This window comes from Artibeus jamaicensis, unplaced genomic scaffold (assembly GCF_021234435.1).
Source record: "Artibeus jamaicensis isolate MK-2021 breed Jamaican fruit bat unplaced genomic scaffold, CSHL_Jam_final contig_3230, whole genome shotgun sequence".
Lineage (NCBI taxonomy): Eukaryota > Metazoa > Chordata > Mammalia > Chiroptera > Phyllostomidae > Artibeus > Artibeus jamaicensis.
The window spans coordinates 7,114,293-7,180,904 of NW_026521764.1; the positions used below are offsets into that span (position 1 = coordinate 7,114,293).

At 44.7% G+C, this 66,612-nt stretch overlaps 1 protein-coding gene and 2 long non-coding RNA genes across 4 annotated transcripts; 2 read left to right on the top strand and 1 right to left on the bottom strand.

The window, feature by feature from the left end:
- The first annotated feature begins 10,423 nt into the window (after positions 1-10,423).
- Positions 10,424-49,902, top strand: LOC119035192 (uncharacterized). Of its 2 annotated transcripts, XR_008391253.1 has the most exons (9): positions 10,424-10,591; positions 12,052-12,238; positions 19,596-19,823; positions 32,272-32,368; positions 32,923-32,984; positions 33,070-33,129; positions 33,443-33,680; positions 42,584-42,752; positions 49,171-49,902. It is a non-coding gene; the product is annotated as an uncharacterized LOC119035192 (long non-coding RNA). The 2 variants fall into 2 exon arrangements; XR_005079736.2 differs by lacking the exons at positions 32,272-32,368; positions 42,584-42,752; positions 49,171-49,902 and adding an exon at positions 34,685-38,546.
- A 1,278-nt stretch (positions 49,903-51,180) lies between these two features.
- On the bottom strand, positions 51,181-53,046 carry LOC128627140 (uncharacterized). The gene is made up of 2 exons (XR_008391252.1): positions 52,956-53,046; positions 51,181-51,725 (listed from the first exon to the last, which is right to left on the bottom strand). It is a non-coding gene; the product is annotated as an uncharacterized LOC128627140 (long non-coding RNA).
- On the top strand, positions 52,048-53,531 carry ZNRF2 (zinc and ring finger 2). Its single transcript, XM_053663604.1, has 2 exons — positions 52,048-53,348; positions 53,443-53,531. The coding sequence occupies exons 1-2, from the start codon at positions 52,886-52,888 to the stop codon at positions 53,445-53,447; spliced, it is 468 nt and encodes a 155-aa protein (XP_053519579.1). The 5' UTR covers positions 52,048-52,885; the 3' UTR covers positions 53,448-53,531.
- The last annotated feature ends 13,081 nt before the right edge of the window (positions 53,532-66,612 follow it).

The following is a 66,612-nucleotide window of genomic DNA, read 5'->3' on the forward strand; positions in this document are numbered from 1 at the left end:
TTCCCTGCGCGAACCGCGCACCGCCCCCGGGAATTTTTTCTTGCTAACCTGCTCCGCTGCTGGCCTGGCTCCTCGTACCGGTCCAGCCGAGTATCTAGTTGTCCTTTGGACTCCGTATTGTCGATTTTCCATGTGGCTTGGTTGTGACTGCTGTTAAAAATAGTTGTTCTTAGATTTGGTTGTGCACAGAGGCGAGGTGGACCCTCCACCTACTTCTCCATCTTGGCGGAAGTCCCTGATCACCAGTGTTTTGAACTGTGCCTCTGATAGACTGGCAATTTCTTGTTCACTTAGATTTATCAGCTCTGGGGCTCTGAGTTCTTCTTGAGCCATGTTTTGATCTGTTCGCCCCTGTTACGTGTGAGGAGCAGAGCCTTAGGTGTTCGCCAGGGCGGGGCTACCCAGGTTGCTGGTTTGTGATGCTGTATGTGGGGGCGGGGTCAGAGAGGGACAATAGCGGTCCCCTCTGCTGCTTCCACTGGGGCCTGAGCGGTTTGTCTTACTGCTCACTCCTTTGCCGGTTTATATGTGGACGAATGTGTGACCGTGGTCAGCCTGCCGCCTTTCGCCCTCAGTGGGTCCACCTGTTGCTATTCCACACCTGGGATTCTTCCTCCGCTGCCTGCGCGCCTGGGTCATGCACTTGGGTCGCACACCTTTGTAGGTTGGGTGGATCTTTCCTGCCCAACCCTGTTCCACTGCTGGCTCTGCCCCTCTTACCTGTCTGGGTGAGGGGTTCATTATTGTCAGACTTCAGTATAGTTCAATTTTCTGTGGTTTGGCCACGTATTTTGTTGCTAAAACTTTGTTGTTTTTAAACTTGGTTGTGCAAGAAGGTACAGTGTTTCCACCTACGCCTCCATCTTGGCGGAAGTCTTGGATCATAGGTTGATTCTTGTATGTGCCCTGACCGGGGATCAAACCCACAACATTGGTGTACAGGGACAACACTCTAACCAACTGAGCTATGCAGCCAGAGTTAGAGTCTATCATTTTGAAACATTTTTTGCAGCCCCACTGGGTCAAACACACAGTAGGGATTCAATAAATATCTGTTTACTTATTAATAAATAACTGTTTCCTGAAAAGAACCAGCAATAGCAATGTGTTGAACATGGACACTTTCATTAAGACAATTACTTGCTTAATAAATGTATGAATCCTATATTCCTCCACATTTCAGTCACCCCCAGAGAATTAGCTCAGCTAGCAAACAAGCAGCCAGAAATAGATAGCAGCAGCCAGGAATGCCTTCATTTCTCAAAGGGATACTATTTTCACAGTTTCTGGGAGTTTGTGAGACAATTAGGACTATTTGTACAATTTTACAGAGATTGGACTGCTTATACCACCTGCATTGCCCAATCTGGCTTCCTCCAAAGTCCTCAAAAGCACAAGTTCAGGTGCATTTACCCTGTCTCATCGAAGAATCGAATGAGGTCACAATGCTGGGTGTTTGTTTATGTTCCCCCATGGGGCATCTTTAAAAATGTCTACTGCCCAGGTCCCTCCCTGGACCAATTAAATCAAGCTCTCTGGAGAGTGTCCAGGTATCGTATTAGTAAAGCTCTCTGGAGGGGTTTCAAATGGAGCCAGGATGGCGCCCTCTGGAAAGCCGCGGGGAAGGAGGCACGAAGAAGGAAAGGGAGAGGAGAAAGGTCCTTTCCGCTTTCTACAAGCTGCAAGTTTGCTTCCAGCCAGTAGTGCGGCTCAGATTTTAATGTCCATGCAGATCACCTGGGGATCTTGCTGAAATGCAGGTTCTGGTTCAGGAGGTCTAGCTGGGGCTGGAGATTCTGCATTTCTAATGAGCCCCAAGCTGGTGCAGGTACAGCTGGTTAGCAGTAAGTACCCTTGGAGCAGCAAGAATCTAGAGCATTTTCTGTTCAATAAGGCTGATAGTAATATATGCCCCTGAGTCTTGTTGGCATGAGTGCCTTCAGAGCATTCTCAAGCCTTACAAAAGAAGATTCTGGAAAACAGAGCATTGCTGGGCCTTTCCCCTGGCTGGGCCAGTGACAAGCCCATGACTTTCAGAGCTCCGGTCCAATGACTGTAACTGTCATTGTGAAGTCTTGTTTTTCTTTTCTCTACCTTCCTTGGGGTTCTCTCCTGGGCCTCAGCAGGGAACTCGCTGACCAGCTGCAGGGGGTGTGGCTGTAGTTGCTACGTCAGCCACAATGAAACACTCAACTCCCATCGAAGCCCATCCTCAGCCTCATTCAGAGCCATCCCTTCTTGCAGGATTATCGTTTGAACTGCAAGTATAATAAATTGTTGGTATTTCTCTTAACTGCACGTAAAATAAATGTTTGCCTTTCTTCCACCATGAAAAGGAAGAAGAAAACACAGCAGCCGAGGAAGGACCTAAATAAACAGCCTTCCAGGTCAGGCCCGGGTGAAGGAGGTGATCTCTTCTCCTCTGGGATGGAAATAAGAGGCATTAATTGACTTGGCTGTGCCAGGGGTGTTGGGTAGACGTCAAAAGAACTGTCAGATAATGAGGATTTCTAAACCAGGGAATAAATTACCTGGGTGGGATGCAATCTTCTTCCCTCGAGGTGTATAGAAGCTGGAGTAGGAGCCAAGCAGGACTTTTGGAGAGAGAAGAAATAGCCTGTGTGTGCTCTGCAGAAATAAACTTCTTACGCTGTGTATTTCCCAAATACTGTCACGCTACTTAACAGCAGCAACACCCATGAGTCAGGTGGGAAGTGCATGTATTACTATTGTCATGGGAAGAGATTGTGGGAGTGAGGTGAACTGCCCCCTGGACTGCCTTAGTTAGCCTCGCAACGGGGACTCGGGCGAGTTTCCTGCTGCATTGCTCTTTTCCACTGGTGTTTGAAAACACTGAATTGGGCAAAGTATTAGGGATGGTGGGGATCCCACTACCGTTTAAATCACATTTCTGAAAATGTTCCTTGTGTATAAAAATGGAACTAATATGGACTTACCACCTTCTCTCCTTGTTAAGATTTGGCTGGAGGGCAGGATGGTTTGACTTCTAACTACCCTGATTAGAATTGACACTCGCCGCAAATGCAATTACTTTTGGGGGTGGGAGGGAAACAGAGCGAGAGAGCTCGCCTCTGCTTCATTTCATGGTCTACTTAACAGCGAGGCATGTCCCAGGGGCTTGACTTGAAACCAGAAAACTCCGGGGCACCTATTGTTGGGGAGCGCCCAGCCTCGCTGCAGGCGAACGAACCAGATGATCTGATTATGACTTCATCGTCCAGCCGCGGAGTCCTGCGTGGCTCCTTGCCTTAAGAAATTTGGAGTAAAACGGAATTTTAAAACATAACTGGCACCTCTTTATATCTCTCCTATGGATATGAAGTCAGAATGGAATAGCCGAGTTTCTGTACTGAGGGTTTTTTTTAGTCCAGGGGAGTGGAGGGTGGAGGGGGGGCTTAGCGTGGAAATCAGCTGCTGGTGTCCACCTTCTAATTAATTGTCGTGCTCTCTGGCCTCCCCAGCATTCCTGACAGTGGCCTCTCCTGTTCTCATCTCAGGGTACAGACTTGCTTCAGAGATCCCATGTACAGATCAGCAATGTCTGTGAAAATCAGGAAAAGAAATATGTAGTATTCCAGAAGATAGATGTATAAAGATGAAAAAACAAAGGTATATTTAAATTTTTTCTGCAAAAAGTTTTATTGTTTCCATTTGGTCCAGTGCATGGGAGAGAATTCCAGGGTGGTTCAAATGACCCCTAGCAGTTGCAGGAAGAGGCTCAGGCAAAAGCCAGACCCCAGGGAAATGCAGAGGGGCCCCTCAAAGGCCTTGGGGCTCCAAAGGCTCCGAGTCATGCTTGAGGTCGAGCCTTTTGAAGAGATGATTGTTTGGCCCAGCCTAGGGGCAGGCCAGCCTGCCGATGTTAGTCAGGTGGTTGCCCATCTCCTGGATGAGCTTCACCTGCTCATCCAGGAAGTGGTTCACCAGAGATCATGGAGCTGAGGGGCTGCGCAGGCACAAGGGCCTGGGCCAGGTCCTTCTCCAGGACCATGACGGCTTCCCTGGCATCCTGAGTGTCACCCCCCTCATCGTGGGAAGACTGCAGCATGTTCTGGAAGAGAATGAGTCCACTGGGCTGGTTTTGCAGGTTTAAAAGACACTCGGTACCTCCCGCTTCTTCTCGGCCACCTTGGGGAAGAAGTGACCCGTGCCCTGCAGAGCCACCTCGTCGGGGGTCACAATGGGAGCCCTGAGAGAGGTAGGTGGGCCAGGAGGTTGACGGCAGCCTCCACCTCGGTGGAGTAATTCTGATGAACTTGAGAGCTCATGGTTGTACGGCAATGAGGAGTTAAGGTTAAAATAAATGGTGTTAGCTGGTCTCGAAGGCTGAGGTTAGCTGAGGTGGTTCAGAAGGCAGTGGCTGAAAAAGAGGCTGGAGGGTGGTCGTAGGCTGAAAGAAGGTGCAGCCCTGGGTTTGTCCTGTCCAAACCCTGTTGAAGCAGGAGACAGATTGCGGGGACCACTGAGGGCGCTGTTGGTATATTTACTATTTCTGTAGGAAATGTCAGTCTGGAACTTGAGAAGAAGGGGTTATATTTTTCTGTTTTAAAAAATACACATATTTGCCCTGGCTGGTGTAGCTCAGTGGATTGAGCATGGGCCCTCGAACCAAAGGATCGCAGTTCGATTCCCAATCGGGGCACATGCATGATTGCAGGCCAGTTCCTAGCAGGGGACACATGAGAGGCAACCATACATTGATATTTCTCTCCCTCACTCCTTCCCTTCCCTTCCGAAGATAAATAAATAAAATCTTTTTAAAAATACACACATTTGTGTGTATATATGTGTACATCCCTTAGACATACACCCTCCCTTTATAAATAATTAAATCTGCATACACCTATGTGTGAACACACCCTAAAGATCAAACACCCACACACAGGCTTTAACGTATGAGGACTCCGCAGAACTGCGTTTCAGCAACTTTTGTTTTGTTTTCAACGGAATTATGGCACCTTTAATTTTTACCCTTTTGTAACAGATGTGGGGTTCTGTTTGTTGTAACCTGAGAACAGAAGTGTTAAAAAGAGACAACAGGCCCAAAGTGGAGGCACTTGGGCTAAGTGCACATCACCAACACTTCGGGCCCCTCCCAGGAACGTGACCTTCACAGTCCATGTGGAACGACCTGGTCAGTACTAGTGAGATGGACTGCCTGATAGGCCCCCACCTGCCCCTAAAGGAAGGTGGCCCTGCCTGAAACAGCCTGTTTTTGTGCTGGTGATGTCTCTGTCCTGCTTGCTTCTGCCTGTAACACTTTCCCATTTTGTGCAGCTCCTTGGATCTCCTTCCTTTTTTGCTGCATGGATGCTGCCCGATTCAGAAATCATTCGATAGAGCCAGGAAGATCTTTAAAATTTATTCCATTGAATTGTGTTTTTAACTGACAAAGGAAGAAAGAATTTTTAACAGAGTTAGTTGGGTGGTAGGGTTCTCCATAAAATGACTTGCCTCTCCCAGGAAATAGGGAAGGAAGACATAGAGACTGGAGGGAAGACTTCCCAGCTCCCATTGCCTACACTGTTAGGAACTTCCCTCTCAAAGCAAGCTGGTGTGAACCTTTTGCAGGGTGTATGTGTGATATGTGTCCTCTTTGACCCAATTCCTCATCTAGGAATTTGTATTAGCTAGGGGTGCAAAGACGGAAGTGTTGGGATGCGCATTAGTGACAAATTGGAGAACTGGAGACAATGTCAAGTCAAGGTTAGACATTATTCACTCTCTGTTATATAGATCATACTACATCCACACCAAAGAATAATGAACTGCCATTCAAGTGGTGACATAGACCCATATTCCTTCCTGGAAAGGTAATGAGAGTTGATAGTTAATGAGTGTTGAGTGTGTACCAGGCGCTTCACATATGGGTCTGATTTCATGCTCATAACCATTTCTTAAGCTAGGTATTATAATCCTCATTTTACAGGTGAGAAAAATGGCTGGAGGTTGAGTAGGCCCAAGGTCACAGAATTAGTAAGCAGTCAATCAAGATTTAAGCTTTAGAGCCAAATATCTAAACCGCTTTGTGAAAATGTCCACAGTCCCTTTCCGAATGAAACAAATCAGCAAAGGAAGTAAAAGGGCTCTGTCTACATGAATAGATACATATCCAGAGGACACAGGAGAGCTGGGGAAATCATGCCACGGTTCGGATTCACAGGCTTCCATGTAAAAGAGTCAAATTGAAATCCCACCTCCCCACTTACTAGTTCTACAACCTGGGGCACGTAACTTGGTGTCTCTGACACTTAGATTTTCATAACTACAAAAGAAAGATAATGTTGCCTCATACGTTCGTTGTCAGGCTGAGTCATAAATGAGCTGTTGCACATGCAGAGAAACATCTAGAAGGATGTTCACCTACTTCTTGACAGTGGTCATATCACCAGGGAGCAAAGTTCTGGGGTGATTTTCACCTTTTCTCCCTTTCTGTATTTCTTTAAGATTGCTTCAAAGTGTTTATATCATTTTACAAACAGAAAATGCAGTAAAGCTCCTTTGATTTTAAAAAAGCAATAGTCAGAGGAAAGAAGGATGAGGACGAGGAGAGAATGGGAGAGAAGATGATGTCGGAGAAGGTGATGCGCCATCACCTTGACCAGAGCTGATTTCCACTGGCAGGACCTGGGGCTGAATGAGAGTGTTCTGCCATTCGGGGGAGTGGGGTGTGCCCCTTCCTCAGCTGGGAGAACATTCTGCGGGAGTCAGGCCCGTCTCACCCTGAAGCAGGGCTTTGCCGGGGCAGCGCTCCCATTGCCAGGCCTGGCCCATCTTCATGCCCTTTGCCAGATCCCTGCCTTCTCTGGGAGCTCCCGGGAGGGAAGGAGTCTGAAAAGATGATCCTTGCAGAGGTGTAAGTGACTCATCAAATGATGGGACTCCTTGCTAAGTTTTTATGTTAAAATAAAAACATTCGGTGGAACTCTTGGCCCTCTGGAGGGAGACTAAATTTGTCTAACCACTTAAAGTTAATTTAGATTTGTGTACCCAAACTGTTAGAATTAGACCTGCATTTGACCTAGTAACTCTACCTTCGAGAATGTATTCCAAAGAAATAATCGTAACTATACAAAATGCTTAGCTATGTGAATACTCATTATTGTAGCTCTTTGTACTTGTGAAAATTAAGTTATTGTTGGAAAATTAAGTTATTGTCGAACTGCTTACATGCCCAACAATAGAGGATCAGCTGCATAAATGACATCAGTTCCATTTAACACAAGACAGGATTCCTTCTAAAAACGTTATTGGGGGCCTACATTTACGGTCATGGTAAAATGTTCACAATACAATATCAGGTAAAAAAAAGCAAGTCCCAAGATAAAATAATCCCAATGTAAAAAAAAAAAAAACCAAACCCAAATGTATATTTATATTAAGACTTTTGAAAAGGGGCAAAATGTTAATATTTGTTCCTGGAGGGATATGTGAATTTTTCTTCTCTTTCTATATTGAATATGTCGCTTTTGAAATAAGAAATATATGATGTTATTACAATTGTATTTTTAAGGCATAGCAACCCAAAGTAGACCCTTCCTACACTGCACCATCCTATGCTGATAACTTCCCACGGACAGGCGCCGCGGCTCTCTCATTGCACCTCTGTGATTCCACTTTCGCATTAGGCCTGACATGTGGATATTCTTCATAAATATTTGTCGAGCAAATGAATGAATAAATAAAAGAACAAACGGAGGGACAGAATGGTGGCGACAGAGGGCCTGAGATGGAGGAGAAACCGGGTACACACCCACTTGACCTCCCCGCAGTGCCTTGTGGGTAGTGGGGGAGCTCAGCCAGCGCTACATCAGCTGTAAATGAGGCTTCACCCTCTGCCCACTGGGATCCTTCCGCAGCCCCTTCCGCAGCAGGCAGATGGTACCCTGACGGCAGGGCGTGTGCCAGAACTGTGATAACAATGGCCACTGCAGTAGGAAGCTCAGTGAGCTGGGCTTAGGTTTGACATACAGGAAAAGAAATAAAATGAAGCAAGAATGGCTTTTTAACAAATTAAATGTTGATATCTTTCTCACGTTCAGAAATGTAGAGGCAAGCAGCCCAGAGTCGGAAGGCAGCCTGCTTGGCGTGAGGGACCCAGGTTTCCTCTATCTCTTTGCTTTGCCACAAGCGGCTTCCGTTCCCAAGGCCACTTTGTGCTCCAGGACGCTTCCTGGGGTTGCAGTCATTTGGTGGGCATTCCAGCCCACACACAGGGAGCAGTAAGAGGAAAGAAAGGCATGGCCCCTCTCCACGCGTTGCCCATAGGACCTCCACTGAGTCCCCTTGGCCAGAATTTTGTTAAGGGAGCCTGACAAATACAGTTTCTATTTTGGGGTGCCCTGTTCTCAGCTAATGATAGGGGTCTTGTCTCTGTGGAACAAGGGAGGAAATGACACCAGGAAACAACTGGAGACTTCTGCCACTCAGATGTCTTCCTGGTCCTATCAGTAGCCGACCAGAGCCTCACTGGATGTGCAGCATCTGCTCTGACGACACAGGGAAAGTCGCCACAACAGTGGCTTACAGGGAACCAGGGGCCCACCTGCTGCCTGTAAACACCGCCCGAGGGAGGACAGACTTCTTCAGTTGCCTCTCAGTGGGCATTCCCACTTCCAGCACAGTCTCTGCTAGTGTCCACTCTTTCATTGACCAGGGGTGACCTGGGTCACTACTCTCTGCCCTCCAGCCCTGGACCGCAAACCGAGAGTCAGCATCTTCACTGCCGCAGTGACTGCTTAGAGCCTGCAGATCCTTGCCCCCCAGCAGCCTTCAGGCCGTCAGAGGAGTCAGGAAGTGCCCAGGAGGATTCTAATTATATCAGTGAGGGGACAGTGTCAGAGTATGAGTATTTGAGTCACCCGTATGAACCCATGGGATGCTGTTCTTTCTGATGTCACCACGGGACTGGCAGGCCATGGATTTAGGGGAAGAAGAGCAATGATTGGACACTTTAGAGTGAAGGGAAAGCACTGGTCCTGTGTGTGTGTAGATGATAAGAAGCAAATAATAAGCCTATCAGCACTCCCTCCTACTTGGGTGCTGTGCCAGCGCATGGTTGCCAGCATCCAAAGCAGTTCTCAACGATCCTTGCTTCCTGGTACTCACGTCCCTGTTGAGTCCCCTCCCACCTTGAGTTAGGGCTGACCTGTGTGACCAATAGAATATAGCGGAAGTGGTGGCTCGTGACTTCTGAGGCTAAGTCATAAAAGGCATTGCAACTTCTGCCCTGGTCTCTTGGTTTGATTGCTATGGAGGGAGCCAGTCACCGTTCTGAGGACACTCCAGCAGACTTACAGGGAGAGGCCCAGGTGGAGGGGAACCTAGCCCTTCTCCAACTTATCATCCAGGTAGTGAGCAACCTTAGAAGTGGCTTCTTCAGCCCCAGACTAGCCTTCAGATAACTGTAGCCCCAGCTGACCTCTGACTGAATATATGAGAAATCCCAAGTCAGAACCACCCAGCTAAGCTACCTCTAAATTCCCAATCCTCACACACCGAGACAGCAAATGCCTCTTTTGCTTTAAGCCACTATGTTTTGGGGGAAACTGTTATCCAGCAACAGACAACTAATACAGCCTTTGCATATAATTTGTTCATCACAACAGCACTCTGAAATACGTATTATTATCCCATTTTACCAATAAGGAGCCCAAGGCTTAGCAAGGTTAATTCATGTTCCCAGGGTCAGAGCAGCTGGTAGAAGCAAAGCTGGGACTCCAGTATAGCTTTTCACATACAAACCTGTGCATTGAATACCTGCTTGCTCTGCTGCATGCGTGTGGGCCCACCTGCAATTTCCAGAATGCCTGAATGCAGAATAAAGCCAAATGTGCCTAACTGAACTGAGTGGTCTAGTTACAGTGAGGCTTAGCTGCTGGCATCTGGGATTAGATGCGGATCTGTGCTTGAAACTCCACAGCCAGTTTAAACCTGAAGCACATGAAATGTTGTGAAAATCAGACCGTTTACACCAAGATTGCCTGTCCAGGGAGCCCCATTTAGGTCCTTGGGAGCAGAAAGCATCTCAAACTCACAGCAGAAGTTTGAACAGCCCCAGAACAACTACCTTTATTGGGGCCTTACCACCCGATGTAGTTTGGGGGCTGCTGACATAGAAGGTTGTCTGGATACCAAGAACAAGGATGTGGTCTATGGCAAGGATGTAGAGTGGAATGATCATTTGCCCTTCACTTGTTTCTGTGATGGGTGAGTTTCCATTTAAAAACTTGGCTGTCTGCCCGCCCATGTGCTGATGGGGCCAAATTTGGTCAGTACCCACTTGTCAGCAAAAGAACATTAGCATTCTTCTGATGTCACAGCAAACAATGAGCTTCTGAGCTCTTGTCTGCAACTAACTCATTTGCGTCTGCTTCATTCTGGCCGGAGCCCTCACAGAGAGAGGAGCAGCCCTGTGATGCCTGGCAGAAGCTTTTTAGTCCTGTTGCCCTTGTTAGCTAAGAACCCCAGGGACGTGGGTGGAAGAGAGGCTTCCCCAGGTTTCCCTGATGCACCCCAGATGAGGATCTGTTCTGGCACCTGCATAGGCAGCTGTGCAAATGTGCAGAAGGTAGGTCCCTTTCTGAAGAATGAAATTTCATGTCTAAAAGAGAACTCATCAGGAGTGGTAACATAGAAATGAAGATCTCAAGAAGGGTTAGCAACAGGGGAGTGGGAGGAGGAGATGGGGGGAGAAGGTACAGAAAATAAGTAGCATAGACAGTAGATAGAAAATAGATGGGGGGGGCAAGAATAGCATGGGAAATATAGAATCTAAAGGACTTGAGACACATGGTCATAAACTAAAGGGGGGCAATGGTGGGGCTGGGGGTAGGGTGGAGGGGAATGAAGGGGGGAATAGAACAACTGTAACAGCATAATCAATTAAAAAAATTAAAAAATGAATTTGAAAAAAAAATAAAAAGAGAACTCATGATCTTGCAGATCTCTCGAGCTTTCCATTCTAGGGCCCCTGCCACTATGCCCCTGGGGCTCAAAGCTTTAGAATCAACATCTACGGGTTCCTCCAGCCAGCCTGTCAGATTGAGCCAGTCAGCCAGGCTTGTCAACATGCCTTCCACACTCCCGAGGACTATTTCCTCTCCATTTCTGTTGGGCCGTTGGCGCATCGAGAGATGGATGCCTGCACCCACATCTCTTCCCCTTTAATAGCTCTAAACTGCCTACTGACATGGCTCCAAATTTGTTCACCTACCTTTCAAGACCCTGCATACTTTGCTCCTACCTCGTTTATTTCTCATAGTTCCCATTGCTAATCCTTCTACCCACAGGCATGCACAGGTGCACACGTGTGTGTGCATGCACACGGGCACCTACCCACACTCCCTATGTGTGTCTGCCAAGCCCCACACCACCACCCACCATTTACTGGGGCTGCCTCCTTTGCAGTTTTCGATGGTCCTTGTAATGCTTTCTTTGTCTGTTTCAACCCATCCTTTTCACCAAGGAAAACTTGTCCCCTGCATCGGACGGTAGTTTTTGGCCATCTCTACTGTCATGCTCTGCACCAGCTGCTATTTTCCAAGACAGCTCACACCTCTGCATCAGCCCCATTTTCCAGATCCCTCAGGCTTCTAGAATCCCTCTGTATTGAAAGGTCTTCAAAAAACGAAACAGAATGGGTTGGAGGGGAAGCACTGCTCCCGAGGGCCCAGTTCACAAACACTGCTGCTGGAGCCACTGCCCCGGGGACCACACCGTGTGGAGATTTTTTGTTTGCTGGGCAGAAGAAAAACGCCGGCTAATTGGCTATGACCACAAAGGTCAAGCACACGAATGGTAAAACAGGCAAAACAACAGAGGACAGGGAGACAGAAAAGCTATGGCGGAAAGCGGTGCTAGACGTGACTGAAGTGCTGAGAGGGCAGGTAGGAGCTGCAGGCACTCCACGACGGAGAAGCAGGTGAATGCTGGAGGGACAGAGGAGACCAGCTCTGTGGTCTGTGGGGTGGCAGCAGTTTCTCTCTCTCTCCCTCTCTCCATTACTCCCCCACTGCACTCTCTCTCAAGGCAACCTTCCTTAGAAACTGGGAAGACTCTGGGGAAGCAGCCTCTTCCTGGCCTGCCCTGAGGGCCTGGGTCTGCAGCTGCCAGGGGACATCAGCCAAGTGGAGCACATGGGCAGCATATGTGACCTGACCATTTCTGCACTTTTCCGCCAGAAGCTGCATCTCAAGTGCCTACAGGGACCCAGCAGGTAATATAAATGTGCAAAGTAGGGCAGGTGTGAGGCACAGAGAGGGGCAGGCACCATGACAGATTGAAGAGAGCATATCCCATTGAAAGGCATCCAATGTACATCTTTCTTAGGATACCATGTCAGGTAAATAAGACATGTACTGGGGCCAGATACAGCCCGCAGGCACCCTGCCTATAACCTCTGGGCTCCGCAGGCATATGTGCAACCCGTCAGGAGGGCCGGTGATGGGAATGATGACCCTGTGTTGCCAACTTGTTGGTTAAGCCCTTTCAGACTGCCAGGACCAATGTGATCCGGTGCGGCGATGGTGGGCATTCTGGGGAGGTGAGCTGGGCAGCTCCCCACCATGGAGCATGGTCAGTGACCAGTAATGACTCACAGCAGCTCCTGCGGCTCCGCAGAACTCTAGGAGGTCAGCGGGGGAGGGGACTAGCCATCTTACTGTTCCCTTAATAGCAGCCTTGGTGGCTTCCTGCCTTAAAGGCTGTGCCACAGTTACGATTCTCCTCTCACCACCCTGTCACTCTTTTCTTCTCTCTACCTCTTGGCTTCTGCTTATTCCTGACTTACACTGATTCATAGCAGCTGCTGGTTCTTGACTTGTCTCACCCAGTGGCTTCTGCCTTCTGGTATCGTTTCACTTCTGCCTCACAGGCGGGCCAGGGAACATCTACATGGTCCTTTGCTGGCGGAGTAGTCTGGCCAAGCCACCCCCTCAGCTACTCACTGACCTGCGGGCGGGTGCTTCGGGTGAAGTTCCAAGTGTCAAAGTCAGCTTAGCTTTGGCCTGACAATCACAGTCACCCAGCACAAAGCATGGGACTCACTTGGAAAGAACCAGCAGTGCTTTTTCTCAGAAGGGGCTATGTGCATAGCAAATGGTTGGAGTGTCATGTCTACGCCATCAAGGTGTTTCCAATCATATGCAGGGCGCTCTCTTAATGAAGGCAGGGAAAAATCCAATGAAATAGGCATAGGAATCAAAGGCTTAACTGCCAGGTATAAGAAAAGTGGGGCTAAACTTACATTCTTTCTGTATCCGTTAAGGTTGCATTTGTTGGCAGGTAACAGAATACCCAATTGGGAGTAGCTTAAATGAATTTGGACTTTTCTCCCAGAAGAAGCAAAGAGGTGGATGGTTTTGGTATTTGTTCAGCAGCTCTGTGATATTAGGGCAGCCTCTTTGACATTCCTTTGGCTTATGCCTGCTGGTTACAAGGTTGCCACTGCAGATCCAACATTGCCATCTATGTTCAAGGAAGAAAGAATGGGAGAATGTGCTTGAGAGCTGAGATTTTCCCCTTTTATCTGGAGAGCATAAGCTTTGTAAGAACCCACCCACATCCACTAGTAGACAACCCCCTTAACATCTCTTTGGTCAGGACAGTGCCACCCTAGCTGGGAAAGGAAATAAAATACCCAGCACTCCAACTTCATTAATAGCATCTTCTTATGCATAGAGATTTTCTCATGTTGTGTGCGCACCTACATATTTCTGGCCCAATATACCATACAGCATTGGGTGCATTAGGTTAGGAAATGTGAGCCCAGAAAAAGAGCCCAGAAAAAAAAGTGTAGGTTTAAATATTAACTCTATCATTTACTGACTCTGCAAGGTAAAAGCAATCAGCCTTGCTGAATGTCCTTCTCCTGCCAGGCAAAAAGGGATGCTAAGTATCTCCCTGCAGGGCTGTTGTAAGGATTAAATGTGACAATGCATTTATAGCTCCTGGCTCTGTAGAGATACCCGCAAGTGGTTACTGTTGTATTGTGTTGTGCTGTCTTCTGTTTGATGGGTACCTGGTAGGGGAACACACAGTAGTAGACAGTACAGCCTGAAGGTCAAAAGCACAGGCCTCTACCAGTTATTAGCTGTGTGACCTTGGAGAAGTTACTCAGCCTCTTTGAGCTTCAGCCCTCCTCTCTGTAACCTGGAGACAATAATAGAACATATGTTGGAGGGGCGCATTGGAAGGAAAGAGGTAGTGCTCATGGCACCCTGGGCACTCTGCTAGGCACAAAGTGCACGAAGCTGAGAGTTGGCTGTTACTAATACCAATTGCTTTGCTCCTCCCTTGGCCCAGAACTAAAAAGCCTGTTGAACCAGAAGAGCAAGTGCCTTACTGTTGAAACTTTAAAACCAAGTAGTCTCCAATCCTTTAAAATTCACAATTGTTATAAGCAGAAGCAGCCTCACATAAAAGTAAAGCATTGGGGTGGGGTGGTCTGCCTGGATTTAAGCAATAACAGACAACATTGTAGGAAAAAATGTTTACTACTTTTTAAAGACCAAGTAAAATTTTAAAAAGTATCTGCTTTCTACGATCACCTTGGGCCCACATTTCTAAACAATGTAAGTGATAAAACAGCCTCCCCTTCCCATGTTGTTTGCCGTGCAGAGAGGATTGCTGCAGGCCACGTGAGCTTCGGGTGAGCACCTTTTGACACCCTGTCCCACCATGGACACCGTGCTGTCCCGGAGAGCTCCTGTCCGTCTGCAGTCAGCCTCCAACACCCACGGGCGCAGGTCCTAAGGGTTTGGAGCTTCCCTCAGTTGGTCCCCAAGCCCTGCAGCCCCTCACACTTCTGCCTGTAAACAAGAGACCCAGAGTCCACAAAGAGAACTCAGGACCCATGAAGACAGAGAAACAAACTTGAGTCGCTTCAATTACCTGTGACTTCTGGGACTCCTTAGTGGGACTCAAAGTTTAAGCAGTTAACTTTGGGTTATACCGCTTCGGGAGATATCTTTGTTTTGCAGGCAGAAATTTTACATACATGATATATTTTACCATAGTGGTGATCTTTTAAATTGCAGTCATGCTTTTAAAATTATTTGTTTTTTAGAATTAACAAATCAAGGCGATTGTGCTAATTTCTGATCACTACGTGATTCCTGCTAAAAAATAATTTCGTTATACAGAGAAGGATGTTAAAAATGGTTTGTTCTGATTAGATATTTTGAAGCCCTGGTGCTGTTGTTAGCAAAGGTGGGAGAAGGCAGGGCAACGTGAGCAAACAGCCGTGTTTCATCAGTCCCGAAATGTGCATTTTGACTCACATTTAAGCTATCTCAATCACTGTGATGATACACTGGAAGTATTACCACTGGCTGGCAGAAGTCACAATGTACCACCGTCCCCAGAGCCTGTGCATCAAAGCCAGCAGCAGCTTGGAAGAAATCTTGGGGCCAATGGCGGAACATCTCTTTAAGAAATGCTGCAAGAGGATCGTGCCCTGGGCCAGGTGGAAGGGCAGGACACCGTGAGGCAAGTGGTGGCCTAGGAATGTCAGACTTTGAATAGATTTGGGGAACATCTGAAGGGGTTCATTTTGCTTGTTTATTTTTTGATGCATGAATGTAAGAGACTGATAGAAGAAACATGTATAAGGATAAGGATGCTCCTTCAGAAAAATACAAAATTTTTAAAATCTTAAAAAAAAGGACTTGCTCCCTAGCACACACGTTTACTAGACCATAGAGAGAAGATGGCCCAAGCCCCTCTCTTTGCAGCTGTCCAAAGGCAAGTTGTCCGAGGCCATCCTGACTCCTGCTCCCTCTTCGAGAGCTCCCGGGCCCTGCGGGAGGCCCTCCTGGGCCAGCCCTGCCTGCACACTGGCGGGGTTTGGCTGGTTTGGGGTGTCAGTGCACAGACCCCGCAGACCCCTTTGGCCCAACCATGAGCCATGTCCTCTTACTTCCCCCGCATCAGTAACAAACGATGATACATTTTCACCACCATCAGCTGGATACCCTTTGATTTATTTCTCAATAAGTTTGGAATTTGGTCAAGGAAGAGGGGTTCTATCTCTTGGCATTCTCAGGGATCCCAAGAGTTAAACATTGCATATCAAAAGACACACCACAACTCCTTGCTGCGTGAGACCTAGGGTTAAGCAGACTGATAGTGGTTAAATCAATTAACAGTCTCATGGGGCCGGGTAGGGGGGAACAGGGAAAACTACAGAGAAGGGGAAACATTTTATTTGGGCTTCAGAGGATAAGAAGAAATCTGTCAACAGGGCAAGATAGAAATAGGCACAGTGGGGACTGGGCCTGGTCTCTGATGATGTGCTAAGCCCCCATCTTTCCCTGACCTGTTTTGCTCATCTGTGGAAGGAGGACAAGAGAGCTGCCCTTGCCTCCCTCCCGGGGTCCCTGGAAATGTCATGTGACCCAGCGGAGGCTGCGATGTTTGACAACTACACAGGTTCATTATCTAGGACTCAGCCCCCAGCACAAACAGCAGCTGTCAGCAAAGAGGTGAGAACAGGTTTTTTTTGCAAGTTGATGAATTCTTTTAATCTCCTATAAACTGTCCTCTTCTGGAAATGGTTTTCATTAATGTCCAAGGCCCACAGTTGCAACACCAGGCCTCTCGTCTCTTACCAGAAACGCTGATAAAACCCAGGCTGGCTTGCCTTGATGGGCAAGTTAAACATTCTATTTTCAGAGAGAACAACAGAAAAGCAGACAGTGTTGTCAGTTTGACATTCCCGGGCTAGAGTACTTTCAGGCTGCTGCTGTCTATGTGCAAACAATGCATTTAGAAACCAAATGGGTGTCTGATGAATTTCTTTCTTCTCCCCAATTTGCATAGAGAAGAGGCCAGTGGAAAATGTAGCAGCAATCACATCTCAGCGGTAATGAAACAATGAGGCGTGTTTTGACGGTAGATGGGTGTTTAAATAGTCATGAAAGCAGCAGCTGGCTCCTTTCTCTCTTTTGTGCAATTAGGAGCTATTTCTCCTACTAAGAACGCTCCAAGGCGATCACACCTGACTCCGCCGCGGTTCCAAAGCCCGTCTGAAAGACACACTTCTCATCCACCACCATTTAAAGGAAGAAACAGTACATTTATTTTTCTGTCTCGGTGTGACATCACCTCAGAGAAAGGTTGCCAGCGTGGGGCAGACACCTCACTTCCTCCCCAGTGTGAAGGGGAGGGCTGTCCCCCTCGGGACCAGAGAGGGTTGTGCCAGGGAGGTACCTGCCCGTATGGCCAGATGCTGTCCGCAAACCAAGGCTCTTGGTGGAAGAGTGAGAGAAAGAGTGCCTTAGGGCAGACAGGTACGCAGTTGCCGATGTAAGAGGCTCTGGGAAGAGAAAAGCTCTGTAAATAATCCCCTTGCAGGCAGTTTGATGCTTTGAACAATAATTACGGCCCATGTGCAGTAACCAGGGGACAGGGCGGATTTCAGACCTCACTTCCAGCAAATGTTCTGGGAGTCTGGGGATGAGGAGGGAAAGACGAGATGGAGGAGGACTCGGAAACACAGCCCAGGCCTCCACCAGCTCTGCAGTACCACATAAAGGGGCCCTTCCGTGGAAGGGAACAGCCCTCGCTGTTGATTAGAGCCAGTGTCACTCTTCCTCGGACTTGAGACCGTTCCCCAGTTGACTTCAGAGTTGATTGTGTTCACTGGCCACCTCTTGTGTGTCCAGCATGGGGCTGGGTCTTCGGGGGCATTGAGAAGACTCCCCATCATAATCCCAAGCATCTGTAGAATGCTGTGTGGTTTACGCTGTGTTTTCACATAAATGTTGTGGATTTTTGCCTTCCTGAGGGGTCAGAAAGAATGCGGGAGTAATTTTTCTGGGAAGAGGTGTAAAATGATGATGATGATAACAATAACTCAAAGGTATGGATCATTTACCAGACTTATTCTCTGAATTCTCATACTTAATTTTCCTAACTGCTTTATAAGGGAGGTACGACTCTCATCCCCAATTTGCAGATGATGAAACAGCCTCACGGAGGTTGGGTGGGTGGCCCAGGTCGTACCACTAGGACATGGCCTCCAACCCAGCTGAGGCAGAGCCCGAGGTCTTCTGAGTCCCTATAATGTGGTTCCAGTTTGACACTTAGTCCTGTTCCTCCCCCAGGGAGAGATACTCAACAGGCATTAAGAGCCTACTGTGTGCCAAGAATAGCTCTAGACCTTGGGGATGCATTTGTGCATTCAATAAGTATTTCCTGAGCACTCACTATGTGACACCGTTTGGTGCCCGGAGTTCCTCCACGAGTAAAGCTCTCTGCGCTCCCGGAGCTTACATTCTACTGAGGCAGACAGACAACGCACACACTGTGTTTAAGGAAATAATGTTGTGTGTGCAAAAGTGATTAGATCTTTGGAAAAAAGAAAGCTTGGGGCACAGTGAAAGGAACCAGCAGTGCTGGAGTGGGGACAAGGGGACAGAATACACTTGTAAGTCAGGTGGACAGGGGAGGTCTCCTTGAGAAGGTGACACTCAAGGACAAACACTGAAGGAAATGAGGAAAGTCACAGTGCCTTCACGTAGGAAATAGCATTCACGACAGAGGGAAGAGGAAATGTGGGCTGGTTCAAAGACCAGTAGGAAGGCAGTGTGGTCAGAACAGTGACCTTGGTGGGGAGCGATGGTGTCGCATGTGGGATCCAGGTCATGGCGGGCCTGGCATGCCATCGTACAGACTTTGACTTGTGTCCTGAGTCAAATGCAGAGCCCTGCCAGGTGCCAAGCAGAGGAGCAGCACATTCTAACCTCTGCTGTAAGGACGGCCCTGGCTGCTGTTTTGAGAATGAACCCTGAGGGGGGAGGCAGGGAGGCCCGCCAGGAGGCCACGGAGGAGGTCCAGACAACCGGTGATGCTCACTGGGCCTGCGAGGTGAGAAGCGGTCAGACTCTGAAAGTTTGCCAAACATTAGACCAACGGAAACCTGCTGAAAAGAGAGCTGTTTGTGCAAAAGAGGAACATTACAGAGGAACTTGTGAATGCTGATTTAAAAAACTGAGACACGGTGCCAGCTAGGAATGAATTATACTTCTAATGACCCAACAGAAAGCAGGGCAATTGTAAGACTAGGAAGCATAATAAAGTATTTTATTACTTATATCATTAAGTGCAGTGTGTTCTTGCAAATACATGAGGCTGGCTAGCAAAGCCACTTCCCTCACGACTGTGCCCTCATGACGGTGCTGCACACAGCCTGCAGAAAGAATAACAGTCTTTTAGGAACCAGTGCGTCTTTGTCTTCCAAGTTGAACTAGAATTACTTTAATCCACTGGGGAATGCAAAGAAAACGAGGAAAGGAAGCACAAGAATGCATGTATTACGTAACCATTCCTGATCCCTGTGACTGTGGACACCTTGCAATTTTGAGAATTCGAAGGCGCTTGGTTTTCTTCTTTCCTGGTAGACTCCATGCAGGGTGTCCAACCCACCACTCCTGGGCCACACACAGCCCAGGATGGCTGTCAATGCAGCCCAACACAAAATTGTAAATTTACTCAAAACCTTTTCTTTGCTCATCAGTTTTTATTAGTGTTTGTGTATTTAATGTATTTAGAAGAAGATATTCTTCTTCCAGTGTGGCCCAGAAATGCCAAAAGGTTGGACACCCCGACCAGGAAGCTGAGTTGGAGTAAAACGGTGGCCTGTCAGGCTGGGTTCACAGAGCTAGTCCATGAGAGGACGTTGAGTACCTGGTGAGGAAGGCAGTCATCCTTGGCATGCTGTGTTCATCCTCTCCGAGGGTCACAAAGGAAGTGGTTTGCTGTTAAGACGGACTGGATGGTCATCTGATCCTTTATAACAGGTGAGTGTGGGACCGGGAGGGGGATGAGCATCTTTGATGTTTACTGATCAACTCCTGTGTGCCAGCAGTCTGCAGTCTGATTCACCTTTGCACCCCGTTTACAGGCTTTGAATTCAGCCCGACAAACATCATTCATTATCAAGGTGCACCCAGTTGAGGGACAAGCTTGCTTTCTGCTCAGCCACACACTTCATGGTCTGTATTGAGGGAACGTTATTCTCAATGGAGCTTGCTCTCAAACATGTTCTTGGACAATGGTTCAGTGCTGAGTGTGACGAGCTAGCCAGGGAGATCCGTACACACCTGCTAGCCGGTGGTAGACCGATATTGAACTTCGGGTCAGGAGAACAAAGGGCAAGCTATCCTTCAGAAAACTGCTATGCATAAATGTCTCAGTTTATTTTCTTTAAAGCATGTTTAAACCCTCACAGCATTCTTACTCATTGGGATCTCGGTTTCTGGAAGTTCTAGTCACTAAAAGACAAGAAAATGAAATCAGTGAATAATACTATTATAATTTGTGAGGATCAATTAGAAATAACAAGAGTTCACTAAGAAGCTACTGCTAAAAATCACATTCTACATCTTTGAGGAAAAGCCCAGAGAAGGTCACCCATGGCTGGGCAGGGCCTCAGGCATCAGCTTGCTCACTGGAGGGAAAAGGGACGTTAATTCCTACATGGAATTTTGTCTACACTCCAGGGCAAGAGCAGAAGAAAGGGAAAAGCTTGTGAACTTTGTGTCTAAGAATAAACATGGCCAGCCCAAAACTAAAGATGCCTTATTTCTAACCAGCTCAAAAGGAAATCAGACACTCCAGACCAAGGACCACAGCTGTTAAGAACCTTGCATACAATTAAATTTCTCACATTTTTGACACTCTGGTGATTCTTCCTATCCCTCCCCCTCTTACTAAACACACACACACACACACACACACACACACACACACACACACACAGATTCATGGCAAAACTTTAATAGGAAAAGAGCCTCTGAGTGTGTTTTCAGGAGCAATGATGATAAGATCCATTCTGTCCTACAGCCAAGCTGGATAAACCCCAAGGGGTACAGAAGATGGTAGCTGTGACTGAGGTTGTCAGTGGGCTGGAAACAGAATGTCACAGGTTCAAAGTGCACCTGAAACTGAGCTTGGAGGTACAGACAGGCACATGGGGAAGGTTGGGGAGGCAGGGGTGGTAGCCTCAGCTCACGGGTCACATCAGAGAATGTCAGAACAACTTTTCTTTTGGTTTTAAAATGTGTCCCCCATAGCTTCCAGGACCTGGATCTTTGTAAGTGCATCTGAATCTAAGAAGATTGCTTTGTGGTAGGCACACAGGTCCCTCTGTTGCCATGGAAACAGCACTATGCTCATGTGTCAGGAGCCCTCCTTTACACACATACATATTGTATATTTACATATATTTACATATTCTTAGGGAAATGCCTTTCATGCCTTCCCCTTCTGCTATTCTTTATACTTGTAAGAAAGACATTCGGAGCCCAAATTTTACTAATTCCTACCATCTAATTGTTATTTATCATCTTCTTGTTGACTAAAAATTCTGATTTTAGATTTTTCTTCAACATAGTCTTTCCTGGAAGTAAAATATCCTATTATTTGCCCCTTCATCTATCCCAGCTTTTTTTCACTCCTTAAAGGAACATCTGTACATCCCAATATGCTTAGTGTATTAATTAAGGAAGAAACCTATTTCAGATGGTACCGAATTTCTTTGACAGATATAATGATTCATTTGCATGTATTTCATTTCCTCAAATACTCTCTATCCATAATATTGTTTTTAACTGGCAAAAGAGCAATTCTTTGGAAGAACATTGATGAATCACAAGTTTGTGTGAGTAGAAGACTATAGTTGTCTGCATAAACTTGAAACTAAAACAAATCTAAGGCAGAAAATTAATTTATTTCAAAAGGGATTTGGGGCCCGTACAACTGACTGTATATGACCCAGTTTCCTTGAGAGCTGATTCTGACCGTGTGTCGGAGTTCACGACCAACCATGAGGCAGGTGGACGCATGTGCTACATGAGAGTCAGGAAACCGGCCTCAGATCTCATCACCCGCTGTGGGCTTCCACCTCAACTGAATCAGGCTGTAGAATCATAACCTGTAAAATGAGCAACTTGAACTAGACCATCACCCAGCTCCAAGACGTACTTCAGCTTCATACCCAGGCCCAGTGGAGATACGCAGTTGATTCAGTAGGCTTAGTAAGGCCTGTGGTCCAGGCGGTGACTCAGTCATGCACTGGGTGAGGTCTGACACCCCATCGTTTTTCCCACCTCTTGCTGTACCCATCCCTACCCAATTCCTTGGTCCATAGTCTGGGATGGAGCTCCTACCCAAGTATCCCTTCCCACCATACCTTCTTTTGTCTTTGTCAAGTCAGACCATCCTTTGTCATTCACACAAGCTATCTGGTGGCTATATTTGTTACAGTCAAGGCGAAAGCCTTTAACTGTAAGGTTACTTACTTTCTGGAGATACCAGACCCTGGTAAAATCTCTTGTATTTCCCACCTCGTTCCCTCTCACATGCTCTGCTTTAGCCTGAGAACAATTCCTGGAACTCTCCACATTCTCTCATCTGCTCCCAGGGCTTGGACCACACCAGTGCCGCTGCCACAGCCCAGAAGAGCCCCTCCTCCACTCAGCCCTCTACTAACTCCCCCCACACCCTTCAGTTGGCTTCGAGTCCCTTCTCCAACTGAACTCTTGCTCTGCTCTTTCTGTTTTTAGAGTTTACCACCAAGTACAACAAAACCATACTTACTTAACTTCCATCTCCTCCAGTAGGTAATACAATCCATGGTGACACTGGGCCACTGTATCCCCAGTGCCTGGGCCACACCAGGGCTTAGTTTATAACTGTTGAGTAAATGCACGGATGAACAAATGAATGAGAGTGCCATCTTAGCCCAAAGACCAAAGTGGTGGGAGTTTCAGACCCTGGCACTTGCTGATGGGAGAGACCTTTCTGAGCAGGTAAAACACGTATCTCACTTCTATCCACAGTGCTCACCTGGTTCTTGAAGGACAGACACTGGCAGGAGACAACATCATTATTCCCAAATGCACCAGCTTGGCCTACAACTAAATGTCAACAGTAAGGCTTTGACTCACTATGAAGCCTTTCTTTACATACATCCAAAGCATTTCACTTTACATTTGTGCAAACACGTCGGTGACCACAGCCCCGAACATCGGAAGCATGATGGGCCCTGGCTGGTGTGGCTCACTTGGTTGGAGTGTCATCCAGTAGTGAAGGGTTGCACGTTCAATAGCTGGTCAGGGCACATACCAAGGTTGTGGGTTTGGTCCTGAGGCTGGGCACACATGATCCCCAGTCCAGGAATGAATGGGAGGCAACCAACTGATGCTTCTCTCTTGCATCGATGTTTCTCTCTCTTCCTCTCTCTCTCTGAAAGCAATGAAAAAAAATGGGCAAGGATTAAAAAGAAAAGAAGATGAAAGCCTGGTGGCAGGGATGTTAGGCTGAGACAGAAAGTTGAATATTGATTCCATCTCACAGTGAAACTTTGGCAAAATGAGAACAAGAATCCAATATCTGCTAGTCAAGTCACTTTGCCTGTCTGGGCCTCAGTTTTTCTACAGATTTACTTCTTTTTCCCACTTCATTCCTCATTGGACACTGGAATTTTCCTCTTAAATGCAACTCTTCAAGGATCCATAATGGCAATGGAGTAGATAGAAGCTGTACTCACCTCCTCCCAAGACCAAAGTGGAATTACAACTAAAATATAAAGCAATCCCCCTGAATAACCAACTGAAGACTAGATGAAGAAAAGTCTTATAATTGAGGATTTTCTTTTTTTTTAAAGATTTTTATTTATTTATCTTCAGAGAGGAAGGGAAGGAGAGAGGAGGAGAAACATCAATGTATGGTTGCCTTTCGTGCGTCCCCTGCTGGGAACTGGCCTGCAACCCAGGCATGTGCCCTGACTGGGAATTGAACCACGATTGTCTGGTTCGCAGGCCTGCGCTCAATCCACTGAGCTACACCAGCCAGGTTATAATTGAGGATTTTCAAAAGAAGCTACTCGGGGACTGGTAGGGCAGTGACATGAAAAGGACTTAATTGATATCTTCAAAACATTTCACCCAATAGCAGTAGAATATACATTCTTTCCAAGTGCACATGGAACAGTTTTTAGGGTAGACCACATGTTAGGGCACAAAACAATTTTTAATAAGTTTAAAAAGACGAAAATCATATCAAGCATTTTTTCTGACCATAATGGTACAAAACTAAAGATCAATCACAAGGAAGAAACTAAAGAAACACACAAAGACATGGAGGCTGAATAACATATTACTAAACAATGAATGGATTAACAATGAGATCAGGAAGAAAGCAAAATATACCCTGAAACAAATGAAAATGAGAAAAAAAAACCCTAAATCTATGGGACATAGCAAAAGCAATCCTAAGAGGGAAATTCATAGCATTACAAGCCTATCTCAAAAAAAAAACAAGAAAAAAATCTCAAATAAACATTCTATCTTTACACTTAAACTAGAAAAAGAACAACAAACCAAAAGCGAGTAAAGGAAAAAAATAATAAGGATCAGAGCAGAAATAAACAAAATAGAATCTAAAAATCTAAAAGCACAATATAAAAAAAATCAATGAAATGAAGAGCTGTTTCTTTGAAAAGATAAAGAGGATTGACAAACCTTTAACCAGCTTCATCAAGAAAAAAAGAGAAAAGACCTAAATAAATAAAATCAGAAATGAAAGAGAAGAAGTAACAACTGACAGCAAAGAAATAAAAAGGATTGCAAGAAAATATTACAAACAACTACATGTGAACAAGTTGCACAATCTTGGTGACATGGATACACTCCTAGAAACATATAATCTTCCAAAACTGAATCAGAAAGAATCAGAAAATCTGAATAGACAGATTATAGCTACTGAAATTGAAGCAGTCATCAAAAAACTCCCCACAAACAAAAGCCCTGAACTGGCTGGATTTGTTCAAAGAAGAACTAACACCAGTCCTTCTCAAACTATTCCAAAAAAAACAAAAAGAGAAGGGAAGCCTCCCAAACTCATTTCATGAGGCCAGCATTTTCCTAATTCCAAAACCAGGTAAAGACACACAAAGAAATAAAATTATAGGCCAATATCCCTGATGAACATAGATGCTAAAATCCTTAACAAAATATTAACAAAGCATATTCAGCAATACATTAGAAAGATCATACACCATGATCAAGTGGGATTTATTGAGGTGCTGAAAGGTTGGTACATTATCTGCAAATCAGTAAACATGACATGCCACATAAAAAAAAGAAAGAAAGATACAGATCACATCTTATCAATAGAAGCAAAGCATTTGATAAAATCCAGCACCTATTCATGATAAAAACTATCAACAAAGTGGCAACAGAAAAATCATACTTGAACCTAATAAAGCCATACAGGACAAACCCACAGCCAGCATCACACTCTATGGCCAAAAGCTGAAAGTGTTTCCCTGAAGACTGGGAGCAAGGCAGGGATCCCTGTCAGTGCCCAGCCCCCTCCCTCACATGTTTAAAAAAAAAAAGTATGTCAGGCATTTCATTAATACACATATAATATTTTTAGATTTTGTGACATTTGTAATTTTACCAGCCTTTAAAATTTTGTTATATTTTCTAAATAGATATCTGTTTTTATACCTTAAAAAAATCACTCACATGTGAACTTTTCTTTCCATAATTGGCTTAGAGGGTACACATCTTCTCAGAAACCAGAATGGACATTAATGCCATTAATGAGTCACTGTCCAGAGTGGTGCAGGCAATTTACAACTGCCCTGCTCAGTCTGTTCATCTTGCCTGCAGACTGGCCAGGTGGCTGGGGGATTGCCCTCACATCTCGGAACAGTGGTTCCAGCTTTAAAACATGGGTTCTAATCGTATTTTCACCACTAAATCAATATGAATGAGGAAGATCATGCAACCTCTTGCTGTCTTAGAGTTTTCAGATGTGAAATGAAAAGAATGTCTCTACTTCCATCTGGGGGAATTTGGCACAGGCTCTTGGCACCAGCGGCTATGGCCATGCCAGTGTGATGCCTCAGGCCAGCACACAGATGCAGGCTGGCCGGGGACTTGGGGCATCTCTGTGGCTGGGTCCCACCAAAGGTTTCTAGAGCGAGGCACTGATTTATGAACTTCTGTGGCCTGAGAGGATAAATAGAGTGTTAATTCTAGGACAGTGGCTCCCCAAAGGGCCAAGTCCAATCAGGTCTGATCTATACAGCCAATGAGAAAAATAAGGGTAAATGTGGTGCATGTCTCTCTGCATGTGAGTGTGTGAGTGTGTGAGTGTGCATGTTGCCAGCTGTTCTTTCCTCTGAGATAGTGTCCTTCCTATTTGGGGTGTTAAATGTACATAAAATGCACTTGTCCATGAGTTTCCAAAGTCCGCTTATAAACGCTGAGCTGAAGGACACCCTGTTTTTGTTTCCTAGATCTTCTATGACCTGATTTTGTCAGTCAATGATTAACTTACCTTGGCTCAGAGAGGTACTGCCAACCTTTGGAACTTTACCCAGTTTCTTAAGTGAAAGGACACTAATGTTTACTGAGCATTATTTTGCTTTGTGCCAGGAATTCGGTGTTCTTATATACATGGTTGCATTGAAATTTTCTTACTTAGTCACTAAAGAGTTTGGGAATATTATGCCCATTTAAAATAAGAGAAATCTGAAGCTCCGAGAAGACAAGTCTCTTGATCAAGCCACTGAGCTGTTAACCAGTAAGTCTGAATTTGACCTGAATCTGAGCCCAAAGTCCATAATCTTTTAACCTCAGTAACCTATTCCCAAAATAAAACCACAAGACACATATTTTAGTCTGGGGTATACTTTTGATGTCACCAGAGGTCTATCTGGGGACTGGCACTGTGATCCTGAGACCTAAGAAGACACCATGAAAGAACTGTAGGGGCCCAGGGACTCACTGTCAACAGAGACAATCCTGCCTTGCCCAGGCCTCTATTGTACAATCCAGGACACCAGGACCTCTTCCTCTTGGTGGAGTGTGTGAGTGAACCTGAAGGGGTCCCAAGGCCAGGGACCAAGTAAGACCAAGTGCCCAAGTCACGCTACAGCCATGAGTGCACTCCAGAGCTAAACGGAATAAAAACATTCTGGATTATCTCTTTTGGGCACCATCTACCCTTGATTCTCTCTATGTCCATAAGAATAATCGATGTTGACTGGACTTCATGATCCAGAAACAAGCAGTCCATTCCCTCTCCAGGGCCATGTCCAGGAATCGCCCTTGTATTTAATGATGCGCCAGCCAGTGTTTATTTCTGTAGCTGGTACCTTGTTTTATCTGTGGTTAAATTCTACTATGAAGATAACCAGGAAAAGCTAATGTTCTGAATTTCCAAGGTTTTATTATTAAGAAACCAGTTCAAGGGAAGGCCAACCCTTTGGACAGAATAACCAAAAGTCTCCAAGCCTCGGGTTTGCTAACCTTAGTTAGAAATGTAGAGCCCTGGCCCTCCTGCCTAATGCCCCCCATCCCTCAGGTCTCAGGTGTGCTTCTGGAGTCCATGTGTGACAAACACAGCAGGGGGCTCGGTGCAGGCAGAAGCTCTGAGGAACCCACCCTGAGAAGACGTTCTAACATGCATTTCGTCCAAGGGGGTATGATCATTCACTCACTAGGTGGAGGTTTGTCCTTTATTATATTTCTTTTCAACTGTCGGAGGTAAAGGACAAGTGCTTTTTGACCCTAATGCTGAAAGGAAACTGCATAAGCCTCCACATAAATGCCTTTTCCGTATATGTTTCTATATTTTTTAAATATATATTTTTAAAATGGCCCAAAGAGAAGAAGCCTTAGCTGCAGAGAATTCCAGAAGGTAGAGGTGGGGGCAGGCAATAACCACGGAATGCCAAAGATCCCGGAGGGGACACCTCACACTGCCATTCATAAGGACAAGGAAGGCTCTGGGCCCGTCAGCATGGAGGCCACACATCTGGGCTGAGCAGTCTGCCTAACTCAAAAGCCCTTTGGAATTTCCAGAGGGTTCTGTTTTTCATTGAGGGTGAGAGTCAGCCCATCTTGCAAATGCTGCAGGAAAGTGCTGACACCCTGGCTGGCTGCCACACCTCTCCAAGGTAACTGGCACTGTGAGCAGGGCTGTCTCCATGGTGTTCATGGCTGGGAGCCATTCTCCTTGACCCGCACCTGCGCTGAGCCAGTTGTCAAATACACTGAATGTTGTCCCTAACTGTGTCTGTATCCCTTGGGCAAGCTGTTACCATGGAAGGTCATAGAGAATGAAGGACGATAAGGATGCCTTGAGCAAGGAGAGCTAGAACTTGGGGCACAGTGGCAGGAAGATGAGCAGGGCATATGCAGCTAAAAAGACATGAGATGCTGTCCCCAACCCACTGGGGAAGCTAGACCAGGGATGGTGAATTTTCTTGAGAGTCAAGGCTGAAGGACCAGTCATGGCTCTCAGGAGCCCTGAGCTGAAACAGAGTCAGAGGTCAGTCTCAACATGATCACCCACCATGATTGATGGATGATGTTGGCCAAGGGCTCAACTCGCGGGGTGAGATTGTGCCCGTGTATGTTGTGTGTGTTATACTTGTTAGCCCTGCTCCAGTTGACATGGAGCTACATTTTAAATTCTTTGGCCTTTGCTGACCTTTCTTTTTCAAAAGCACACCAGGTTTTTTTTTGTCCTCATGAATATACACGGCTATCCACATGCTGCTTGAATATGAGATTCACAGCAGTCGAGGCAAACTCTCTCAGAGGTGTCTGGGCTAATGAACAGTGAATGCCACTCAGCATATGTCCCTGAAAGCTATGAACAGGGAAATCACCACACATTAGCTTTCCCTGTGCAGTCACTTGTCCTCTGCCCGATACATCAGGTTCTCCCGTGCCCTGGACCAGATGTCGCCCTCGGATCCGTTGAAGTGGATGGTGAGTGTGGTTGGATTTACAACATCTGTCCCTGGGTTTCACACAGGACACACGGCAGATTAATATGAGTTGTGACTGTGAAATCAGCAGCACTTTCCATTGTAAGTGAGCTTTCTAGAAATGTCTGTACCAGTCGATGGTGCTGATGTCTGCAGTGCGTCCAGCTGAATGGATGGGAAATGGTACAGACCAGCACTCACCTTGCTCCTTATTGTTCTTCTGCATGGCTTTGGCCTTTTTTAAAAAAATAAAATCAAGCTTTCTTCAATGTAAAATCATCTTGTCTTCAGGGACCCTCTCCTTTCTAGGAGGTGTGTTTTCACTGGAAAACACCAACAGATTTTCTAACACCAAAGCGCTTCCTTTGCAGCAGACCTGAGTTTCGTGCTTTGGGCTTTCTGGAGGTTGGTGTACTGTGGTGCTGGGTAGTTTCAGTCGGGGTTCTCCAGATGAATAGAGCTAATAGGATATATAAACATATGTTCTTATCTACATACATATATACATATATACACGGCAAGAGGTGCCACAGTCTGCTGTCTGAGGACCAGAAAATCTGTGACAGAATTCAGTCTGAGTCTGAAGACTGAAGAGCTAGGTGGTGACATCCAAGGGCAGGAAAAAATGATGTCCCAGCTCAAGTAGAGAGGGAATCCTCCTTTCCTCCACCTTTTCGTCCTACTCAGGCCCATGTGGACTGGATGGTGCCCACCTGCACGGGAGGGGCCATCTTCTTCACTCAGCGCACTGGTTCACACGCTGATCTCTCCCTGAGACACCCTTACCTAGAATGATGTTTTACCAGCTGTCTGGGCGTCCCTGAGCCCAGTCAAGCTAATACATAAAAATTAATCATCACACGGGTTGAGAGCATAGAGCTTTAAAAATTGTTATGATTTAGAGAAATAATGGTATTCTTTTAGTTTAAAAAAGAGTAGTAAGTGATTTGATTGCTAATACTAATTGTAGAAAAATGCCATTGAGGATTTGTGTGGGGAAATGCAGAGGAAACAGCAGTAGGATGAAGGGAAGATAGCTTTTGGCCATTTAACCTGTTTCCTGTGAAATGTTTGACAATTCTGCCTGTAAAGTTGTCGATATAACTTAGAAGTTCAAGAGCCACATCTGAGTTCAAATCCTAACCCACCACTTACTAGCAGTGTGGCCTTGAGCTAATGATGTAATGTCTCTAAGCCTCGGTTTTGCCAGTTGTACAACAGAAGAAATAATAGTTTTATGCTTACAAAGAATCAACTTTTTGTTTTCATTGAGTTTTGCTCTTGTTTTTCTTTCCTCTATTTTATTTCTTTTTTACTCTAATCTGCACTGTTTCTTTCTTTGTATGTGCTTTGAGTTTAGCATGCTCTTCCTTTTCTAGTGGTTGTGTTACTGATTTGATACCCTTTTCTTTTTGCATGTAGGTGTTCACAGCTATAAATTTCTCTCTAATCATTGCTTTCACTGTATCTCCTAAGCTTTAGTATGCTGTGTTTTTATTTTTATTCCTCCCAAAGTATTTTCTAATTTCTTTTGTGATTTTCTTTGGCTTATAGTTTATTTGGGAACATGTTGTTTAACTTCCATCTTATTTGAGAATTCTCTAAATTTTCCTCTGTTCATCAATTTCAATTTCATTCCATAGCAGTCCGAGAAAACACTTTGCAACTTCAGTCTTTTAAAATGTTTTATGTTAAACTTGTTTTGCACATGCTTGATAGCCTAGCATATTGTCTGTGCTGCGGTGTGTTCCCTGTGCCCTGAAGGAAAATGTGTATTGTGTCCAGTGGAGTGTTTGGTAGATGTCTATTAAGTCCGGTTGGTTTATAGTGTTTTCTTGTTGATCTTCTGTTTAGTCATTCTGCTCATTACTGAAAGTGTCAGATTGAAGTTGCCAAGTGTTATTGTTGAACTGTCTCTTTCTTCCTTCATTTCTGATGGTTTTTGTTTATTTCTGACACTAAGTCTGCTCAGTGGTCAGGTCATGATTAGACATCCATCAGTATGTGGCACCTGGTTAATCTTTGCAGTACGACAAAAATTGAGATTTTCTTAAATGCTGGAAACCAGTCATTCTCCCAGCTCCACAGAAGGGCTCTGTGTGCATGTTAGGGCACACCTTCGACATGCAGCCAGACAGTCAGCAACTCCGCCTTATCCTTCCCTTCCTGCTTGCGCACAGCTTCGAGGTTAGGGTGCATAGAAATGAGACTTTAGGGCCTTCTCTGGTTCTTCCTGAGTATTCCCACAGCCCTGGGCACTTGCATAGCTCTATGCATGCCCATGCCTTCAAGTTTTTCAGGAATCTGGGCATCTCATTCCCCAGCTCTTCCTTCTAAGCTTTTTGGTTAGCCCATTGTTCTCTGTTATTTACTGCCTAAACAATTGCTTCTGTGTGTTCTCAACCAAAGTCCCCAGGGAAAAGGCTTTTCAGACTGGGTAAGCTTCAAATCAAGTCAAATAAAGACTGCCTTGCAATTGGAATCTCAGGGAACTACCAGATGGTACTCCAAGATGAGGCTTTGAAGGTGCTCTAGTCCTATTGTGCCCCCTTCAGTGGCTGCCAGCGCAGGTTTGCATTGTGATTGTGGGCTGGTGATTTTCAAGACTACTGTAGAACTGAGGCCAGTGGGTGATGGGTGCAGGTCGAAATGAGCTCATGGTTCTTAATGAGATTCAATGGTTTTATTTGAATAAACACTCATTGGATTGTCGCAAGTCTTTGATTAATTTCTAGAGTTCTGGAAAAGTTGATTCTGACCTTTTTTTTTTTTGTTAATCTTTTCACTGCTTTATGGAGGAGAAAATTTTTGGATATTCTTACTCCACCATTCTCACTGACATTAATTACTCCAGTGAGTTCATTCTTAATTGGATAAAAAGTGAGTGTTCTGGCCCTGACCAGCATGGCTCAGTGGGTTGGGTGTTGTCTGGCAAAGCAAAAGGTTTCCAGCTCGACTTCCCCATCAGGGTACATGCCTGGGTTGCAGGCCAGGTCCCCCACTGGGGGTATGAGAGAGGCAACTTATTGATGGTTCTCTCCTTCTTTCTCCCTCCCTTCCCCTCTCTCTAAAAGTAAACAAACAAACAAATACATAAATGTTTTTTTCTACAAAAAGAGTATTTTGAAAGAATAGTGCTGAAGTTATATACTCTCAGGGGTGGTATGCTTTCAAGCGGTAACAATGTCCAGGGTAAGGTCATGGGAATGGATGGCCAGTTGGGGTGAAGTGTAAGTGAATGTCACTGCTATGGGGAGGGGAGCAAGTAATGGATTTTGAGGCCAGGCTGATGGGAGGTTTGAATGTCCATGTCCCTGCTCCAAATTCTTATGTTGAAATACTAACCCCTTTGTACTGGAAGGTGATTAGGTCATGAAGGTGGTATTGTTATGAATGGGATTAGTGTCCTCAAAAGAGGCTCCAGAGAGTTCCCAAACTCCTTCCAACAGGTACAGTTGCCATGAAAATTGGCCTTCTAGAAAGCAGAACTTTACCAGGGACCAAATCTACCAACGCCTTGATCTTGGACTTCCCAGCTTCAGAACTGTGAGGAATCAATTTATTGTTTCAGAGCTGCCCAGTTGATGGTGTTTTGTTTCAGCAGCAGGAGTAGACCAAGACAGATGGTGCCCATACGGGTTCTGAAATCTTCCAAGAGGATGATGATACCACTTGGGGGAGAAGGAGATTGACCAGGGGCCTGAATCCCCCATGACTGGAGTGGACTCACCTGAGATTGACAGATGGTAGCAATGTTGGTGTTTGAAATTTGAGAAACAAAAGTTATTATGCACACAGCCAGTATGATAAAGAAGTGGTAGAGATATAACGAAGGTACAAGGTGACTGAGAAATTTTAAATGAGAATTACGGTAAGAGATTAAAGAGGAGAGCTGTTACCAATATAACTCATGTGTTCTATCTGTAGGAACACTTCTGAATCCTAGCAAATTATTTCCGTTTATCCCTTCACGCAGCAGAAAGTAAAGGCAAGAATTGCGGCCCTTGGTAGTTGCAACTTCTCAGAGTGTTGCCCTCTCTATTTATTCTTCAAGGGAATCCCCTTTCTCTGAACTTTATATTGCCTGGTTTTCTCTCTAGCTTTATATTAGAGTGGAGCCCATAAGTCTCTGTTGCTGGAGATGACCTACCACAAGGACCAGGTTGGTGACCTGCATATCCTTAGACCAAGATTAGCCAAGGCCTTGAGAATTCGGGAAGCCTGACACCATCTTTGTCATTCTCCAGGCTCTAAGGGCACTGATTCAGCCATCTTTGGTCTTACGAAGAATCATGAATATTCATCAGGTAAAATTTTTTAAATTGATCTTTTCACTGTTTATGAAAGCTAAGTGATGGTGCCCTACAAGGCTAATGTGCAAAAGCATCAGACACTAAAATGCTCTGATGGGACCACTACCAAGTTGCCTCTGAGTACAAGCCAAAGCATCAAGACTGGTGGCTGGAAAACACAGTCTCAGCCTAAGTGCTTAAAGCCTCCATCCCTCTGGACGAGGAAAAGCACTTCAAGTTCAGCTCTTGTGACTGAAAGTGAAACTCAGGGGACTGAGGGTAAATTCAGCTGCTTTTTCTTAACTTTCTGATCACATGTTTACACCAGACTTAAAGCGGCATTAGGAAAATAAAGCAGGGAAACCACTTCCCCGTCCAGCTGCTGGAACTCTCTCTCCTGTGGTCGTCATTAGCCTCCTGGAAACAGTGGTCTGCGGTTGCCTCCCAGTCAGCATTCCCATGCAGCCTTCAGCCTCCACAGCCCTGAGAAGATCAGCGGTGATGGGTGCTCGCCTGTCAAGTAGGATGCCAGTGTTCATCATTCTCTTCCTGTGTGAGAGTGCTCAGTGAGTGAACTGGTCTCCAACACCCCAAATCTTCTCTTCCTTCTATCACCTTCTGGGCTAGCCTCCCTCTTGTTTTTCCTCCTACGGCTCTGACTCCCCCTAACTTCCCTGCTTCCTCTTCTTCCTTCTAGTATTATCTCCTATAACAACAAAATCTATATCCCCAGTCTCCGCCTGTGACTTCCATGCCCTGAGCTGCAAAGGCCTGCGGGAAACTGATGTTGACACCAGTATTAAGTAAATATCTCCAACTCCATGTGCCTCAGACTGTACGAACTGTTTCCCCAAACCCGCTCCTCTTCTTATCTTCATTAGTCCCCACACCCCCCCCCCGCCAAGCCTGGAAATGCTGAGCTATGAAATATTATCTCTCTTTTTATATTCAGTCCATTATATTTCTGACAAAAGCATCACTAGATGTCTCTCTTCTCCACCCCCACTGCATTCCTAGCTATCTCCCTGACTGTAGGCAACCCCCTCTCTCCCAAGCTCACGGCCACTGGAATGATTTCCTCTGTAACACACAGCTCTGATCAGTGTCAGGCCTCGGAGGCCTCCCAAAGGGAGGCCCCTGCTAGCCCGGAAGTGCAGTTTTATGTTGGGTGCTCTGTTATTCCATCTGGTTAGCATGTCCTTTTACTTTTAAAAGCCACCCATTTAGATGATGAATTATGTGGTCATCTTACCCCAGCTAATACGATGAAATCCAGACTCTTTGATCAGGCGTACCATCTGGCCCCGGGCTCACTTTCTAGCTCAATCTTCTTCACTCTGGCTGCCTGTCCTCCCCCAGTCACACCAAAGCTCTTTCCCACCTCATCCTCACTGCCTGAGCTGTCTCTCTGCCCGAACACCGTTCCCCCCATTTCCCACTTCTCAACCTCTCCTTAACTTTCGCCACCCAGCCAAAATACTGCCTGTTCTGTGAAACATCATATCCTGCCATCCCAACCCCTAGACCCCCGTTGCAATCCTATGGCAATTTGTTCAAATCACTGTTACAGGTTCTGCTTTGAATATGGCACAGCACCTGGCACATGGCAGGCCTGCCAAGCATTTGTAAAAGAGGTTTTAGAGAAGCATGAAACCACAAGTCTTTTTGCTGGCTCTGATTAGAAGTAAGAGCTTTTATCCTCCATATGGGACTTGCTTGAGAAAATCCAATGTGTCCTAGCCAAGTTTATTTCTTCTTCATCTGTAAAGTAATAGGGAGGGTAATGGCTGCTGCCCAGACCTACCCGTGTGAGCTCAGGAGGGTGATAAAAAACGAATCCTGCTGTTGAAGTGTAACATGTTGACATAAAGAGTGACATATCCTCCCCATCTCCTGTCATCTGTCCCTGCAGCCTAGGGCCTGTGGAGGGTGGGGGCAGGAGATTCGGAGATCTGACAGATGGTTATAGAGAGAATGCCCCTACAGGAGGTCAGAGTGAATTATCCCAATACAAACAAAACTAATTAGAAGATTAGCCATTTTTTGAACAAGCACACAGGTCAAATACCGAGCTAAGAATGTTACATACCACTTCTTTCTGTAAAGCCACTCTTGTAAGATGGATTTTGTGATTTCCCATTTCACATTTGAGGAAACTGAAGCTCAGGGAGTTTAGGTAATTTACCAAGGGCACAAAGCTAGTTAAGTGGGTTGGGATACATAATCAGAATACCAGTAATGAACATGTGTGTGCCAGGATCTCTGTGAAGTGTGCTGCTTGGTCCTCACAAGCACCCTAGGAGCTAAGTTATTGTTGTACCTTCGTTATCACACGGGAAATCCTTCTAGTAACCAGCCCGACATCAGGTAGCTAGTAAGAAACTGTGCCAGTCAGCGAATTCCAGAAACTGCATGGCTGTATTCCCTCTCTGCTTTGCAGGTCTGTTCGAGGTTGCTCTCTCAGCTCATTTTCTGTTGCCAGCATCCATCGAGTACTCTTTCTTTGCTCCTCAAAGTCTAGCCTGCGGACCCGGAGCCTCAGTATCACCTGGAAGTATGTTACAAAGAACTGTGAGCTCCACTCCAGCCCCAGGGAATCAGAATCTGCTTTGTGAGAGACCAGGTCCTGGTCTATCCAGCGGGTCTTAACCTTGTCTGCACATTGAACTCCCCTGGGGAGCCTTAAGGATTCCTGGTGCCTGGCTTCCACTGTCAGCATTCTACCTGAATCGTCTGAGTGTGGTCAGGCTGTTGCGCTTCTAAAAGCTTCCCCAGGGGATTCTGATGTGACATCTGTCCGAAAACCGCTGCCTTAAGCACATGCAGCAGTTGGTTCCTTCCTTCTCTCCCTCCCGCATTCACCTTCTGTGCATCCGACCTCACTGAAACACGCCTTGCTGGGGAGATGGGCAAACACTGCCAATATAGTAGAGTAAGCACTGTGAAACTCATTATCCCGAGGGCCAGGGGACATCCAGGGGCGGGCCTGATGTCCGAGTCTGCAGGAAGGAATCAAGGCAGACTGCTCATAGGAAACCACATTAATCTCAAGGATGGGTAGGAGCTCCTTGGACTTGTTAGAGGGACAGTGAGCTGGTGTGGGTGATTGTTTACTAGAAAAGTGAGATTCATACAGTGGTAAGTTGTAGCATATCATAGAGATTATTTAATGAATCTGATGGTTTTTCTAACTTCTTTGATGATTGCCCACATTCATAGACACATTTTATGTGTCAGCCCAGAGTATATATAAAGCTCATGAAACAATACCTTTTCTACATGTGATATGTTTTGATTTTTCTAGTCTCTCAATTCTCTTTTTTTAGAAAAAAAATTGCTGGTCATGCTTAATGGACCCACTGATGGATTACAAGCCACACCATGAAAGAACTGACTTAATTCCTTTGATTTCCTCCTCCGAGGAAAGAATAGCCCAGAATAACTAAATGATGTGGCCTGAAGAGGAAGGAAAAATGTGTTCAAATTCCAAGGTGAAGGGTTGGTGTTAGAAATAAAGGAAGCCTTCCTGCCGCATTGGTTGTTGGGTATTTCAGAAGGATGTGCCTCTCCTGGAAGTCCCACCCACTTGCTAGGAGGCCAAGGCACAGCCTTGTAGAGAAGGCAGCATGATGACTTAATCAAGGAGGTGGCCAGGTCCTTTATAGCTCCGCTGAAATATTTTGGCTGTATTAGTACTAGGAGGCAGGAATTCTCAGTTTAGCTAAGTTTGGGGAGGGGTCAATGCCACCTGGGAGGCAAGGAGAGGTCCCTTTTAGAAACATTTATACCTATGACTAGTACATACAACTCCCAGCCATTCTGATATGTACCCTCCCCCCATTAGGGCTAAAATTCTAGCTGACAATAAGCCCTATTGCTCAGGTTGCTGGCTGTGTATCCTACCACTCCAGGCAGGGAAATCAAAGGACAGGACCACTGATCTCTGGAGCCATGGTTCCCCTCTTGCAGGTTTTGGAGGCCAAGAAAAATTCAAAATGAGCTCAGGGTTCAATAGCAGAATGTGAATTTTTCATTGTCTGAAGTGACAAAACTAAAGAACTTGAAATAAACAGAAAAACAAATCTGCCTAAATCTATCAAAAGAGCAGAAAGGACATAACCTTGAACTGGAGGGAAGTCTTATAAATGGAATACATTTAGCTTTAGGATATTGTAAAGAAATTTTTTTATTCTGGTAAATTACACATAACATAAAATGATCTTAACCATTTTAAGGTTTTCAGCGTTGTTCATTACATTCCACCGCTGTGCAATTGATCTCCAGAATTCCTTCCACCCCGCACAACTGAAACTCTGTCCCCATTAACAACATCTCACCAGTTCCCTCTGCCCCCAGTCCCCAGCACCCATGACCCTACTTCCTGTCTCTATGAATTGGACTTCTCTAGGTCCCTCCATAAGTAGAACTGGATGGTGTTTGTCTTTTTTGTGGCTGGCTTATTTCACTTAGCATAATGTCTTCAAGATTCACCCATGTTTTAGTACGTCAGAATTGCCTTCCTTTCTAAGTCTGGTTAACATTCCAGTGTACGACAGGCCACATTCTGTTTACCCACTCACCTGTTCACAGACACAGGTCGCTTCCACCCTTTGACCGTTGTAAATAACGCTGCTGGGAACATGGGCATGCGCATGTGTGTTTGAGTCTCTGCTTTTGATGCTCTTGGGTCCGTACCAGAGGTGCGGTTGCTGCATCACGTGGTCATTTTGTGCTTAATTTATTGAGGAACCATCGTGCTGTTAATAGACATTTAGCTTTTCACAGATCAGAAAGCAATGTTGCCTTGTCCTCATTTTTCTGGTTTCACTGTGAACACTTCCGCACAGACTGGCATGGGTCTGCAGATCTGTGCCTGGAATTACGGTCCTGACAGAAGCAAACTTCGTCCTGAGGCTCTTCGCTCTTCACACGAGGAAGTCTGGATTCTTTATGTGTGGCCTGCGAAGAAAGATAATTATTTTAAATCATAAAATATTCATTAAGCAGTTTGGAAAATTATACAAAAGCCATTAGCTTGATTGCACTAAATAGGAAAAACAAGACAGTTTCTGTTCTTCAGATGATCAAGCCATTGCCATTTCAAGTCTGGCTGTGGGTCACTCTCACTGCAGGACTGTGAACAGAGGGGACAAGGACCGACATGGGTTTCCCCTGGATGGGGCCAAGTTGACTGAAATTCTCGAGGAGACGGCCCAGTTCCCAAAACTCTAGTCTCTCCAAAGGCCCTGTGCCTTGAGCTAGGGAAAATTTTCTGCTTAGTGGGGCTTAAAAATTTTTTTAAGGTGTACGTTTTAAATTCTTTGTGGACACCAGAAGAAACTCTTTTGTTCCTGGAACTCCTGAGCTATTATCAAATAACTTTAACTCAGTAGAAACAAAATCCTGCTGTATTATAAAATGGAATTCTAATTGCCGCGGTCATACTCCTCATTAATCTTGGTCTTGACAATATATTTCCTTTCCTTCCCCAATCCTTGGTTGGTGGGGAGATGAAGGAACAGAACAAACTTATTATTAGTAAACCATCTGTTAAAAGATATATTGGAAAAACCACATGGATGTATGTCTGAACACTTAATTGAAATGCTGTGTTTTACTAAAGAAATTAGAGTTTTTTTAAATTTCCCCCTGGGAATTCAATGAATCACTATTTCAACAGATTAGAAATTCTAAAAATAACAATTTATGATCACCAAAACCTACGAATCTGCTGTTTGTACATGTCATGTCTGACGCTCTTTCCTATTTATCCCTTCCGTTTGTGCTCAACTCGCAGAGGCAACTGAGTTCCGGCCATGGGTTTACACTCTTGTACCTCCGACAGCCAAAGCCGAGTGAGGCGTGCCTCACAGGGGGTGTCACTCCTGTTTCTTTACAAAATCCGGGTGCTTTTAGTTCAGCACATTTTACTTTCCCATCCATCTGTGTGATTTCCTTGAAGCCTGATATTTACACATCACGAAAGAAAATGTCCTAAATGTATGGAGAAAACCACGCTCCGTGGGAAAATCCGAGTATTTCATGATGTTTGTTTCAATTTGCTTGTTTCAATAAGAAGGTTGTAAGTTTAGTATCTGTTCACTGGCTCCTCATCTGCACATTTTGCCCAAACGAATGATATGAAAATGTGCCTGCATCCAGTCGTTTGATCAGACTGGAATCCTCTCCCTGTCCTACCATTACTCCTGCGGGTCAGCCTCTCATTATTTTGTTTTAATTCTCGTATAATATACATAACATAACATTTACCATTTTAAGAATTGTGAAGTGCACGGCTTAGTGGCCTGAAGTGCACACACGCGGCTCTGCAACTCCCCATCATTTTTCACCTGGGCACTGCGGCCGCCTTCGAAATCCTGTCTTGCTTCTCATTTTATCCCCATTTGGGAAGGAAATAGAAATCTTAACTCCATTGACTTATTTTCACCCCGTGCGTTGGAAGAAAAGGGAAAGGTCGAAGGGCATTCTTTGCTGTTGCCCTGTGCTTCAGGCGTCATGGTTGGTGAGAACTGGAGGCTGGGAGAGCTCAAGGGGCACGAAAGGGCCAAGACCTGCGGCACCTGGCCAGTCCCTGGTGGGGGTAGTTCCTTGCTCAGGACCCGCAGTGATTGTCCTGTGAACCTAGAAAATAGAAATGCTCTTAAACTCATTTGGCACTCAAGTATCTGGCCACCGGGAGCATAAAAAGGCTTTCAGAAGGACAATCTTTAGCTTTAAAATGTGCAGAAAGCATCATTTAAAAATATTAGGAGGCAAGACGCTTAGATGGTTAAACTTTGCACCAGTGCACACAAGCATAAAGAAGCGTGACGTCCAAGGCTGTGCTGGGGCAGCTGAAGTCACCTGGTCTGCACTGAGTCTTGAGCCCTCTTGGGGGAAGGGGGATAGGAGGAGGGGGCAGGGAGGGGGGAGAGGTACGTCAAAAAGGAGGAGCCCATTAATGTGAACTGCTTCGGTTCCCCGCCCCCCAGCCTTTGGCAGTGCGGTTTTGCATCACTAGGTGTCAGTGTGGACTCGCCCAGCAGCCACCTTCTCGCTGAGGAAGGGGGCGGGGGACACCCTCCCCCAGGTCCTTCCGCAGGTCCTGGCAAACACAGGGCTATTTTCAAAACCATAATTTTACCAAAAAGATCGTGTGCTTACAGATTCTGACTCTCAGGAGTTCTTTCGGAACACAGAAGCCTTAAACCAAAAGCTGCTCCTTTCAATCCTGTGACTTCCTAACAACCTCAGTGCTGGCGAAGGGGGGCGGCCTACAGCGCTCTTTTTGGGCAGGTAATGGGAAGGCACTGCTGGCACTTAGGGTCTTTAAAAGCAGAATGTTGTTACCTCAGCTACCTGTAGTGTCCACCTTCAGGAAACCATGGCGTCCTGTGTTCTGGGCTTCAGAGCCGGCCAGAAGCCAAGGACAATAATATGTGTGGTCAGCCATATGAGGGTTTTATGGCCATGTTTACTAGTTTTGATTTTTAGGCAGCTTATAACCAGGGGGCTTCTGAAATCCTGAAGAACAGTCAGTATATTAGTTTCCCTATTGCTTCTGGGACTAACTGCCATCAACTTAGGTGCTTAAAACAATACAAACTGATTACCTCACAGTTCCGGAGGTCGGAGGTCAGAAACAGGTCTCACTGGGCTACAGTAAAGATGTCAGCAGGGCTGTGTTCCTCTCAGGGGCTCTCAAGAACCATCCATTTCCTTGCCTTTCTAGCTTCTAGAAGCTACCGGCACTCCTTGGCTCGTGGCTTCCTTCTGTCTTCAAGCCGACGTTAGCTCATTGCCTCACTCTCCCAGCCACTGCTCCCTCTGTCTCCTCCTCGATCTTTCCCTGACAAGGGAATTTGTAATTATTGTACATCGGGCCCACTCAGACAATCCAGAACCACCTCCTTATCTTGATATGCTTAATTTAACTGCAAAGTCCGTCTTGCCGTGTAAACTGACTTAATCACAGATTCCAGGGCGTGGCCATCTTTGGGTGGGCATATTTCTGCCTATCACAGTCATTATTTTTAAAATAATGTATGATGCAATTTTTGAGGTGGTGACCTTTTCAATAGGCCAGTTCAGTATAGTAGGAAGATGTTGTTTAGACAGTGGACTGTGTTGGAAGATAACAAGGCCCAGATTTCCTTTGCTCATGGAATGCTAACAATGAAGGAAAAGAAATGTGCCGCACCCAGTAGGGGCATTTGGTTGCCCTCCAGCGACTGACAGCATTAACTCTGCTGCCCGGGTGCCTCCCCATTTGCAGGATGTCTGTCCCAGGAACAGCACCGACGGACACACACACACACACACAGAGTGGGAGTCCCGGTTCCAGCCCCTAGAAGCACTGTGCAAAACGAAATCCAGTGCTCCGAGAAACCTGGCTAGGGTGACCTGCTTATACCTGCATGCACATTTAGCGCTGCACTACATTGGATGCCTAAAGCCAACAGAACTTAACCCCGTGCCCTGCCACACCTAACAGCTGGTTTCGTTCTGCTGCCTAAAGCTGGATTCATCTCCCCACTTCTCGAACTTGATCTTTCCTACCCAGTGCTGCCAGGGACCGGAAAGCTTTCCTACTACCCCTGAGTGTTTCTTCTCAGCCAATGGCAACATCCATTGGTCTCCGAGAGCTGTGGAGGCTACTGCCTTAACAGCTTTTGAATCTGCCCTCCATCAGCCCCCCAGTCTTCTACTTTACTGTGCTTTCCTCCCCCCATCAGTACATTTTCCAAAATACTGCCTGTGATCCTTCTCAACTTCCTGTTTATGAAAGTGGTTACTTTTTGCCTTCTGGATTGATTCCAGCTTCATAGCCCAGCACGCCAAGCCAGTTGGACTGTGCCTCAACCTATTTTCCCAGGCTATCTGCTCACCTCATCGCCTCCCACCCTTCGTTCCAGCTGTAATGAACTGCTTGCAGCTCTGCAAAAGCTCAGCGCTCTCTCTTGCTTCATGCAACCTCAGCCCAGAATGCCTGTGGCTGCTTAGGCCAACTTTCTCAGCACGCAGCTCAGTGTCACTTCTGGGAACATGTCTTTGTCCAGCACCCCACCCCCATTCTCCCACCCGGCTGCAGCATGCCTTTATCACATTGCACTGTAGTCATCTCATTCTTTGTATCTATGTCACTTGACTACAAGAGAGAAGGTTTTTTGAAGGCAGGGGCCCTGTCTGGTTTAACTTTGTATCCCTGGAGCTAAGCACAGGGCCTGGCACATTACAAATGCTCAGTCACTTTTTCTTTAAGGAAGGAAAACATCTCCAGTGTGGGTCCCAAGGTGTCCTGATGTTTCCACGAATTAGGGATGACCCAGTTCAGGGCCGCGCTCTGGAACTACCGGGTTTAGACCCATACGCCTAGAATGCAGCCAGCACTCAGCTAAATTCTGGGAAACAGAGGGTGGAGCAAGTCAAACAGTAGCTCTTACGGCTCAATACTCTCTCTCGTTGCCAGGGAAGGACAGTCTTGCGGCTCAGAGCTGACCATTTCCAACCTGGCCTCACCTGGGGGCACGTATTGAGCAGCAGCGACTAGAAGAGAAGGAAATAGGCCCCCTAAGGAATGGAACTGTCCTGGCTGAGAAGCAATGAAAACAGCACCTTTGAAACACAAACGGAGTGTGGTAATGACAGCCCGGAAGTAGGCAGGAGTTCAGGACATGTATTGTCACCGCTGCCCCTTGCATTCCGCTATAGTTCCTAAGTGTTTCCTGCATGCAGGTTAGCTCGGGCCTCTGGAAGCAGGACACACTACAGAGTTAAAGATGAAACAGGAACGGGTTCCTGTAGTTGGGAGACGTTTGCAATCTAGGCCTAACATAAGGGACTTGCTTTAATTGGGGCTTTTCCTAAGATTTGGGGGAAGAGGCGGGCAGGGAGAGTGTGTTAGCATACTTTTTCATCAGCCATATGTAGCCACAGTGATTTAAATGAGTGACAGGAAGCAGGGAGGGGAGGGCATACGGGACCACATGCATTGGGGTTGGCCAAAAGGTCCATTTAGTTTGTTCTGTAAAATAAAAGACACATTTTTCATTTTCACCAAAAACTTTATTGATTTGGATATTTTGAGTATGTTGGCTATCTCCCATGAGGTATAACATTGATTGTTCTCAGTTAAAGTCTTGATTTGATCGTTGTTGGTTTCAACTGGTCTACCCGACTATGGAGCACTGTCCAGCAAGAAATCTCCAGCATGAAACTTCACAAACCACTTTTGACACATTTGATCAGTCATAGCACCTTCTCCATACACTGCACAGATCTTTTTTTGCATTTCAACCTTTCTTGAAATGATAAAGCATCAAATGCCATAAATGTTGCATATTTTCTTCCATCTTCAGTATTAAAATGACTCCACAAAAATTCACTAATTTTGATACATTTTTAAAAAATGCTTGCTGCTATGACAGCTATCACAATACCATTTAACAAAATTATTTCAAATAAAGTTCAAGCCAACAAAGTGCTACTAAAACTATCTCATAAAAAAAAAGAAGGAAATTTTGGCCAACCCAATATCATGTAGCAGAGAGTAATTTTTTCTTCCAAGTGATTCAGTTCTATGTGCTGGGCAAATCCCCTCAGTACTGAGCCCATGACACACCCCTCCACTAAATTTTGTGTCTCTTCAACAGTGTGACCTCATAAAGATCCAGGATTCCTTTATTCTACTATGTGTGGAATCTGAGAGATTTCTTCATAATCAGGGAAAAGCATCATGGGTTGTGGGGTTCTTCTGTGTGTGTATATTAAGGGTTTAAAATAAGGGCTTTTAAAGATTTTTCTTCCAAAAATATTGTCTGCAAGTCAAAGTGGATTGAGAATAGAGCATAATGTAAATATTTAAGCTCTTAGTAATACTCCATACCTTTTTGATAAGCAAGAATGAAGTTAGTTTTATCAGCAGGTGCTGACACAGTATCTTAAGCTGTTTTCAGAAAAAAAAATGATTCCAGATTCTATAATTGACATAGCTTAGGGATCTGATTACCAGTTACCATAAAATACTTTCCCTATACATTTAATCCTATTCAGGCCCCCAAAATGTAATTTAGTGAAAGTGTAATTTAACTACCCTTTATTTTTAAGGATTTTATAATTTTATTTTTTGTTTTTTATTGTTTATTCTATTACAGTTGACCCAATTTTTTTCTCTTTTGTTCTGGTCCACCCAGCCCACCCCCACTCCCGCAGTCCATCCCACACTGTCCTCCATGCCGATGTCCGAGGGTCATTCATGCGTGTTCTTCGACTAGTCCCTTCCCCTTCCTTTCACCATCACCCCCTCCCCTCCTGCAGTCTGTTCCGTGTTTCCATGTCTCTGATTCTATTTTTCTCATTAGTTTATGTTGTCCATTAGACTCCAGTTATAAGCGAGGTCATATAGGATGTCTTTTGCTGACTGGCTTAGCATAATCATCTCCAGTTTCAACCATGCTGTCGCAAAGGTAGAAATTTTTTTTTCTTTCTGCTGTATGGCATGTACCACAGTTTTTTAATCCAATCATCTACTGATGGGCACTTGGGCTGTTTCCAACACTTGGCTACTGTAAATAGTGCTGCTATGAACATAGGTAGGAATGCATAAGTTCTTTTGAATTACTGTTTCAGGGTTCTTAGGGTATAATCCCAGCAGTGGAATCGCTGGGTTATAGGGAAGTTCCATTTTTTATTTTTTGAGGAAATTCCATGCTGTTTTTCACAATGTCTACACTAGTCTGCATTCCCACAACTGTGCACGAGGGTCCCCTCTTCTCCACATCCTCGCCGGCACTTGTTGTTTATTGATTAATTAATGATGGCCCTTCTGACAGCTGTGAGATGGTATCTCATGGTGGTTTTAATTTGCCTCTCTCTGATGGTTAGAGATGTTGAGCATTTTTTTGTATGTTTATGAGCCATCTGTATGGACTCCTTGGAGAAGTGTCTGTTCAGGTCCTTTGCCTATTTTTTAATTGGGTTGATGTCTTCCTGGTGTTGAGTTTATGAGTTATTTACAAATTTTGGAGATTAAACCCTTGCCCAATGTATCATTGGCAAATATGTTCTCCCATACAGTGAGTTCCCTTTTTGTTTTGATGATGGTTTCTTTAGCCTTGCAGAAGCTTTTTGATTTCCTATAGTCCCGTTTGTTTACCTTTTCCTTTATTTCCCTTGCCCTAGGAGATATATCAGCAAAAATACATGGGATATCTGAAATTCTCCTGCTTATGTTTTCCACTGGGACTATTATAGTATCATGACTTATATTTAAGACCTTTTTCCATTTTGAATTTATTCTGTTGTATGGTGTAAGTCAGTGGTCTAGTTTCATTTTTTTGCATGCACCAGTCCAGTTCTCCCAACACCATTCATTGAAGAAGCCATTTTTACCTCACTCTATGCTCATGCCCCCTTTGTCAAATAATAATTGACCATAGAGACTTGCTTTATTTCCGGGCTCTTTATTCTGGGCTTTCAATTGATCTATGTGTCTGTTCTTATGCCAGTACCAGACTGTTCTGATTACAATGGCTTTGTAGTATAGTTTGATATCACATATTGTGATCCCTCCAACTTTGTCCTTTTTTCTCAGGATTGCTGAGGCTATTCATGATTTTTTTTGGTTCGATACAAATTTTTGGAGTATTTGTTCTAGATCTGTAAACTATGCCCTTAGTATTTTAATAGGAATTGTATTGTATCTAGAGAGTGCGTTGGGTACTATGGACATTTTAATGATGCTAATTCTTCTAATCCATGAACACGGTATATGCTTCCATTTATTTGTATCTTCCTCAATTTCTCTCTTCAGTATTCTATAGGTTTCCTTAACTACCCTTTTTAATCAAGAGAAAAAATTTAAAAGCTTTAAGTATTACAGACTTCAAATAGCCAGTCCCTGGTCTCTTAATGACAATTAAATTTCATATATATGTGTATATACATATATTTTTCCCATGGTAGGCATATGTTGGTTTGTCATCATGTCATATTATCATCAAGATTAAGGATGTACATATTTATTAGCACATCACTGCTAAATAATTATTAACAATAAATTCTTAAGTGTGAGTAATGTATCAAAATTACTCAAAGTGACAAAATCAATTCCAGTGAGTACTAGTATATATTAAACTGCACAATTCACAAACTGCCAGAGGTAATATGCAAATGATTACAACCTGCTAGGGCTAATAACATTGAAATGAAAATCAGTGTGTCTATTAACATGTTTCAAAGTATTTTCAGAGAGAGACTGGGACTTTTGAGACTCCTCTGCTCTGTGGGACGGGTCTGAAGATCACCTGCCTTTTACAGAGGAAACAGGTCTGGCCAGGGGAAGTGGCTTGCCCTAGATCCTGCAGCCAGTGCTAGACAGAGCCCAGCCCTGCCCCTGGCCTGAGCTCCCCCATCTGTGGTGTGTGCATACCATTCTGTCACGATTGGCTCCATCCTGTGGGAGACAGGCATGGCTGATTAAAGAATCAGTGAGCATAAAGGGAAGGGTGGGTTTGGCTTACTCGTGACAGAAGAATAAAAGTCTGTCACACAGACCAGGTAAACTATGGATGTTCTCTGAAAAACTACCCAACAATATGATTTCTAAGCATTCATTCCTCTACACTAACTTTAGTTTTAGACTTTAAGATACAAGCTTCTCATTACTACAAAAATCCTAACCAGTGCTTTCTGTAGGCTGTATTAAGATAAAATTTAATGTTTAGATGGTCCATTGCTTTCTTTAAAAGGTGAAATATAGTAGTAGGAAAAAGGCCTACTTAAAGGTAGATAATTATACATATAGACGTATAGTCTGGAAAAGAGACTGGGTGGCACATGACACTTACTATAAATGAACTGCGAAGCCATGACCATCTTGCAATGGAAAAGTGGGATGCAAGCCTTCAGTGCAGAGTGCAGGGCTGCTACAGGCTGCAGGAGAGCCCGGGTCCGACCGGAAGGGTGGGTGCGGGTGGTCTTCTGCCTTGCGCATATTTGTTGTCCCACACATCCAAGGTCTGATCCAGCACAGCTTTGAAAGAGCGGTCAAGAGAGGGAAGAGAAGCACGAAAAAAGACTAACTGCCAAAGGGAGAAGACTCACCCCAACTGAAATTCAAACCAGACAATAGCAAAGTGATCAGTCATGTATTTTTATTGATAAGCCCACAACTAGCTTGTCTGTTTCAGTGTGGGTTTCTGCCCACCAAGTTTGTCAACATAAAGAGCTCTAACAATGTGATCTAAATTCGAACCCTAAAAGTTGTTGACCAAAATATCATCATTGCACCACGTAAGAAGGAAGCAAAATAAAGCACACAAAAATGCTTCAAATGTTAGGAATTTTCAAGAGCCAGGATCCAGTTTCTTAAAGACTGACTGAGGTATCGAAACAACAGTTCCAACTGTGTACAGGAAAGTGCCATTTAGACCAGCCCTTCTTCAAGTGTGGCCCGAGGTCTCCCGGCATCAGCATCATTGGGCTGCTTGTTAGGAGGCAAAATCTCAAGGCTCAGTGGAATAAGGACCATTGAGAGTGGGGCCTAGCAGTTTGTTTTAACAAGATCTCCATATATGATTCTTTTTGTGCACTAAAGTTTGCAAAGCATTGATTTAAACTATCAAACAGCAAAAAGTCAATCCAGTAGGCAGGGACCAGCATTTCAGGAAAGTGAAATGGAACAGAAGAGGAAGAGCAGCCCGTGAAGCACGGGCATAACCTCGTAAAATCCATTACTGTGCTGTGTGTGTGTACACCTGTGTGCACTGGTTCGGGAGAAGCAGCCCTTTAATTTTTAAAGAACTGGAATGGTATAATACAGAGGCTCCATATTTGAAATGAAGTCAGAACGGTTTGGTTGACTATAAAACATAACTGACAGCTTAATGTGGATTCCTGTTTGGAGAGAGACTGAGGAGAGATGGAAGAGGGCCAGGGAAAGAACTGCGCAGGCCAAAGTTTTTAACTTCAGAATCCTCATGGGGAAAAACCGAAAAGGCCTACCCAGAGTGGGAATGGAAGGGGCATCTACCACTGAGGAGATATTAAGGAGGACAAGGACAAGATAAGGTCAAGTCTGACCTTCAAGAAACAATGATTTAAGTAGAAATATTCCTTCACTCACAGATCATTTTTTATAGTCTCACAGGTGCCAGGCGTGGCAGTAGATGCTGGGGAGTACAGATGTGAGGCCTACCGACCAGACTGTCTAGTGATGAGCAACATCAATAATAATAATATAATCACATGATCAGTGCTCTAAAGGAAAGGTTAACGCAGCACCGAGTGAGAATATTGAGGCCAGTCTGTGACCATAGGTTGGGAGTCGGGTGACAGGGACATCCATGGGAGGAGGGTATTTAATCACAAAATGTCTTAACATGGTATTCTATTTTGACACTCATCAGTGATTACCTAGATCAGTGGTTCTCCAACATTAGCATGCACCAGAACCTCTCAGAGGGCTTGTTCAAGCACGCTTGATTAGGGTGTGGGGTGGGGCTGGAAAATCTGCCTTTCTGACAAGTTCTTTGGCAATGCGGAAACTGATGATCTGGGGACCGTATTTTGAGGATTACTGATCCAAATCTCTGAATTAAGAGTTTTGCTAGATGGTGTTTCTAGAAACACGATGTAAAGCAAATAGAATTTAGCTGGTCCACCACACACACACACACACACACACACACACACACACACACACACACACAAATATCAGGGGTGTGTGTGTGTGTTTTTAAATACATTTTGATGGTATAATAACTCACTACAAATTTTTCATATATCAATTTTTATTACTAAGTTAATATTTTGCTTAGGTATTTGACAGTCAGACAACAGTTCTGGTGTGTGGCAAAGACATGCTTGCTATGTGCTTGCCAAAATTAGTTCCTTTTCTTCCCAGGCGCACTTATAAAACCACATTTCCTGACCCCTTCACAGTTAGGTTAGACCATATGACTGTTTTCTGCTAACATGGATAGTGGGCAGGAGGGATGCAAACCCTTCCAGGCTTGGCCAACTCTTCTTTCAATAACTGCCTTTTTTTTTCCTCAGGTGCATAGGATCTAGTGAAGGACTCTAACAAGTGGAGGGGCCTGCTTAGCCACTGATAACGGCCTGGATCCGATTTACCACTTGGAGAAGAGACACCTAGGATTGCCCCTCAGGTGGGGAACTGTTTAGAGAGAGATGAGAAAGCGTACCAGGGGATCTTGCACTGTGCTTTCATTGTACCACAGCCCTGAGGTTTATGGGTTTGCTTCTTCTGTGTAGCTTAGCGTGCCCTAATATGGCACTGAGTAACGCAAAACACATACTTATGAACTGAATGATCATTACAAATGCAGTTATTAGCCCGTATGTCCAACGCTCAGCCTGTAAATGGTCTTCTTGCCACTCATTTCTGCAACAAATACTTACCTGTAGGTAATATTGTGTGCCAAGCAAAAAAAAAAAATGCTTTGCATGCCCTCGTGAAATTTATAGTCTTGTTAGGAATGGACACAAATGTAAGATATTGTGAATGGCGTGCACATGTGAACCCTGGCACTAGGAGGGTTTTTTTCCTAGTTAGGAATACTTGTAGAGGGCGTTTATGGTATAATTACCATCAGGGTAAAAAATGACTTAAAAATACAACCTACTTTGGATGTGATGAAGCATAATACAAATGTGAATACAACTAGGAGTCAGCAGGTTTTATTTTTAAATCTTTTCATTGGATAGTTTTAACTACCAAATGGGATTTGTTCCATGTTCAAGTTATCTAAACTTTAAAAACATTAATCATCACCCAAGAATATGTTTATTGATTTGATTTTATTTAAAAAATATTTTATTCATTTTTAGAGAAAAGGGAAGGAAGGGAGAAAGAGAGAAAGAGAAGCATCAATGTGTGGTTGCCTCCTGCGTGCCCCCGACGGGGGATTTGGCCTGCAACTCAGGCATGTACCATTAGTGGGAATCCAACCAGCGACCCTTTGGTTCTCGGGCAGGCACTGAGTACACTGAGCCACACCAGCAAGGGCTGTTTATTGATTTTGGAGAGAGAGAGGGAGAGAACGAGGGAGAGAGAAAAACATTGATTGGTTGCCTCCCATATGTGCCCTGATCAGGGATCGAACCCACAACCTTTTGGTGTATGGGATGACGCTCCAACCAACTGAACCACTCAGCCAGAGTGATAGTTATCTAAACTTTTAAAATGCGTGTATAAAGGTCAGCATGAAACTATTTAATTTACTAACCAGCTCCCCAGAGACTTGCAAAAGTCTTTTACTTCTTTTTTTTAAAATCAGTGTTTGTAATTTTCTCTATTAGCAGTAGGTTCTTAGGGTAAAATTTTCCTGCTGGACCAGAGTTTTACACTCATTCAATAAAAGGCAAATCAAGTCAAATAGCTAAATACCTCTTTAATTGGAACTTGTTATGCTGGTAACCATCATGGCCTTTCAAACCACTCTCTGCTTACCAAGTAACTGTTGATTTCAGGAAGCTTATACACAGGATACAAGAATTTTAGACTTGCATTAAGTGCTTTGTCTTTCCATTTTCAGATATATATATATATCTGTGTTTCTATATGTATATATGTATACATATATGTATACACACATATATATCTATATATACCTACATATATTCCACTGGTATATCTGATATCTGTCTATTTATATATATCTACACATACACACATAGCTGAGGCCTCAATCATCTGGATAATTTCTGCAGAGAAATGTTAAAGATTAATGTACAATTTGATACAGATTCATTGCTCTCCTTGCTCATTTTGAATGTGCTGGCCAGACAGTACACTCAGTAGCTTCTACCATCCCACTGACTGGTACAGTAAAGGCCTCCTTATTCATGCATGTGCATTCCAGTCCACTCCCCTTGGCTGCCAGGTTACATCAATGTCTCCCAAATCATTGCCCTTATATCAACAATGGCTGGACTTTTTCCGGACAGACCCCCCTCCCATATTCTTCATTTCTGTTTAAAAACTTGATTGTCATACTTCGTAGAGTGACAGAAATCATTACATAAATGACATTAGGCATAAAATAAAGACAAAGTATTTATTTCTGTAGTTTGTACAAAAAACACCAGCTGCTATTATTTTTTTATATACAGCACTTAGGCATTTTCAAAATGCGAGGGTCTGGAGCAGGCTGGCCACCGGACATACAGACCAGAGCATGGTCTGCTACCAAAATACTAAGTCACAGGAATAGGCTGATACTTTAAAGTCCATCTTAGAGAAATTATCAGATTTTAAACCTGCACACACCCTAGAAATTTAATACAAACGTCCCAGGAAGGAAACTAAAGTCAAAAAAGGTAAAATAATTTTGCCCACTCCAGTTATTTAGTTTGGGTCCCAGACTATAACCAGATAGGTCTCCTACATCGGGTCCGCTTTCTCTGCACCACAGTTTTTACCCGGCAACTGAAGGTCAGGCTGGATTGTCCTTAGCGTTTCCAACTCTACTCTTCCTCCAGGGTTGGAGTGACGGATGCAGAAGGGCTAATTCAGCTCAAGTTGGCTTCTATTGCATTCCTGGTTCTTTTGTTTTCACTGTTCTTTTATTATCAGCATTGCTGAACTTCTGTTTCATATAAAAGACACACTCATTTAATAACACCAGCAAGGAATTTAACTCACACCCAAACTGATAGGTTCGGGATACAGGACACAGCCTTTTCCAGCCAGGAAAATATGAAGGGGACACCCTGCATCCCACGGCCACGTGCGGGAGGACGGGCCGCTTTTTGGTTGGTGCCTGGTGGGGCTACGTCCCTCCAATCAGCGTGGGCCTGGCGAGGGAGGAGAGAGAGCACTCTGGCGGGGGGCGGGACCAGCCATTTGTCCATCACCCAGTCCGTGGGAGGTTGCACCTACCAAACCGCGACGCCTAGAAGAGACTGGACCGGGGCGGGACGGCAACGGGTGTGGAAGGCGGGGCTATGCGGGCGGGAGCCAATCCGCTAGGCGGCACGAGGGGACAAGGGCGGGGTCACCGCGCGCGACCCAAACACTAGGGCCCCGGTTCACCCTGGAGCACTGCTGCCCCTCGGCCTTCCGGTGCCAGGGCCCCGCAATCTCCTCTCCGACTGGACCACCCCCACTTTCGTGGTCCAGTCTCCCCCCGCCCCCCCTTCGCAGGGGCAGAGCGCCGGCGGTTGCCGGGAAGCGCGCGCACCTCTTCCCTCCCTTTCTCCGTTCTCGCCTCACGTGCCACTCGTTTTTTCCTTTTTCTCCGTTAATAACAGCTGGGTGGCTGGGGGAGGAGGGAAGGTGGCCCCAGCGGAGACTGGGCGGGCGCCTCCCACTCACCCGCAAGCCGCCGTGGGAGCAGGAGGATGGCGGCGGTAGCAGCGGCCGCCCGGGAGGAGGCGGTGCCGAGGCCTGGGGCGCAGAGCGCGGCCGCGGTGGCAGAGAGCGGCAGCAGCCCGTCGCGGCGCAGCAGAACCGAAACCGGCGGCAGCCGCACGGCCACCTGAGCCGTCCCTCCCTCCGGAGCCAGTGAGCGGCGCCCGCCGGAGCCCGGACCTCCTTCCTGTTCGCCTCTCGGCGTCTCCCGCGCCCCTCGACCCCAGGAGAAGAGCGCGCCGGGTGTCGACCGCCCCTCGGGGCGCCGGGCGGCGGCCCTGGACGTACGGGTTCCCCGCTGGGCCGGCCGCGGCGCCTGGGCCCTGCCCTCTAGCTCCCGCGCTCTCTCCCGCCCTCCGGGCGCTGCGCGTGGGCCCGGCCCGGGGCAGGTCGGACATGGGCGCCAAGCAGAGCGGCCCGGCCGCTGCTAACGGCCGCACCCGCGCGTACTCCGGCTCGGATTTACCTTCCAGCAGCAGCGGAGGGGCCAACGGGACCGCGGGCGGCGGCGGGGCTCGGGCCGCGGCCGCCGGAAGGTTTCCTGCTCAGGTGCCCGGGGCGCACCAGCCTAGTTCCTCGGGCGGAGCCGCGGCGGCCTCGGCCGCCCCTCGCAGTCGCTCCCTCGGCGGCGCCGTGGGGACCGTGGCGTCGGGGGCCCGGGCCGCGCAGTCCTCTTTCAGCATCCCCAACAGCAGCAGCGGCCAGTACGGCTCGCAGGACTCGGTGCACAGCAGCCCGGAGGACGGCAGTGGTGGTGGCGGCGGCGGCGGCAGGGACCGGCCGTCCGGAGGGGGCCCGGGCGGGCCTCGCCTGGTGATCGGCTCTTTACCAGCTCACCTCTCGCCGCACTTGTTTGGAGGTACGGCCCCCTCCCTCCCTGGCTGCCTGGCTCCCACGGGCGGCACGTGGGCCGCGGCTGCATTTATTTTTATCCTTCTCCTTTTCTCCTTCAGCTTAAGCACCGTGGCTTGGCCGCGCCGCCCGGCTCAGTCACCCCTCCCGGGAGGAAAATCGCCATTTAACCCCCGGGACGCCGCTGGGGCCAGACCGTAGTGTTTGTTTTTTTTAAAACGTGTGCACCCTTACCTCTGAGCGTCTCCCCAGGACAGAAAGCCCTTGTTTTCCCCGCGAGATGAGAAGAGCAAATATTATTTTAAAACAAACTGACGCAGCAGCCCTGGTGCTTTGTGGCTTTTAGTATCAGGAAGTCAGGAGACCCGTTGCTAAATGTAGTTCTATCTTGGGACTCGAGTGAGTGGTGTGAGCAGTTTCTAAAGGCCAAAAGTCAGAGGGTCTCAAACAATGAGAATCTGTAAACGGAGGGAGTGATCTCCTTTGGACTGATTGTTAATATATAACTAATTGTTAAGTCTGTGCAAATAGTCCCATCTACTACGCACATTTAATCGGATGAATGCGTTAATGGAAAGTGTATGTTTAACCCTAGTAAACTGCTACCTTAGATAAAGGTTAATATGAGTCCTGCTTAATTTGGACAGGGTTTAAAAAATTGAAAACAGTTTAAGGAGATGAACTAATAATGATCACAACTTCTACAAGGTGCAGTTGAAAGCCTAGGTGCATTTGGAAAGCAGTGTCGACTTGAGTTCAGGAAAAGTCACTTGTGAGGAATGGAAATTTGGGGTAGCAAAATGATGTGTTTTTATGTAGAAACGGGAGGAAGGGTGCACGTGATTTGAGGAAAATGAATTTGACCTCTTTAGTTATGTTTTATAGTGATCTCTACCCTCAAAACAGTTACAGTAGATGACCCAAGAATCTCTACCCTCACTTCCAAGTTCATGGGGGGGGGGATAGAAGTTAAATGTGGTTAGAGATACTGACTGAAGATAAACATTTGCATATCATTGCATATGTATCTTGATATAGTTCACAACTGAGCGCAGGTAAAACAGCACACAGCACCGCCTCCATTTCTGTGCCCCCTTTACTCAGAGTATATGAACGTGAGAAATTTGAGAGGAAGTTGGTAAAGTGGGATGTTCAGGAGTGTCATTTGTCTGTGTTGGTGTTCTGTACCCTCCACCTTCATGTTAGCATAAATTAAAAATGGGAATGTCTAGTTTTTTCCATCTTAATATTGCTTGCACATTCATTATAGAACAGTTCTTTAGCTACCTTATATTAATTACTTTTTATAAAGCTGTTTTGCTATGTAAAATTATTAACGTTTCTTAAAATTGGGCCATTAAATATATCCTTGGCTTTTGAGAAAAAGAAGTAGTGTTTACCTTCCCGTGAACTGATTACAATGAACAGTTACAGGTGCTACAGTTTCTGCGTTGAGGAATAACAAAAGACAGTTTCTTGAGAATGGGAGATCAGTGTAATAATAAAAGATAAGCTGGTTTTTAAAAAATACTTTTTGAAATGAAAATTTACATTTAGCAGTTATGGTTTTAAAAAGAGTGTGTGTTTAAAAGCTTGCCAGAGAAAGGGAAAAAGATGAAGGCTTGTCAAAGTAATAGTTCTTACACCTTTAGTGTATCAATTACTGTCTTTATTTTTTTTTGTAGAGTTGATGTTCTTTAACAATATCTACATGAGTTTGTTGTCTTAAATACAATTCCATTTGGAACAGAGGACAAATATAGTTGATGTTCATTCTATTAATTCGTAGTAAATAGCAAATGAAAAGGCCCTAATTGCTGAAAGTTTAGAGAGGAAAAGCATTCATCTCTTCTTTTACCTAAGTTCCTATATTTGCACACTTGGTTCTTTAGTCCTTTTGGGGATGGGGTGCTGGGGCCGAGCAGCAGGACAGTGACAGTGAGGAACTTGGCCCAGTGTTTCTTACCCAGAGCTCTGCAGAGAACTGAGCCCTGATGGCCTAAAGCATCTGTTGTATGCAACTCACTTTTTCTCCTCTGCCTTCTAAAGTTTAGAAGGAGTCTTGGAAATTTTTAATGATGTGTGCTCAGTGGTTCAGATGAGGGACCCCAGGTGAGAAAGGCTGGAAGAGGATCAGAGAAATTACCTGTTCTGTTACACAGTGGGAGTAGATCAAAGTGCTTGTACCTTAAATCCTGGTTGAGACAGGAAGATAGAGTACACGTGTAAAAACACATCTTTCTAGTCGCATGCACTTTAATGAGATTTTTACTTCTATTTCAGTGGATGGTTTCTTAAGGAAACGTAATAGAAGTATGCTTCTCACCACTTGAGATTTAGGGACCCAGATGATGATTCTTATTTGTTTTAGGAGATAGACTTAACTATGTATTTCATTGATTTAATTTTAGTATGTATTATAGTATTAATATGTTTATTCAGTTATAAATTGTACAAATGTAACTCCATCTGAATAAAGAGAAAAGGAACACTTCTGAATTAGTGGAAATTTATTATTGTAATTTTGTAAAAATTAATTTAAAGATAAGTTTGTATTAATAATATCTCCTGATAAGAAAATATGGTACCAGTAAGATTCAAACTTATTCTCTTATACGCTGTCATGTAATTTATAGAAAAGGAAAACCTAACCCAGTACCACTTTCTTTTTTTTTTTTTTTTAAGAAGGAGTCTAGCAAGGTGAATTGTTGCGAATTCCTTCAGAATGAATGGCATTTCTGTGTTGGTGTGTGTTCCTCCTTCTTGGACACAGGTTTTGGCTGTGTGCGCTCTTATTTCTCTCCAGAGAGAACCAGCAGAGAGGCATGTACTCCAGGTGTTTCAGTTTGCAGAAATTTCCCAGAACTGAATTGCTGGGTAACAGAATGTAATTATAATAATACAGGAGTTCTTAGATGTGGTAGGATTTTCTTGTTTTTGTTATTTTCAGGCAGCTGAATTTAATACTAGTAAAGTGAACAAAAGCCTTGTCTATCACTTTTGTTTTAAAGCAGGTCTGAAGGGTAGAGTCTAATGTTTAAAAGTGCAGTGGTATCTCAGAGGATTTTCTTGGATTTATGTCTGCATTTTTCCCACTGTCAAGTTGTTAATGTTCATACAGGTAATTAATATGGGTGGTCATGACCCAGTCTTTAATGGTCCAGTAAGGATGGGGGAGGTAAATTAGACTAGAAAAATACACCCGTGGATGGAGTGTATGTCTGGAGAAGTTATGTGGGCCGAGGAAATATCCATGGGTCTGGGAGTGAAAATGTGAAGTGAGTTTATCTAGACAGTTAACTGGTGGTACTGGATTGCTGTTGGCCTCCTCCCGATTGGCCAGTTTGTTTGGGCGTGGTGTGCCCCTGAGTATTCCAGCAGGCTGATTGTAATTCATGCAGGTGCCTCTTGGTCCTTAAGAAACATGCTTCCTTATATCAAAGGAGTGTGGGTTATCTCTTATAATTGAGAATGTTAAATAGAATCTGTATTTCTAGGCAGGTTTATTTTTCCTAATCTTCAAGGCAGATGTAGGTTTATTGTGATTGATCTACTTCCTATTCCTGAATGTTCTTTTACTCAGTTGAGAACTTTTATGGGGTGTGGCAGAAGAAAATGACACTTCTAACCACAACTCCTGTTACCCCCTCCCCCCGAAAAAAAAACCCCAACAAGAACTCAGGTGTTGTTTCTCACTTACAAGTCCATAGACCTTCAAACACTGTAGGAGACCCCTTGCGTCGTATGCTCATTAGACTTAAGTGTGGGCTCTGTCCTGGAAATTTCTGCTTTGGGAATATTTTGAAAGTTCTCTTGACTGCAAGGTAGACAGTGGGCTGGAGTGGTGTGTGTTGCACTGGACTTCATCTGCTGTGCGAGTCGCCTGACCTCAGTACATTCGATGCTGTGCTGGCTGCTAAGCCAGTAAGAGCTCTGCTGTTTTACCAACAGGTAGTGTCTCCAGCAAGGCCTCTAGCCCCCTCCAATTTGATTGTTTTGCCTGGTAACCAGTAAGTAGGCTTTTATTTATTTTCTGGTTGCCAATACCATTAATTAGTTACCAGCTTTTTCATGTTTATTTATTTATCTAGTGTATATAAGGAGAATTGCCTTAATGTTATACTTATTCCATATACAGGGTATATGTACAGCTGAGTATATTAGCAAATGAGTTAAAAGAAGTATAAGAACTGCTCTACGTAGCAAAGTATTTCCTAAATGTTTTAATCTTGCATGTACTTGACTGGTATTAACTACTGAATTAATTTGGTTTTATACTAATTTAACTGTTTAGAAATTGGGGAAAACATGCCCTTTGTGTGAACTAAAGGTTCAGAAATAACTTTAGGTTCTGATTTATGTTGGTTTGTGTGCTGCTTATTAACAAATTACTGCAAATTTACCTTCCTAAAATAGCATGTATTTATTATCTGATAGTTGCTATGGGTCAGGAATCCAGGAGTAGCTTAACTTGAGTAACTGGGTTGTTACCTGGAGATTCAGTGGGGTTGGGGGTCCACTTTCAAGCTCCCTTCCTCCTGCAGCTTGTTGGTGAAATTCATTTCCTCATGGTTAAGCTCAGGACAGGTTGCTTCTTCAGTGCCAGCGGAGGAGGGAGCACCAGCATGGGCTGGTGTTGCAGTCTTCTGTAAATACGTGCCTGTGATCATGTACAGCCCTGTGGTTAGCGGCAGGTAACGGGTCCTATTCACACTCAAGACAGAAAGGTGTCAATGTCCGGAGGCAGCATCAGCGTGGGTAACTTCGGTGTGTCTGCCGCTTGGGTTATAGGCTTAGGTTGACGAGTTAAAAGTGCAACTGTTGTAACCTTAAACTCAGTTTTTATTTACTTTGAAAAAGTAATAATGTATGTAATAAGTGTTGATTCAGTAAACAGCTCCTTCTGGGGCTAAGTATGTGTTGTTAGGAGTACAGACTTGGGGCTTCTTCCTGTTCTTGCTCAGCTCTCTGTTTAGACTGGTATACACTGTAACAGGTGCTATAATAGAGCTGTTAACAATGCTTTGTAGGGTATCTCTGTCTAGGGCAGTCCAAGAATACTTCACGGAGGATGGTAACATTTAAATTGTTTTTAAGCAGTTAGAAGTTTTATGGAGGGAGGACACTAAAGACTCAGAGCAGCACCCACAAACACCTCAGCTGTTGATAGGGCGTACTAACAAAAGTTAAGTGCATCTGGATTGTAGGGAGCAAGGAGGAATGATGAGAACATAAAGCTAGAAAAATAGGTTTGGACCAGTTGTTGAAGGATTTTATAGTGTTCTAAGCATGTTTAACCTAAGTTTTGAAGCCGGGTAAGTCCCGTGATTGGGCCAGAGGGCACCGTTACGATCATGGTTTACGTGGCTGAAAACCGTCCTGAGGAGTGCAGGGCTCAGCCTTGGATGCTGAATACAACATGATTAAAGTGTGCCTTGGGAGGCCAGAGTAGCGGCAGGAAGGCAAGCCAGGACTTCTTTAGAATATAGTTGGTGGCTGCTTACATCGAAGTCTCAGCATTGGTGAGGGAGAGGAGCAGTTGGGTTTGATTGCAGTTTCTCAGGTAGAACTGATAGGATTGCAAACCTGGTTGCATAGTGATGACACTAACCAATATTAACAGCAGAGAAGGGAAGAGCAAGTTTTAGAAATGACAGTGAGTTCTTCCAGGCCTGTTAAATTGAGTGGCTGTAAGATTCCCACCTAAAAACATCCTTTAAGCCGTGGGAAGTATGAATCTCTAATTTAGGACATTACAAGAAAATGAGAAATTGTCAATCTGTAGATTATAAGTGAAGCCAAAGAGTGGATAAGATTACTAAGGGATGGATATAAATTGAGGAGAAGCAAGTATGAAATTCTGGGGAGCAAGAACTCTTTAAGAGACAGGCAGATTAGGAGGCCAGCAATTAGAGTGGAAGCACAAGTGGAAAGAAATTTGTTCGAAACATTCTGTATTCTAAAAATGTGTGTTCATTAGAGAAAATTAAAAATATGGAAAACACACATAAGTAATTGAAAACCACTTGTAATCTGACCACCAGAAATAACTAGGGTAAAATGTTGATGTCTATTTTATATATAGATAGAGATATGCAGGGTGAGGCGACAGCAGGTTTGCTGTTGATCAGATGGAAAACAATACAATAATTAATACATAATAACATAAAAACGAACTGTTTATGTACTCATAACTTAAAGTGTAAACCTGCTCTTACCCTACCTTGTATGTATACTTTTTCACTCTCACACACACACTTTATTTTTATTTTATTTTTTTAAAGATTTTTATTTATTTATCTTTAGAGGGGAAGGGAAGGAGAGAAGGAGAGAAATATCAATGTATGGTTGCCTCTCATGCGTCCCCTGCTGGGAACGCATTTTGTTGGAATGCAACCTAGGCATGTGCCCTGACTAGGAATTGAACTGCAATCTTCTGGTTCACAGGCCCGCGCTCAATCCACTGAGCTACACCAGCCAGGGCCACACACACTTCTTTTAGATGAAAAATTTGGGCATTCCTTCTGTACATCCATTTGATTTTATACATTTTTGATGTTATAAGATTTTAAAGCTACAGGTTTTCCTCCAAAATTGCATTAATTAAATTCCACAAATTTTGAAGGTTTTTTGCTAACATTCAGTTAGATATATATATCTCTTGACTTCTCAGATTCACGGGCTACATATTCTTTGACAATACGCTCTTTCCCCTTCATCAGTTTCTTTTATCATACTTCATTTTTTATAACATGATACTTAAAATGACTTTCCAGTATTCCAGAAGTCACTCAGTACCTGTTTAATGAGCACCGCTTTGCCAAGCGCTGTTGGGAGAAATAAGGCGCACACCCCTGCTTTTGTGGTGGCTGCGATGCTCTTCGAGTAATGTCTGTCAGAATCATTGTTTGCTGTTCTTTCTTCTAAGTGGTAAAGAAATCTAGTATATCAAAGAAGGGTAAGCACAGTCCATCATTTGAATTCAATATTCTGATCATTTTGTATATCCCAATTTTTGTTGGAATGGCATTTGTTTCAAAGAGCCAACTCTTGGTTTGAACAATAAATTTACTAGTTTTATTAATTTTATTTCATTCGCTTTGCTGTTATCCTCTAGTTTCTTTCTCATTTGTAAAGCTAATCCCCCCCCCCAGCTTCCTCGTTTACTTCTTCATTTAGTCTTTTAAGTGTGGTTTTAACGTTTTTAGGTGGTAAGTTTGCTGTTATTTTTTTTTAATTGCTGGTGTTAACTAGAAGTATTTTATTGTGGTTAGAGAAGGTTAAGACTATTTCAGTTACAAATGATGGAAACACAGCTTAAAATGGTCATAAAGGAACAAGTAATATATTGTCTCACAGTATTAGAAAGGATCCAAGGGTAGCTCACAGAATTGAAGGGGTGAGTGGGGGGGAACCAGGGTCCCTGGAGCCGAAATTTGGCCATTGTGTATGTGCATGCACTCCCACACTCCTGCCTGGGCTGCCTGGGCTCCCTGGGCTCCTTCTGTGTCTTCCCCAGTTTTATCCCTTCTGTTGAGTTTTGGCCTGTTTTGATTTGGTGGCCTGCAGGCTCACTGCTACTTCCAACCACCTGTGATCTGAGAGGCAGTTTGCTCCACCCCCAACAGAAAGACTCTGCTTTGCCCAGCTGAAGTCCTGCCCCTGTGCACAGATCAGTCACTGAGGCACAGGAGGTGGAATGCTCTGTGTGTGCAGGCTGCACTGTCTTAATGTGGGGAAGAGCTTGCTTGGGTCTTCCAGTCAGGCTTCCTGGGTTGCGTCTATTCATGCTGTGCAGCCTTACACAAGTTACTTAACCTCCCTGTACCTTATGCCTTATTAGTTTTCTTGTCTCTAAAATCAGGACAAAAAGAATACTCGCTTTGTAGTATTATGAGGATTAAAGTAATCTACATAAGGTACATTATACCTGTGTATTTTTAACTAACATTTGAACCTCTATAAAAATACTAGCATTCGAGACTCATACTCTCCTCCCCATCCTCACCCTCCTCAGGAAGCCCATGCACTTTCCTCTTTTCAACTTCTCAGATTTTGCAAAAATAATACAAAGTTCTAGTTTTAGTCTTTACTATTTTTTTATCTTTTATTTGTAGGAGTCTCCCCTGAATATTTGAATTAAGTTTTTTCTTTTAAATGCCCACTTGATGATATGCTTATTGAGTTTAGAGAGAGGCAGGCCAGGGGAGAGAGAGAGACAGCAGTCACTTGCCTCCTGTACACACCCTGACTAGGCATTGAACCTGCAGCCTTTTTGATGTACAGGAGGGTCCTCCAACCAAGTTACCCGACCAGGGCTGAATTAAGTTTTGTAAAGCACATTTTCTGTGTTAGCCACATGGCAAAAAACAAAACAAAACAAAAAAAACTTTGTAAATACTCACTTTTCTTCAAAATGTATTTGGTAACAAGGTTATTGATCACCAAATTATTGTTTATTTAAATCATATATAAAACCATACTGCCCTAGAAAGAAGTGAATTCCTAGGGTTATAAAATTACATTCTATATCTTGTGGTGTGTTCATCCATTGCACTGTGCATTCGGGTTTAAAATTATTTTCTCTACCTTTTTCTCTCCTCATTGTTACAGTGTTGACTCCTAGAGAGCTCCTTCAGCGTTTTCTTCTTTTTAAAATATCTTTGCTTTTTGTTCTTTTAGGGGGGATTTCCCCTGAACTCTTATCTTTGAGTCCTGTAGTTGATTTGTTTGTTTCTAAAATCTTTTTTATTCACCAAGAGCTTTGTATGTTAAATTACGTTCTTTTTATACACTCTCGTTTTGTGTTTTCTAGGAATATTAATGATGTGTGTACTTATCCGTGCATAAATTCTTTTTCTCCTTTTTGACTCAATTTCTTCCCAGTTCCCTTTTCTCATTGTTTGGTTTCAGTCATTGCTTAGGTTTTCTTCTTCAAATGTTTGGTGATCGTTGGCTGATTACTTGTTCTTTAAATAAAGTTAGGCACTAAAACTGATTGGAAGGTCTCCATGTATGTGGTAGGGTCATCTCTGTGGGCCCTTTTCTTAGGAATATTAAATTATTGTCTTTTCTCTTGGTCTGGTCGTATTTTCAAGAATGGCTCTTCTCCTTTTCTCACCTGGAGGACATACTTTTTTTATACCAGGGTTCTGGGGGCAGAGTTAGGAGGAAGTTGAGAGTCTTATAAGCTCAGTATAGTCCTTTCAGTTAGTCATCATGTTCAGTAGGTACCTCTGCCTTCAGATATTCCTGTTGTCTCCTAGTGCAGGCACCACTGCCTGCTGCCCACAGTAAGGGAGGACCCCCGGGGGCCTTTGACTGCTGCTTACTCAGCGCCTGGTGACCGTCTCTGGGTTTGATGCCTGTCTGTGTCTGTAAGTCCTTATGCTGGGTGTAAATTGGGCTGCTTCTCGGCTTTCCTAGTTCTGCAATTAAAGTTACCACTTATTTATTTTCTCTATCCTGTTATATAGGCTTATTCCCTTTAACAGTGGCATTTTTAATGAATTTAGGAGAATAGTCTGAGCAGGTACTGATAAATTTGATCAGGCAGTCATCTTTAAATGCAGGTCCTCTTTTTAATTGCAGATACACGAATTCATTTTTATGAAAGTTCAGACCTGATTTATTTTAAACTTCTTTATGGACATGTACACACATTTATCGTTTTACAGGTATGGGGGTCAGAGGCACAAGACAGGGCTCACTGGGCTGTGAAGTCAAGGTTTGGAAGGCTTCTGGAGGTTTTGGGGGCAGGAAACTGCTTCCTTGCCTTTTCCAGGTTCTAGAGACAACCTGCATTTCTTGGATTATTACAACTTCTCCTGCTTCTCAGGGAGCGACACTGGGCCAGGCCTTTTGCAAACTGCCATCTCTCTGGCTTTGACTCTCCCGCCTCACTCTTCCACTTTTTAAAGAAGCCTCAAGATTAAGTTGGGTCTAACGTGTGGATAATCTAGGATAATCTGCCTATTTTAAGATCAGTGATTACCAACTTCAGTTCTGCTTTGCCTGGCCCCGCCCAGCAGGGTTCCAGGGACTAGGCTGTGGACATCTTCGGAGGGCCACCATTCTGCCTTGGATAGTCTCATTGTTTAAACTTTAATTAGCTATTCACTGTTGCACCTTAAATAATTGTTTTTTTTCTTTTTATTGTTGACACTATCAATCTAAAAGATGGTTAAATGAGTCTTTTTCAGATGTTGTATGGAAGAGTAAAAATGAGTGGACTGGTAGAATTAAAAAACAATGCAATGATCATCTTGTGTAGTCTTGAATGATTGAAAGCAGAGTTGTCTAATTTTTATTGATAGTAAGTTAAAGATTAAAATTACACCTAGTAGTGGAAAGAAGTTCTTCATATACAGTTAATAGGCCCCTGCAGAGTTTATGGATAAACTTCAGTTACTAGGCCCTTGTGGAGTTTATGAATGAACTTGAAGTGGTTCATAAAGCTTTTGAAATTACATACAGAATTTTGTGGTTTGTTTTTCTGGAGGAATAATTCATAGTTTTCACCAGATTTTCAAAGGTGTGTAGTGCTCCAAATTGATTAAGATTCATTGGTCGTTGGTCTGTGGATTTTTTTCCCTGTCTCATTAAATTCTTAATATTTTTGGTGCAGTTCCGTGTGTTTTCTGTAGTTCTTTTACACCTGAAATTTTACCTATGGAATAGATGGTTACGCTTGGCTGTAGGCTGGGTGCTGATAGCAGTGAATGCGGTGCACAAACCCTGTTTCGTTGTGCCGGGTGATTGTCATGTTCTCAGTTTTTTCCCCCCGACCCTTCAATTTTATCATCATTGGGGACTGGCCTCTGTGTGGAAAGGAAGCACCTGCTTTTCCCCCTTTTTTAAAATTTAGGGTTAACTTTGTTGGAGTGCACAGAACCTACATGTACAGTTTGAAGAGTTCTGACAAATACGTTTGACCATTCGCTGTCACCAACACCGTCAGAACAGAGAACACCCCGAAAAGTTCCCTTGTGCTCCTACCCCGTCATTCCCACCCTGTTTTACAGAGGCCGATTAATATCACCTGTCTGTCACAGATTGGTTTCATTCTGCCTGTTTTCAAACTTCATACAAATGGAGTCATGTGACATGTGCACTTTCGTGTTGAGGGTAAGTTAGAAATGGGAGGCATCGGCCCGGGCTGGGGAGCTCAGTTGGTTAGAGTGTCGTCCCCATGTGCCAAGTTTGACTGCCAGTCAGGGTACATGCATTAATCAGGCAATGAATGCATGAAGAATTGGAACAACAACTCGATGTCTCCCACCCTCTTCCTTCCCCTTTCTCTCTAAATCAATTTTAGTGAATTTTGATTCCGCCACTCCTGCTTTCCCACTCTGCCCCCCCCAGGCCACGCCCTCCCAGTCAGTTACTGTGCTGCATCACCGCACTCTGATGTGCCGCCCTGGCTGGTGCAGCCCAGTGGGCTGGGCAGTGCTCACAAAGCCGAAGGTGACCAACTGGTTTGACTCCCTGTCAGGGCCCTTGGAGGTTTGGTACCTTGTCTGGGCGCTTGTGAGAGGCCACCTGTCGGTATTTTTCTCCCTCTCTCCTCCCTTCCCCTTTCTCTACAAAGAAATAAAGCCTTAAAAAAAAGCTAAGAATACCCAAAGTGTTGAACTATATAGTAGAAGGCTTGAGTGGATAAATATCACAAAAATAACTTAATTAAAAAATTAACACTTCATTTATCCCTACTTTATGCACAGTTTAATTTTAAGTTGATTGGCAAAGTTTTGGGATGATATTAAATGTTTTAGATGACATGCACTATGGCAAAGTGGGATATTGTTGATTTATTTGCATATTGTCAATTCTCAGGAAAAGGACAAACGTCAGGGAACTTTGGGTTTTTTGGATCAGTATTTCCGAATGTGGGAGAAATCTCACTTATGCAAAAAATGTAGAGAAGTGGTTGTACAGGATTTCAAAGAGTTTGGAATTCTGTTTTTGGTTTATTCTAAATCGTTTTAGAAATTAAGTAGACATCGGCTAGACATGTAACTTTCTTTCTGCCTCTAATGTGTGTTTATGAATCCAGGAAGTGTAAATGAGTCAAAGATCTTACTAGGTCTTGTGTACAACTTAACTGAAATCCAGAGTAACAGCTGGGCTTGTTGCCTCCTCTGTCAGAAACTCCAGCCTTGTGTGGGAAGAGCCAGGAAAGGGAGTGTTTGATGTGACAGTGAGACAAGACTGTGCCACGTCTCGTCTGGGGATCTTTGGTCACCTAAGACGAGAGCAGGAGAGAGGGTCTGCTCGTCTTCATAGCCTTTGGGCCTTCACATCAAGCTGCATGGATTGGGAAAGGTGACGAGGACGGCAGAACCTCGGTCTGGGGGTTCCGTTAATATCCAGGGGGAAGAGGGCTTTTCAAAAGCTGGGAGATGGGCTTTACTAGACTTGTAAAGACTGGGGCGTGATCAGCTGCCTTCACTTTTGATGTAGTTAATGTTTTTGGAAGGGTCACTGGACAGGTGAGAATTAGTTCTACTTTGAGGGAAATACACCTAGCTTTATGCTCTTGGCCTTTTCCTTGGGCTTTGGTTTCCAAGCTAGACTGAAGACTGATGAGGCCTTGTTTTTTTAAAGCTGTGTCCATGTCTTGGATTTGACGACAGACTAGTATAAGCAAACCCCATTCGTAACAAACTTCAGAAGGTGATTGAATTGACCGGGTGGGAACAAATGCCTGGGTCAGGCTGGCAGCCTGCAGCCGGCAGCCTGCAGAGGTGTCCCCTTGTGGGCCCGTGTGCTCAGGGGGCCCGTGGTGAGGGTCGTGGAAAGGGACGTGCTATTGCTGGTCCAGAGAGGGATGTGGTTTTACTTTTTCGGTGGTGCGGGTGCTGTGAACCCGTTCTGTCAGATCGCTCTTTGGTGTTCTGAAAACAGTCTTCTGGAAGGTCAAGAGCTCTAGAGGAGTTCAGAAAAAGGGACAGACTTCACAAAAAGTCGAGGTCTGTTGGGATCAAATTGTCTACCACCCCACTGACATTATTCATTCTTGCTCATGCTGTATATTCTCAAACTTAGTGTCTTAAGACATTTCTTTTCAGCATAGTGTTACATGTAGCGAAGACTTGGAGAAAAATATTCTGTGTACTGTGTGTGAAAATATGGTAGTGGACTTGAACAAGCAGAAGCAGCACAGGCTTAGGTACTCTTGTGTTTTAGCTGGCTTTAAAATTACGTGTTGAGGAAACTTGGAACTCTTCTCTTGTCACAGTCTGTGGATCTGATTTTTCTTTGTCGTTCTA

What these genes read in the sequence shown, in the direction of transcription:
- ZNRF2 (XM_053663604.1), top strand. Translation starts at nt 52,886, where the DNA reads ATGGGCGCCAAGCAGAGCGGCCCGGCCGCTGCTAACGGCCGCACCCGC.